The 62882-nt window shown below is 42.5% G+C and overlaps 1 protein-coding gene and 1 pseudogene across 2 annotated transcripts; one reads left to right on the forward strand and one right to left on the reverse strand.

The window, feature by feature from the left end:
- Nucleotides 1-4318: 4318 nt before the first annotated feature.
- Nucleotides 4319-4412, reverse strand: LOC123462555 (annotated as a pseudogene).
- A 4179-nt stretch (nt 4413-8591) lies between these two features.
- Popdc3 (popeye domain containing 3) lies at nt 8592-39884 on the forward strand. 2 transcript variants are annotated; one of them, XM_004660604.2, is made up of 4 exons: nt 8592-8957; nt 35823-36538; nt 37615-37723; nt 38944-39884. In XM_004660604.2, the coding sequence occupies exons 2-4, from the start codon at nt 36054-36056 to the stop codon at nt 39223-39225; spliced, it is 876 nt and encodes a 291-aa protein (XP_004660661.1). In that variant the 5' UTR covers nt 8592-8957; nt 35823-36053; the 3' UTR covers nt 39226-39884. The 2 variants fall into 2 exon arrangements, with proteins under 2 accessions (XP_004660661.1, XP_045010893.1); XM_045154958.1 differs by having other exon boundaries at nt 8592-8726.
- The last annotated feature ends 22998 nt before the right edge of the window (nt 39885-62882 follow it).

Here is a 62882-nt window from a genome sequence, read left to right on the forward strand (position 1 = left end):
TGTTGTACTCTCATTGTCATATGATTCTATAAATTTTTTTATTTCCTTCTTGATTTCTTCATTGACCCATTCATCATTGAGTAGTGCATTATTTAGTTTCCATAATTTTTATATGCTCTATGGCTTTTCTTGCTGTTTATTTGTAGGTTAATCCCACTGTGATCAGATAGAGTGTAAGGAATTATTTCAAACTTTCCTGTGTTTGTTAAGGTTTGCTTTGTGTCCTAATATATGGTCTATTTTAGAGGATGTTCCATGTACTACTGAAAAAAATGTGTATTCTACAGCATTTGGGTGAAGTATTCTGTAGGTATCTGTTAGGTCCATTTGTTCTATGACCTCATTTAATCCAGATGTCTCTCTGTTGATTTTTTGCCAGGATGACACATGTATTGATGAGAGTGGGGAGCAGAAGTCACCCACTACAATTGTATTTGGTGTTAATTGTGACCTTAGTTCTAATAGTGTTTGTTTGATGAAATTGGGAGCCCCCATGTTAGTTGCATAGATGTTTAGGATTGTAAGGTCCTCCTGTTGGAGTGTTCTTTTAATCAGTATAAAGTGACCTTCTTTCTTATTTTTCCTAACTGTTTGAAATCTACCCTGTCAAATATTAGGATAGCGATACCTGCTTGTTTTCAAGGCCTATTTGCTTAAAACACTGTTTTTCAGCCTTTCACCCTAAGCTAGTCTCCATCTTTTATGGAAAGGTGGATTTCTTGGAGGCAACAAGTAGAAGAATCCTGCTCTTCATCCCAGTCTGCAAACCTGTGTCTTCTGGTGGGGGCACTGGGGCTGTTAATATTAAGAGTTATTACTAAAAAGTATGCATTCATTCATGCCATTTTCTTGTTTTGTATTTCTTCTGATTTTTCTTTACTCTCTTGTATTAACTATTATTTGAGTGTGGTTTACATTTTTCTGTTTCCTTATGTGTGTGCTTTTCCTTCTCTTCTGCATGGAGGATCCACTCTAGCCTTTTATGTATTGTTGCTTTAGTGGTCATATATTCCTTTAGTATGTTTTTGTTGTGGAATGTCCTTATTTCTCTATTTGGATGGGTAGCTTTGAAGGATAAAATAATGTTGGTTGACAATTGTTATCTTTCAGAACTTGGAATACATCATTCCGAGCCCTTGTAGCTTTTACAGTTTGTGTTGAGTAATCTGATGTTATCTTGATGGGCTTGCCTTTATATGTGACTTGATTTTTCTCTCTAACTGCTTTCAATATATTGTCTTTGCTTCATGTGTTTTATAGTTTAATTATAATATGACAGTGAGAGGTTCTTTCCTGATTTTGTCTGCTTGGCGTTCTAAAGGTTTGCTGTATCTGCATTAGCATCACTTTTCCTATTTGGGGGAAGTTTTCTTCTATGATTTTGTTGAAAATACCTGCTATGCCTTGGAATAAAATTCTTCTCTTTGTACCATGCCCTGAATTCTTTATTTTTCTTTATTTTTATTTATTTGAGAGGCAGAGAGAGAATGGACGTGCCAGGGCCGACAGCCACTGCAAATGAACTCCAGACACATGTGCCCCCTTGTGCATCTCGCTTACAAGGGTCCTGGGGAATTGAACCGAGGTCCTTTGGCTTTGCAGGCAAATGACTTAACTGCTAAGCCATCCCTCCATCCCATTGCACCACGTGTGTGTGTGTGTGTGTGTGTGTGTGTGTGTGTGTGTGTGTGTCTGCTTATATGGGTTGTATAGGAATTAATCCCTGGGGCAGGTGGCTTTGAAAGCAAGTACCTTTAACTGCTGAGCCACATTCCCAGCCATTCTGCTGGGTTTTTCTCAAACATTCCATCCTCCCTGATCTACTCATAGTTTTCTCTTCCAGATTCTCAACTTTAAGAGTATGTGGGCCAAAGTTAGCCTGTCTTCTCTTTCAAGTTTGGTCACCTTACCTTCTATGCCATTCTCCCCCAAAGAAATTATTCTCTAAGTCAAGTTAAGTGAAAATTTCCTCCCCATCTTCATTTTTTTCACTGTTACTATATTGAATACTTGATCAATAAAACTTGAAAAGCCATGTTAGGGACTGGGGAGATGTGTGCCCTGAATTCTTATGTTTGATCGCTTCATAGTGTTCTGAATGCCCTGAAATTCCCTTTCATGCCCTCCTATTAGTTTGTCTTCCTCTTTGTTGGACTGTATTAGATCTGCCGCCTGCTCTTCTAGTGTAGATATTCTGTCCTTGCCTTGATCCATCCTACTGGAAAGATTTTCTACAGAGTGCTCTGTTTGACTTGTTCTGTTTTTCATGTCTAATATATCTGATTGGTATTTTTTCATTATTTCTATTTCCTTACACATGTATTGACTTCATTATTTCCTTGAGTTTGTTTCCTGTGTTCTCCTTTAGGAGTTGGTTTTCTTTTTAGATTCCTGTGATTTCTTTGAGTATAGATATAATCATTTTTTTTGAAATCTTTGTCAGGCATTTCATCTAAAAAAGTCTCACTGGGAGTCATTTCTGATGGATTTATAGTTTTTGGTGGGATTGTATTGTCTTGATTTTTTTGTGTGTTTCTTGTATTATAATGCAGAAGTTTTTGTGTATTGAGTTAATTGGATTCTTGGGTTTTCTAATTATCTGCTGTGTTCTTAACTGTGTAAATCTGATTTTATATATCTTCAGGGTAGGAATTTAAGGTGCTAAGTGTAGCTCTTATACTCCAAGAAAACAGCAGAAGTGACCGTAGCTGTTCATTTTTCTGCTATTCAAGTATTCTGGTATACTAGATGGAGCAATCTACTGGCAAATTCTAAAATTAACTGAGCAGTATACAATTCAATGTAAACTGGCACAGAGTATTTGTGCAGTAGTGGGAATGAAAATAAACAGATAATCCAACGAAGCCAAAGTCCCTAAGGATGTGTGTTGCTCCACAACCTTAATTCTGTCAACTGTGAAGTTGAGATTTCTGGTCTGAAATAGCTTCCAGGTCAGCCTGGGGCCAAGTCAGAGCCTGCCCCCTATGATGACAGCAGAAAAAGACAAAGCGCATATGAATCAGGGAACATCAAAGGCAACAATGCTCACCACCAAAATACAGCTTTTTGAGAATGGTAAAAACAGCCAAGAATATGTAACACATAACCTGTCCTGATATCTAAGGTGAGGTTAGCACTTCCAGTGCAAGCCTGTGCCTGCCTTTGTGTAAGTAGGCCCTGCTACCTTTTGGGATGGCTTCCAATCTCACCATTGCTGAGTGCCCACCTCAATCCCTCTCTGTTGTGCTGTGGATCTGGTGTTCTGATTGGCTGTCTGGATGCCATGCTGCCAGGGGTGAAGGAGTTCTCTGGCTGTTAGGGGATGGGAGGCTGTGCAAGATACCTAGAGTTGTGCTGGAGGTGCTCAGCTGGTCTCTGCTGTCTTCCCCTTCAGGTTTCTTGATTTTGAGAGGAGGCTGATATGGGTGGACAATCTCCTCACCTGGCACTGGCCCAGAACCCACATAAAGCCAGATGATCAAAGTGGCAAATGCATCTGGAGTTTGTCTGCAATGGCAGGAGGCCCTGCTTCACCCATACTCACTCTCTGTCTGCCTATCTTTCTCTCTCTCTCATTAAAAACAAACAAACAGGGCTGGAGAGATGGCTTGGTGGTTAAACACTTGCTGGTGAAGCCTATGGACCCTGGTTCAAGGCTTGATTCCCCAGGACCCATGTTAGCCAGATGCACAAGGGGGCGCATGCGTCTGGAGTTCATTTGTAGTGGCTGGAGGCCATGGCGCGCCCATTCTCTCTATATATCTGCCTCTTTCTCTCTCTCTCTCTCTCTCTCTCTCTCTCTCCCTCCCTGTCACTCTCAAATAAATAAAAAATGAACAAAAAAATTAAAAACAAACAAACAAAAACGGATTTGCGGTTGGTTGCCCAAGGCTGAGAGAAGGAAAAATGGGAAAACTGGGAAATAAAGAAGGCTTTAGAGTTTTTTTTTCTTTGAAATGTTTTGGAAAGATTAAAGATGTTGTTTGCAAAACGTTGTAAATATACTAAGTAAGTACCATTGAATTGCACACTTTAAGATGATAATTTTTTTTTTTTTTGCAAGCAGAGAGAGATAGAAAGAAGAGAAACAGAGAGAATGGGTGCTCTAAAAGAACTGCAAAAGAACTCCAGATGCATGCCCCACCTTGTGCATCTGGTTTTATGTGGGTATGGGTCATTAGGCTTTGCAGACAAACACCTTAACTGCTGAGCCATCTCTCCAGCCTCAGTAATTGTGTTTTTATCATTTTACCTGAATGAAAGTCAGTGGTGGTGCACACCTTTAATTCCAGCACTCATGAGGTAGAGGTAGGATATTTAAAATATGAAACGCTTCATGAATTTACATGTCATCTTTGCACAGAGACATGCTAATCTCTGTATTGTTCCAATATGTGCTGCCTAAATTGAGCATGCTTCTCAGTCCTCTTGTGTAACCTCGTCATGCTGGGATTCTCTTCTGTGGTCACCAAAGACACATGACTGTCTGTAAGACCCCAAAGAACTCACTCAGCATTTCTGGCTTTGTCTATTTCTTTCTTCACTGGAAATCTTCCTACCTCGGCCCAGCTATCCTTCCTTTTATTGAGCAGAGAACTACTGCAGTGCCTAGGCACAGGCAGAGACATAAGCGTCAATTATAACTTTATTTTAAAAATTAAAAATAGGAATTACAAAAACAGAATGGGATGATAAAAAAGCAGAAGAGAAAGAACAAAAGTTAGGGTAAAGAGGGAGAGAAAAAAAGAGGAGAAAGAAAACAATGAGAAAATAGTGGAGAAAAGAAATACTGAAAGCTGCTAAAGCAAAAAAAAAAAAAAAGTTAAGTTGGGCAATATCAAGTCCTCACGGGGTTTGTTCCGAAAGGAAAATTTGGGAGGGAGAGAGGGAGCCCTCTCTGAGCTGCAGGCAGCACGGTCGGCGGCTATTGCCACTTGGGAGAACGGCCGTGAGTAGCTGACAAAATGAAAGGGGACACAGCTCAGAGCTCCACTTCTGGATGTAATTTGAGGGAGTATTCATATATGTGCCCACAGCGTTATCCACATAGTCTTGGTTTGTTATGCCAAAACACTAAACCAACACAAACAGTGATGGGCAGGTACACTGTGATATATTCCTGATAATATGCAGTCATTTAGAAGAGAAAGAAAGAGTGTGTGTGTGTGTGTGTGTGTGTGTGTGTGTGTGTAAAGAGAAATAAGGGATCTCCAAGTTTGTCTGAAGACAGCTTGATGTCATACAATATAAATTAGTGTATGATGTCATATTCATGTATTACTTATATAAGACATAATACATTAATAATAACTAACTAAATAATAAAGTAAAGTGAAAGGTGTAGAGAAGTAGGGAAAATTATTGAGAGATTACTAAAGTTAAAGAAGTTAGGAAAGAACTTTAAGATAAAGAAAACAGGAGACTGGAAATGGAGAGATGGCTCAGTGGTTAAGGCTTTTGCCTGCAAAGCTTAATGACTCAGGTTTGATTCCCAAGTACCCACATAAAACCAGATGCACAATGTGGCACCTGCATCTGATATTCATTTGTAGTGGCTGGAGGTCTTGATGGTCTCTCTTTCTCTCTCCTCTCTGTTTCTCTCTACTGCAACTAAATAAAAACATTTTGAAAAGGAAGAAAAGAAAGACTTAGAGGAAAGGTATAAGGAGGGAAGGAGAAAGGGAGAGAGAGAGTGGACAAGGCAGGATGGATGTTAGCTGGAAGCAGGAGTATTTAACAAGCAGGTAAATAAATGCCAAGGGTTGAGGCTACAAAAGCAACAAGCTGATGTCAAAAAGGTTTAGGGGAAGGGAGACCCTAGAAAGCTCCAACAAAAGCTTTACGACCATCCGTGGATTGAGATATGAGTTCACACTGTATCTGCTTTTCTTCTTTACCAAACATCTCTCCCGTGGCTGCATAAGCACAGTGAACTGTGTCTCTGTCAGCCTCAGCAGGTTGTGTCCAGAGGAAGCCCACGGGGCCCTACAGGAGGAAGGCTATTGCTCCCACACCATCCTAGAAACAAGAATGCAGCGCGAGTCCTGCACAGGTATATCGCACTGTCAGCTTCTGTCTCAAGGAGTCTTCCCTGTGATCAAGGAAGGGAGCCGTGCAGGACCAGTAAAGAGGAAAAACAAGGTTGGAACAGGGCAATATAAACACAACAGTGATCACAGAAACAATTGCCGGGCATGTATGTACATGTGGACAATTTAGGGCTAAATCAGGAGCCCAGGCAGGGGTTAACTGGGCTTTCTGGCTTAGGTTTTCACAAACCCACAGCTGAGATGTCATATGGTCTGAGTTCTCACCTAGATGGATGACCAGAGAAGAAGCTACTTCCTGGGTAGCTTAGAGTGCTAGAATTTATTTTCTTGGCTTTGTGGGCCAGACAGCTCTGACTTCTAGCTGACTGGCTGCTCCTGGAGGCCACCTCACTTCCTCACCACAGGACTTCCCCAGCATGGAGTCTTATTTCATCAAGCCAGAAGAGACAGACAGCGTCTAGAAGAAGCCTGCTTGCAAGTGGGTGGGAACCCATTTGAAGGGACTGTTCACAGGACTGACATCCATCACATCTGCCAGTTCCGTCTGGGGCAGATCACAGGTCCCACCTGTCCTCAAGAGGTGGGGCTCTGCAAAAGGTCAGACTCTGCAGGTCACAGGAACTGTCACACAGCATGTCTTTGGTGCTTCCGAGGTTGCTGTTTCAGCTAAAATTATCCTGAATAGAATCCCCAACAGTGTAAAACACTAAACCCAGGGCATCCCTGACATCAAATCTCATGGCCTCCTCACCTCTCAAGCCACCATTCTCTACTCCAAATCATTTCCAACATTTGAGTAAATCCCTGAAATGAATAGTAGAGAGAAATGGCCGGGAGTCCAGTGGCTTCCAGCCATTTGTGGGGTACAGGGATGGGGTGTTTGGACCCTCAGTTGTGGTGTCAGCAAAGGAGAGTTCGTTTTCTCATCTATACACTGCTGTTGTGCTTATCCTGAGGTGTGAAAGAGACACAGGATGCTCGGGAAATGTTCTTGGACAACATAAAAGGAAAGTCAGCAAAAAGGAAGTAGATAATATCCTTGAGTCTGTTTTATAGTTTCTTCACCAATCACTCTGTGGTCATCCAACCAAAACTGCTAATTTCATAGAAGAAAAAAAAGTACATGTGATTATTGTTGTAAATTGCATGGATTTGCTTTTTGAGTTTTGGGCATTTGCGTTTTCATTTTTGCCTTTTTTTGTTTTCCAAGCTAGGGTCTCACTCTCGCCCAGGCTGACCTGGAATTCACTATGTAGTCTCAAGGTGGCCTCGAACTCATGGTGATCCTCCTATCTCTGCCTCTTGAGCGCCCGGCCATTTTTGCCCTTTTATGATGGTCTATGCCCTTTACCCGTTTGATTTTTAAATTTTATTTTATTTTATTTGAGAGAGAGAGAGAGAGAATGGGAGCTCCAGGGCCTTCAGCTGCTGCAAACAAACTCCAGACTGATGGACCACCCTATGCATGTGGCATATGTGTGTCCTAGAGAATCCAATTGGTCTCTTGGCTTTGCAGGCAAGTGCCTTAACCACGAAGGCATCTCTCCAGCCTCTCTTTGCCTTTGAAAAATAAAATATTTTTATTTATTTATTTGCAACTGGGGGGGGGGGGGAGAGAGAGAGAGAGAGAGAGAAAGATGAGGGGGGATGGGTACACCAGGGACTTCAGCTGCAAAAGAACTCCAAATGCATGAGACATTTTGTACATCTGGCCTTAGGTGGGTACTGGGGGATCGTACCAAGGTTGTTAGGCTTTGCAGACAAGCATTTAAAGCACTGAACCATTTCTCCCGTCCCCGTTTGCTTTTTCTTCTTGTTTGCTTTTTAAAAACACATTTTTATTTATTTATGAAAGAGCAAGAGAGAGAGGGAAAAACATAGGCGTGCCAGGGCTTCCTGCCACTGCAAATGGAACTCCAGATGTATGTGCCCTTTTGTGCATCTGGTTTTACATGGGTTCTGGGGAATTCAACCGGAGCCATCAGGCTTTGCAAGCAAGTGCCTTCAACTGCTGAACCATGTCTCCAGCCCCTGATTGTTTTTTAAAAACTGTATATTTATTCATTCGTGTTTATGTGTGTGCGCCGGGCATGCAAGGGTCTCTTGCCGCTGCATCTGGCTTTACGTGGGCACTGGGGACCTGGGTGGGCAAACTTTACAAGCAAGCGTCTTTTCCCACCTTTCTCTGCCCAGTGCACCCTCTCCACCCCTTCCCCCCTGGTCATTTCTCTCTTCGTATGGGCGTGTGTGCCCTAGGGAGTGAAGACAGCGGCTTTGCGTCGTGGTGGTCTCTGCTTAGCATTATAGTGACGCCTGGGGGCCGGGAAGGGCGTCTTTGGAAACTTGGGTCCCCCGGGCCGCCCGCGAGGGCTCCCGGCGGCTCGGCAGCCCCGCCCGCCCCGGGGCGCGCGCCCGAGCCCGTCCTCCCGGCCGTCCGCGCGGCTCGGAGCTGCGGCCCCGGCGGGGAGCAGGCGGGCGGCCGCCGGGCCGGGCGCGCTCCGCGGGGACGGTGGTGCGGGCACCGGGCCGGAGGAACGTGGGAGCGCTGCCTGGGCGCCGCCACTCCACCCCAGCAACTTCGTGGGCCACTCCCGCTGGGCCCGGGACGCGAACTCCCCGCCCCGGAGGCTCCCGTGGAATCTTCCAGATCTCCCGAGGATCCCTCGGTCGCCCTAGGTACTTGGAGCCCCGAGGAAAAGATTTGCGAGGAGGAAAAGCTGTTCCAAGTGGCCCTGGCTTGGGTGTCACCTTGGGAAGCCACCCTTCCAGGCTGGAGCAGGCCCTATCTGGGGTCCCTGGCGTCACCGAGTTGGGGCAGGACAGAGCTGTCCCTCACCTGTTTTCTCCACTTGGGAATCCCCTACCAAAGAAAATGAAATTTGCAAGCCACCAAATGTCATCACCAAGGTCGGTTACGGTAGTTTTGAGTACTATATTTTAGGGAAAGGTTGAGGGCAGGTATCTTAATACAGTAAAGGGGTTAAGGAAAACAACGTTTTAGCCAAGTGATATTTGGGGAAAGTAAAAATTCTGTTTGTGAATAGCTAAAATACTAATAAATCTACTTCAGACTAGATTCAGAAGTCAACCTTTGAAGTTAATTTGAATTTTAAAAATTCTTTTATGTTATTTGAATTAGTCCACTTGTCCAACGTGCAGTGAGTTTCACGGCACCTTAAGCAAATCGTTGGTGCGTGTTGGTGCTCAGTGGCTGTTCCACCACTACCCCTCCCGTGATAACATGATCAGTTGGCATTGTTCTTTGAGGCAGTAAGAATTCGGGATGCAAATACGAATTGAAATCTACAATGACATTAAATATTCTCAAAAATTTATAAATTAAATGGGAGACATTTGATAGTTGAGCTTAGGTAATCATACTGGCCTCTGGAAACCGCTGAATCACTGTGCATCCTGTGACTCAATGGTTACACAGTGCCTGCTATTAGAAAAAAATGTGTCGTGAGAACCCCAAATCCCCAGGTACAAAGGGCAGCACGGGTAGCGCTGGCACTAATGCCTGCCGACTCTGAAAGTTGTGGGAGGCTCAGGAGTCGAGGAAGCACTAGCAGCAGACTGTGAGCAGCCAAGCGGGCAAGACCTCAGACCTGCTTCTGGAAATGTCTCTGATAGATTTGCAAACCTGCAGATTGTAACTGAGATCTTTTTTGTAGCTATGGTATTGGCCAGCTGGGATTATAAGCTGTACAAAATACGGATTTCCCTTTAATTAATAGAAGAGCATGTTGAGCACTTAATTGCATTTTAAAGGAAATGGTAAAATGTTTTCTCCTTTCATCTGAGTATGGGAAATGCCTTAAAGTGAAAGTTAGAACCAGCATCATGTACATTTAACCGTAGTGACCCAAAGTTCCTAATTTAAATTCTCTAAAATGTAACAATGCTGAGTCCTCTTTCATCCTAGAGAATCTGGGAATAATTCATGCAGATGTACGATGAGTGCTTGTCATTTTCTGCTCATTAACAGGACAGTAAACTTCACGTGTGGAACAGTACCACTGAGACAAGCGACTGCCTAAGTTTACACGAGTCTCATCCTTGAGCCTCCTGTCCACCCATCAGTGCTGATGCAGGCCACAGAGCATCCTTAGTCCACGGGAGACAGTGACATGCTCAACAAGTATCTATTCAAAAGTTCAGACCACTCTTTGGATGGTTGATTTTGTCAAATTGATTGGATTAAGAAACATCTGGACTTGATGATGACTCTGACCTAATGAATGGATCAATCTGTTATGATTGTTTCATCGCATGATGACATTATGGGAGGTGGTGAATGGTAGGAGGTGGGGCCTCATTAGAAGATGTAAGTCCCGGCGGTGGGGGGGGTGTTCTTGGGGGCTATAGCTTGTCCTGGCCTCTTCCCATATTCCACCTTTCTCTCATTCTTCCCATCAGGACATAAACAGCCCTGCCATTCCTTCCTTGCAGTAATGGACTGGCACCTCTGAAACCACGAGCTTAGTAAACCACTTCTTTAAGTTGTTTTCTCAGGTGCTTTGGTTGCAGCTATGTAAAAGTAACTAAAACCGTTCGGAAGTTTGAAGCACTTCTAGTCCTGACCATTCTAGGGATGTAGACCTCCAGCTCATCTGGTTCTCTCTGCTGTCCTAGGAAGGTGTTTGCTTATTGACTGAACAAATTATAGGTTAAACAATAGGTTTTGATATTTTTGCTGTTAACTTCAAAAATTTAATGTGGCAAAAATGTTAGCATTGGTTAAATCTGGGGAATGGTTACATGGGGGTGATGGGCTTATTATATGCTGTTTTCTCTGGGGTACTTAGGGCCTTGCATATGTTAGGCAATTGCTCTATCATTAAGCTATATACCCACATTATTCATCATAAAAAGAGACATTTCAAATTCAATGTTCCATTTCACATTATATGAAATGCTGATATATTTCAGATATTTAAATGTGGAATAGCACATGTTCCATATGGGACTCAATGGACAGGGAATACTCTAGAGAAAAAAAAAACTGTGGTTTTACAGAAAGATCTAAAAAATATGATAATGTTGATTTTTGTTAGTTCTGATTGTCAGGTTTATGTAGTTTTATTACATTCTTTGAATTTTTTCAAATTAATGTAAAAATTGCCTTAGTGTTTTCTAAAATCATTGTAAAGAATGCAAATAGGGCCTGGAGAGATGGCTTAGTAGTTAAGGCATTTTATGGCAAAGCCAAAGGATGCAGGTTCATTTCCCCAGTACCCATGTAAAGCCAGATGCACAAGGTGGAGCGTGCGTCTGCAGTTAGTTTGCAGTGGCTAGAGCACCTGGCACACCCATTCTCTCTTTCTCTCTCTCTCATAAATAAACTAACTAAATAAATAAAATATTAAAAAATATAAAAAGAGGGCTGGAGAGATGGCTTAGCAGTTAGGATGCTTGCCTGCGAAGACTATGCACCCAGGTTTGACCCCCCAGAACCTATGTAAGCCAATAGCACATGGTGGTGCCTGCTTCTGGAGTTTGTCTGCAGTGGTTAGAGACCCTGGTGCACCCATTCTCTTTCTTTCTCATACATAAGTAAATAAATAAAATAGAAGGAAAAAAAGAATGCAAATAATACACATTCTATATTACAAAAAGAAAAAGTCAAAGCATGCCTGGAGCTGGGACAGTGGCTCGGTGTTTAGAGTGCTTGCTGCCGAAACATGAGGGCCTAAGCCCACCTGCGTTAACTTCCCAGAACCCACATTAATAAAAACCTGGATATGGCCATGCACATCTGTAACTGTAGTCCGGGCGAGGGGTAAAGGGTAGAGAGCACAGAATGGCTGCGGCCTCCTGACCAAAACCAGCAGCTATAAAAGGGAGAGACCCTGCCAAGGAAGCATTCAGCTGAGCAGTAATAAAGGACTCTTGGAATGGAGAGATGGCTCAGCAGTTAAAAGGCACTTGCTTGCAAAGGCTGCCAGCCTGGGTTCAATTCCCCAGTACCCACATGAAGCCAGATGCATATAGGAGCCCATGCAACTGGAATTCATTTGCCCTGGCTTGCCCATACACTCTCTCAAATAAATAAAAATGAATAAAAACAGAAGAGCATCTAAAGTTCTCTTCTGGCCTTCATGTGCATGTGCATGACGCGTATATATCTGCACACATACGACACATACATGTATGCACATGCAAAGCATGATCCCATAATCCAGGAATATTCATCTTTATGTTATTGAGTGAAATTCATTCCATATGTCTTTCTCTGACTTTATGCAAGTTAAATATATTGACAGATGACAGAAAGGCTTCCGTGAAACACAGGCTTATTAACCAGCAGAAGCCACTTGCTCGTGTTCCAGTTTCCTTCCTTGAGCTCCTGCATAACATGCTGCAAATGAATCAAGCCTGATTTAAGACTGGTTTGGGGGAACAAATATCCAAGATTCAACCAATCACAAACTGGTGCTATTCATCTTCCTGATGTTTTTGTGATACTGCACCCAAAAATGGGGAAATTGCTCAACTAACACTAGTACTGAGCTGGGCTTGGTAATGCATGCCTGGAATGCCAGTCCTCAAGAGGCTGAAGCAGGGAGGTCATGAGTTTGAGGCCAGCTTGGGCAACACAGTGAAAGTAAGACAGGGGGAGGGGAGGAAAGAGAGAAAGAGAAAGGGAGGGAGGGAGAAAGAAGGCAGATATTATTAGTGCTTTTATATCTCAAGACATAACAGGTCCTTCCAGAATACAAAGGAGACACTTGTCAAGATAGATCGTTTAGAAGACATAGGGACGTCCACATTCAGTGGCTCCCCTCTATAAAAACACAAACTCTCCTTCCTATAGCTTCACTTTTCATACCCCAACATTTTTCATGTGTTTCTGTTTCATGGTGTGAGGATCCCTAACATGAGCACCATGCTTCGCAAACATGTCTGATACTATTTCACCACATTCTACAACTAGGGGCCCGCTCTTCCCTGGCCCTTCTACCATGGACTCTCAAGTACCAACTTTTCAAATTGGATTCTTCCTTTCTTTAGCTAGAATTGTGCTTGGGTTTCTTTAAAATAAAAGGTTTATTTCATTCATGTGTCTTTATGTCTGAAATGTGCCTCTCATTAATTCGTTTTTTTATTTATTTGAGGGAGAGAATGGGTGTGTCAGGGCCTCCTGCCGCTGCCAACAATGCATGTGCCACTTTGCGCATCTGGCTTTACATTGATACTGGAGACTTGAACCCAGTCCATCAGACTTTGCAAGCAGGTGCCTCTAACTGCTGAGCCATATATCCAGGCCATCATCTTTGTTTCTTAAACTTGGATAACCATTTGGCTGATTGTAACCTTTCTGAGCCTCAGTTTCCTCATGTCAGGAAGAAACCCTTGTTCCATTTATTCCCAGCTCCCAATATGGCTGTGAAGAAGTCCAAAGTTGGTCTCAAAATGTCCCTCTATGTAATTGACTTGCTTCTTTTCTGCCTGGAGTCCTATCTTTTCATTCCAGTCTTTGGTAATTCAGCTCAGCCATGTCATGGTTAATTTCTGTATCAATTTTGCATGGATTTGTTGCAGTCTTTTTAGAGCTGGAGAGATGGCTTAGTGGTTAAGGCATTTGCCTATGAAGCCCAAGGACCCAGGTTCAATTCCCTAAAACCCATGGAAGCCAGATGCACAAGGTGGCCATGTGTCTGGAGGCCCTGGCATGCCCATTCTCTCTCTCCTCTTTCAAATTAAAAAAAACTGAAAAAAATTAATGGGAAATTTAATATCCAAATCTATTGCAAATTGGTCATATTCCTGCCAGGTTGTTCCCTTATGTCCCCTGTTCCCTGTCCCACTCCCCCAGGAGTCCTCTTCAGTGGGGTGTTGGTAATCACTGTAGGGACATGGTTGCACAGTGAGTTCCTCTGGGGAGGACAGTCTCTCCCAGTACATCTTCCCATCCCGTGGCTCTTACACTCTTTCTATCTCCTCTTTCAGAGCGCATGCAGGGCATGCTGTAAGCCTTCTTTACTGCTGAGCTCTCAGCAGCCTCTGACTGTCTGTTTTGATCGGCATAGTTTCCTTAGCATTTACGGCCATCTCTCTACCGAAGGTTCTCTGACTAGCAATGACAGCAGCACTCATATTTAATCCGCCTCTCCCTCTGTAAGGCTTCTCAGACCCTGGTGGGTTGTCAAATCCTTTTTATTGGAATAATCTGTTGTTCTTAATCTCAGGGTGATTGTTTTTCCATTGTGAGTACTTTTTAACCTCCATTTTGTAATTTAAAAAATATTTTATTTATTTGACAGAGATAGAGAGAGAGAGAATGAGCATGCCAGGGCCTCCAGCCACTACAGATGAACTTCAGACACATGCACCACCTTGTGCATCTGGCTAACGTGGGTCCTGGGGAATTGAACCTGGGTCCTTTGCCTTCTCAGACAAATGCCTTAACCACTAAGTCATCCCTCCAGCCCTGCTTTGTAATTCTTTATTCAAAGACATCAACAATTCTTAACAGTGCCTGTTTTTGTCCTCCATGTCAGTTATATTCTGTTTTCATTTCTCTCTTCTCTGCTGTAGCCAGTGTGATTGTCTCATTGATAAACTGTAAGTGTTAAAAATGTAAATAACTGGGCTGGAGAGATGGCTTAGCGGTTAAGTACGTGCCTGTGAAGCCTAAGGACCCCGGTTCGAGGCTCGGTTCCCCAGGTCCCACGTTAGCCAGATGCACAGGGGGACGCACGCATCTGGAGTTCCTTTGCAGAGGCTGGAAGCCCTGGCGCGCCCATTCTCTCTCCCTCTATCTGTCTTTCTCTCTGTGTCTGTCGCTCTCAAATAAATAAATAAATAATTTTTAAAAATGTAAATAACTCATACATGAAAACAAAGCAAGTTATAAACAATGGTAGGTCAGGAATTGGAATGTTAGAATTCCAACTTGGCCAAGTCTGTTCCTTCTTTGAAACACAGGAAACAAATTGCCTCTCCTTCCTGCCCACAGTGTTCTTACAGCTGTGAAATGGGATGAGAAAGTACTTCATGCAGGTTCTGACACAGTTCTCCATGACAGATGCTACGCATCCTTACTGGTTATATTTTTCTATCCATACAAGACACGGCGGTGGGGGAGGGGGCATCGTGTTAAAAATAAAGTTCCTCCTCGAAACCCCCCCCCAAAAAAAAAAAAAGCTGGCATGGTGATGCACGCTTTTAATCCCAGCACTCAGGAGGCAGAGGCAGGAGGATCGCCATGAGTTCGAGGCCACCCTGAGACTACATGGTTAATTCCAGGTCAGCCTGGGCTAGAGTGAGACCCTACCTCAAAAAAAAAAAAAAAAAAAAATCAAGTTCCTGACCAGGCATGGTGGTACACACCTTTAATCCCAGCACTCAGGAGGCAGAGGTAGGAGGACTGTCATGGTTTCAAGGTCAGGCTGAGACTGTATAGTGAATTCAGGTCATCCTGGGCTAGAGTGAGACCCTACCTTGAAAAACAAACCAAAATAAGAAGAAGAAGTTCCTAACAGATGTTCTGTTATAATTGCTTTGGAAGCCACAGTACATGAACGAGTGCCTTGCTTCATCTGTTATACAAGGAAATTTGGTCTCCTCAGAAAAAAGAAATAAACCAAAGTACTTTTAATCCTTCTGTTTAAAATTTTATCTTATTTTAGAATCTCATCAGCTTTATTTTCTGTCTTATGTGTTCATTTTAAAATTTAAACCAAATCTTAGCAACTTATAGAAACATCAACTGGTGGACCATATTTAACAAATTCTTGGCAGATAAGAGAGGAAGTTTAATGTACAAATTTTGTTTTGCTGGGCAAGAAGGTGATTCCTGCCAAAGAAATTTTGTTTGGGAAACACAAAAGCCATAAATATAGTCAATTTTGTCTAGATTTATTTGCCCTAACAGGAGCCTTTACAGCTTTGAGTTTTCAAGGGTATAGACTGGCCAGATCTGACCTTCAGGGCTTTGCTTGCTTAGCGGGGGCTCTTCATAGTTTTCATAAAAGCTGGATTTAAGAGAGAATTGCTATGTGCTTTGATATCACTGGGTTCCCTCACAGCAGTTAGCTGGAGGGGCCACCCTGTGGATGCAGTGTCCCAGGCCAGTGGGTTCTCCTTTCGTTCTCTGCTTCATTCATTTAGATTGACTGGGTGTTGCAGGGACCCTGGGTGTGTCCCTGAATGACAAGTGTGTGTAGGACCTTCATTTAAGAAAATCAGCTGAAGGTAGCATGGCACGTCAGAGGCAGGAAGAGAACCCAGGGCCTCTGTCTCTATCTCCCTTATACCTGCTGCCCCTCTCTGATCCCCTCACACTCACTCAGTATGTGTGGTCAGTCAAAACCAAGGACTGATTTCTGTAGAAAGAAATCTAACTAGAAAAGAAATACTGTAACCACAGAGGAACTGGAGAGACGAACAAGAGGGCTACTTCCACAGCCAGTCTGACAGCCTGTACCAGGGTGATGAAGACAGACGCCGAGGATCCTCAAACTATACCAAAGCAGAAATCGGGAAGTTGCTGAAAGCTCAGTACTAAAGTTAGACTTAAAGGACACCCACCAAGGCTCAGGGAATTTTATGGAATAGGGGGCAGAAAGAATGTAAGAGCCACAGGTTGGGAGGAAATATCCAGAGGTATTGCCGCCCCCACACATAAATATGATCTCACTACTCATAACCCACAACCCTATGGTGAATACCTGCAATCTGACTGAAGAGGGCCCTCAGTGGAATGGGGTAGGGAGGAGGGAAATGATGGTACCAATACATGTGTCCATACAAAGTTCCTACTTAACAAAAAAAAAAAGAAGCAGCAGCAGCCAGACATGGTGGTGCACACCTGTAATCTCATCACTGGCGAGGCAGAGGTAGGAGGATTGTCATGAGTTTGAGGCCACCCTGAGACCCCATAGTAAATTCCAGGACAGCCTGGGCTATGATGAGATCATACCTGGAAATACCCCCTCCCCCCAAAAAAGAAAAGAAATATTGTGCAAAGAGGGCCTTAACACATTTTTTAAGCTACAGATATATCATAGCCAGCGTGTTCAGCAGACACTAAAGAGTCACAGTTGGTATGCAGTGATGCCAACATTGCAAGGAAGATGAAAGTGCTGGGCTGGAGAGATGGCTTAGCAGTCAAGGCACTTGCCTGCGGAGCCTAAGGACTGAGGTTTGATTCGCCAGGACCCACAGAAGCCAGATACCCAAAGTGCCACATGTATCCAGAGTTTGTTTGCAGTGGCTGGAGACCCTGGTGCATCCATTCTCTCTGCCTTTCTGTTTATCTGCTTCTTTGTCTCTCTCTCTCTCTCTTAAATGAATGAATGAATAAATAAATATTTTTTAAAAGATGAAAGTACTAATAAAGTGTTTTCACAGAATAATGAGAAGTTGAAGTTGATTATTGTTCGATCATTTAATACATACATTCTTTAATGAAACAGCTATGTTTTTCAGTTTTGCTGAATATGTCTTTTATGTGTTTGTGTGCATGCATGTTCCTGTGTGAGTGTGGGCATACATGTCCTGGCATGTGTGCTGAGGTGAGAGGACAACTTTTGGCTGTTGGTCCCTGCCTTCCACCACATCTGAAGCAGGCTCTCTCTCGCTCTGGCTGCTGCTGTGCACGCTGCACTCCCGGCACGCCTCCAGGCTTCTGGGGAATTCTCCGGTCTGTGTCTCCCGTCTTAGTGCCAGCATGCTGGGATTACCGATGATGAGGTGTTGGAATTGAACTTGGGTACTCAGGCTTGAATGACAAGGCATTCATGATGGGGCATCTCCACAGCCCCTAGCTTACATCTGTATTCATAAATCTGTAAGAGAAAGGCCATCTTTTGTGATAAGTATAGGGATTTCAGCATTTCTCTTAGGCATCGTTAGTTATGTTGCTATTGATTTTTTGCAGGCGGGGGAGGGGAGAGAGATACTATGTAAAGCGTAAAGTAGCTTATTCCTGCAAAACCCTACAAACCTGTTCTTTGCCATCCAGAAACAGAAACAGCTGCATGTAATATGCACTGTACTCTCCTGGAGCCATGGGATGTTTGGGAATGGGGAAATTTTAAAACCCAAGTTTGTTTGCTTTCTGATTTTTTTTTTTTTTTTTTTTTTTTTTTTTTTTTGGTCTTTCACAGTAGGGTCTTGCTCTAGCCCAGACTGACCTGGAGTTCACTATGTAATGTAGTTTCAGGCTGGCCTCAAACTCACAGTGATCCTACTTCTGCCTCCCAAGTGTTGGGATTAAAGGCATGAGTCATCATGCACAGCTCATTTTTTTTAAGTTATTATTCTTATTTATTTATTCGTTAGAGGCAGAGAAAGTGTGTGTGTCTGAGAGAGTGAGAATGGGCATGCCAGGGCCTCTAGCCACTGCAAACGAACTCCAGGTGCATGTGCCGCCATGTGCATCTGACTTATGTGGGACCTGGAGAATCAACCCTGGGTCATTAGGCTTTGCAGGCATGGGCCTTAACTGCTAAGCCATCCCTCCAGCCCTGCTTTCTGATTTTTAACGTTTTAGGTTGTCTTTTAATGCGAAACATTTATTTGAAATTCAGTATGCACCAGTTGACTTCGATTGAGTTTGCAATAGTTTATCTTTATATAAGATATTCTTTTACCTATGCAAAGTAGACTTTATAATTTGGAAAGTAGGTTTCAGTAGTGTTCACAGTTGAAGTTCAGTAACCTGCAAGCTCCATGAGGGAAGGGTTCCAGTTATTGATATACTGATTAGCGCTGCTGTGCTGGTCAGGTGAAGGTTAATGATGCTGTCACTTATGCTACAATGCATGTTTTGAACATAAGCATTGTCGCAACACAACTGGCATTATAGGGAACAACTAGAGCATAGTGCAGCCTTTACGTTCTTCATGCATGGTTTGCTCCCCTAAAATGGATGGTTTACACCATGACCAGCTGACCTAAGCCACATAGGAATACACAAAACACACACACACACACACACACACACACACACACACACCATCATCATCATCATCATCATCATCATCATCATCATCCAAGAGACCTATCAGCTGCCCTGCTTCATCATACACTGTTCTCCTAGGTTAAGTTTTGTTATTCCTTCACACTTGTGACCTTTCCTATATAAAAGTACATTCAATAGCCCCAGCATGTCTAATCACCTTCGTTCAAACAATCCAAGTAGAGTATGCCAAAGAAAAGCACTGGTGGGCTGGAGAGATGTCTTAGCGGCTAAGCGCTTGCCTGTGAAGCCTGAGGACCCTGGTTTGAGGCTCGATTCTCCAGGACCCATGTTAGCCAGATGCACAAGGGGGCGCACGTGTCTGGAGTTCGGTTTGCAGTGGCTGGAGGCCCTGGCGCGCCCATTCTCTCTCTCTATCTGCCTCTCTCTCTCTCTCTCTGTCGCTCTCAAATAAGTAAAAATAAACAAAAAAAAAAGTAAAAAAAGAAAAAAGAAAAGCACTGATATTGAAGAGAAGCTGAGCACGAGCATTCGGAAGAATGGAGGGACGTGGTATCTCCTGAGCTGTAAGAACAGAACAGTCCACCAGGCAGGTGCTGCAAAGATGAAGTCTGTGGATGGAGTAGAACCTCAGGTACTGCTAAGTCAGTCACAGGCTTGAAGAAATAGAAGCTGAAAGCGTGCTGAGATGTGAGTTAAGGACTCAGTGGAGAAAGCACCAGCCACGTACAAGCATCTTGAACGGATGTCACCAAGTGCTGCAGGAAGCTTTCCTCCTCGCCCTGCCATGGCTACCTGGGGAGTTCAAGCTGCACTGGCTCTGAAATGCTGTGGGGTTCAAACAAAAGAATTTCCAACAGGGGTATAGAAATCAATCGAAGGAAGCTATACGTTAGACCAAGACTGAGATTCTAATGTCACTTCTCAATGCACACCTTTATGGACTATATTTTAAAGGTAGAAAAAGATGTGGCTGGCTGGCTTCATGGATAAAAGACTGAAGTTTGTTTGTTCTGAGGTAGGGTCTCACCCTAGTCTAGACTGACCTGGAACTCATTCTGAAGCCCTTGGCTGTCCTCAAACTCATGACAGTCCTCCTGCCTCAGCCTCCTGGGTACTAGGACTGGTTAATAGCATTGTATTGCTTCTTCTACCACTTCACAGTAACTCACAAACCACAGCCATTCTCATGCTTCTTCCATACGCAAGTTGCAAATCTTTGGGGTTTTTTTGTTGTCGTTGTTGTTATTTGTTGTTTGTTTGAGAAAGGATCTCACTATGTAGCCCAGGCTGGACTCATAATCTCCCACATTGGTTTTCTGAGTGACTGGGTTTACATGTGTGTACCACCACACCAGACAGGTTGTAAGTCTTTCTCAATATCAGAAGCCATATCTGTGTAGCACTGGTGGATATCTTAGGTGATACACCTTGAGCCCACCTCTCATAGGCCCCGTGACTCTGTCATAGTTTTACGTAGGCAATAATTTCCAAGCTTGCATATGACTCTGTAGCAGGAGTGAGTCACCTTGACTGGAAACAGTGGGGCAGTGTCATGATATTGAGACCAGAAGGGTGATTTCCCTCTTGTAAAAGAGTCCATTTAAAAAAATATATTTGTTTTCAAGGGGAGAGAGGGGGGCGGGAGAGAGAGCAAACATGTCAGGACCTCTAGCCACTGCAAACAAGCTCCAGACATGTGCGCCACTTTGTGCATCTGACTTTACATGTGTACTGGGGAATTGAATCTGGGTCCTTAAGCTTTGCAGGCAAATGCTTTAACTGCTAAGCCATCTCTCTAGCCCAAAGAGTTTTGACCAAGGGCCTAAAGTGTCTCTCCTGATTCAAGTGTGTGATCCACCTGTATAGAAAAGGTTGTATCCAACTAGCTTGCATACATGATCTTGTTACACCTGTTTGCCTAGAAGGACTGTAAAACCAGACTTAAACCTAGAAAAAGTGAGCTCAGGGGCTGGGGAAATGTTCAGTGTGGAATGAGCTTGGTGTGCAATCATGAGAACCTAAGTTTGGATCCCCAGCACACACATAAAAAGCTGAGCACAGTGTGACACACCTATAATTGCAGCACTGGAGAGGTAGAAATAGGAGGATCCCTCAGCAATCTCTCCAACCCATAAATAATTTTTAAAAATATTGAGGAGGGACTGGAGAGATGGCTTAGTGATTAAGACATTTGTGTGTGAAGCCTAAGGACCTAGGTTCAATTCTCGAGGTCCCATATAAGCCAGATGCACATGGAGGCACATGTGGCTGGAGGTTGTTTGCAGTGGCTAAAGTTTGTTTGCAGTGGCTGGCAGCCCTGCTGCACCCATTCTCTCTCTCATTCTCTTATCTTTCTGTGTCTCTCTGCTTGCAAATAAATAAGTAAATAAATAAATATACTTTTTAAAGTGGAGAACTATTGAGGAAGACACCTGCTGACCTCTATTTAATGCAGATGTTATTGACTTATATCTAGTATCTTCTCCATCCTTCATTGTGAGTCTCCCTCTGGAAAATTTAGAAAAGGAATGACTTCTGGCTTGTGATTTAGCCATTTGCAGGATGTAAACATTTACAGGAGGGAAACAGAGAACTTGAAAAGAGCCTGTAGGTTTTTAAAGCAGTCACATGTTGTGATTGTTTGAATAGATGTCCTCCATAAATGCATGTGTTCTGAATGCTTGGTGGTAAGATGGAGTCTTGCTGGAGGAGGCATGTTACTGGGTTTTGGATTAGGGGTGTTATAGCTAGCTCCCCCTTCCTGTGTGTAGCTCACTCTCATGCTATGGTGTTCTCCCTGCTGTGGCAGAAGTGATGTTCAGCCTCTGCTCATGCCATGCTTTCCCTTGCCATCATGAAGCTTCTCCTAGAGACTAGATGCTAGACTAGACTAGCTGAGGTCAAGCATTTGGAGCACCTGAGTTTATGGGAGACATCTAATTCAAACCACCGCACTCCTCCCCTGGCCCCATAAACTGATGACCATCCATGTGTAAAATGCAAGCACACATTCCAACTTTAAAAGTCCCCATAGGAGCTGGGCGGGGTGGCACACACCTTTACTCCTAGCACTCGGGAGGCAGAGGTAGGAGGATTGCCATGAGTTCAAGGCCACCCTGAAATGACAGAGTTATTTCCAATTCAGCCTGGACCAGAGTGAGACCCTACCTCGAAAAACTAACTAACTAACTAACTAGCTAACTAACTAACTAACTAACTAAATAAATAAATAAATAAATAAATAAATAAAAAATAAATAAAAGTCCCCATAGTTTTTAGCAATCCTAAACATCGCCATGGTCTAAGATCTCTTAACTGTTAGCCTGTAAAATCAAAATAAACATAATGGCACCGAGTAAACATTCACACTTCAAAGGATGGCATTGTGCATAATAAGGAAAGATTGAACCAATACAAGTTCTGAAACAAACAAGGCAAACATCAATTCCTGTAGCTCCAAGTCCAACATCTCTGTGGTGGTTTGATTCAGGTGTCCCCCATAAACTTAGGTGTTCTGAATGCTAGGTTCCCAGCTGATGGAGGTTTGGGAATTAATGTCTCCTGGAGGCAGTGTATTTTTGGGGGTGGGCTTATAGGTATTATAGCCAGTTTCCCCTTCCAGTGTTTGGCACACTCCCCTGTTGCTATTGTCCACCTTATATTGGCCAGGGGTGATGTCCACCCTCTGCTCGTACCATATTCTCCCTGCCATCATGGAGCCTCCCCTAAGGTCTGTAAACCAAACTAAACCCTTTCCTTCAATCAGCTGGTTTTGGTTGAGTGATTTGTGAAGGCGACTAACCCCACATGGCTGGGAAGGGAGATCTGCTTGTCTTCTAATCAAGGGTTTCTGGAATTACTGGGCCGAGTTGCAACTGGTGGGACCCACACTCCCATTCTCTGTGACTCAGAAACTGTCACTTCTTAAGGAGATATTTGAATTTTTTTGATCTGAAAACAGAAAGACAAGAAAAGGGCTGGAGAGATGACTTAGTGTTTAAGGCACTTGCGTGTAAAGCCTAAGGACCCAGGTTTGATTCCCCAGGACCTATATAAGCCAGATGCATAAGGTGGCGCATGCATCTAGAGTTCATTTTCAGTGGCTAGAGGCCCTGGAGTGCACATTCTTTCTTTCTCTCTCTCCCTCCCTGCCTCCTTCTCTCTCACAAATAAATAAATAGTTAAAATATTTTTTTTAAAAAAAGAGAAAGAATAGGAATGAGTGTCATTGATTTTTTCCAGTCTAGACTCTTAGACATGGGCTGTACATGCAGTGGGAGGGCCTAGTGGTTAAGAGGTAGCCTGGCACCTGCCTGTGAGAGCCAGGGCTCTATTAATTGTGCGTCCTTGGGTGATCTTTTCAAAGTCCTTACCTCAGTTTTCTTACCTGTAATATGGGAACAATAAAAATATCTACTTCAGGAGTGTTAGGGATTAAATAACATACTATCTAAAGATCCATAGTATAGTCCCTGGCACATAGTGAGTGCTCTGTGAACGAGTGCACGGTGCTGGTAACATACAAGGACAGAAGATGGCCGTGGGATGTGGCACTGATGTCTCATTGGCCACCTCATCACGTAGTAATCTCAGCAGAGTGTGAAGTCACACAGTCTGAAGAATTACAGAGTGGTAGACCTTCTGACGGATGTGTTTGCATGTCAGTCTCAGGATATGAAGCAAGGAGGATTTTTGCTTATCTGTATGCCTGAGTTTAACGGAGAACTTCCTGACTGAAAGTCACCTAAGAGCACGTGGTCTTCAAGGAGTTGTAGAGAGTGGTTGTGAATTCACAACCATTGCAGAAGTTGCCTGGGTGTGAGTGTGTTAACTGAGTTGGGTCCTCCTGACCCTATAAAGCGAGAGCCTATAAGTGCTCCTGGAGAGCATGGGGAGTTAGACAGACTGTCCCCGGTGGCTCTCAGTGTCTGTATTACAGGTGGTCTGAAGGAACCAGTCCCATCTTCTTGTTCTGATTCAAATCTAGTGAGTCCTCCATTCCATGCACACACTTTAAAAAACATGTTTATTTGCAAGGAGAGAGAGGGGGATGGAGGGAAAGAAAGAGAATGAGCATGCCAGAGCCTCTGACAGCTGCAAACAAACTCCAAATGCATGTGACTCTGGCTTTACATGGTACTGGGGAATTGAACCTGGGTTGTTAGGCTTTACAGGCAAATGCCTTAACCACGGAGCAATCTCTTTAGCCCCATACACACACTTTTAAATATGGCATAAAATATAAATAGTATTTTAGTGAGAAGCCTTACGTATAGCCACAATTCTTAACTCTGTGTGTGATTAGTTTTTGGTTGCTATATAACAAATTACCAAAAGTATAGTGTCTTAAAATAACACATATTTATTATCTATGTTTCTGTGGATGAGGAGTCCAGGACCCTCTGCACAGGCCCCCACAAGTCAGCAATCAAACCAGACACACTTCATTTGTCACTGGGAGTGTGGAGTCCTTGTCTAAGTTTTCAGGTCATTGGAACAATTCAGTTCCCAGTGACTATAGGACCAAGATCTTCATTTTCTTGCAAGTTCTTTTGTTTCTTGGCAACTTGTTTTATCTAATAGAGGCCACATATAGTTTCTTCCCTTAGGGACTCCACAGGTGGCTCCTCACCTGTATTTCTGTCATTCTGGGTCTTGAGAGCACAGCTCTGACTTCCCATCCCTCCTGGCCCTTTAGTTGAGTCTCATGTCATTTAGCATAGTCACAGGAGTTACTGTCTAACCACCACCATAATGTTACCTAACTAAGGGAGCATCTGTCCCACCTCATTGCCCACTCTGAAAGAGAGAAGATTACATGGGCATATATGTGATTGGGGCAGGGAGACTAAGGAACACCTTTGCATTCTTCCAACTGGAGTATGGAATAAAATTAGAGCCCATGGGGGAACTGAACAACAGTGACATCAGCTGAGACACAGAAAAGAGTGAGCGTGTCCTCTAGGTGTCCAGGATACTGCACACTTGTTGGTAAGGAGGACCAAGGCAACAGTGCAGCCTGCCGACTGCAGATGCAAGTCTCCTCCGAGCACTGAGTGAAAGCAAAAGTTGTGCAGATTCTCTGAAATCCAGAAGGCAAAATTTAAATGACAGGATAAAAATCACTAGATGTCTTTGATCATTTTACAATGTGTGTGGTGATTTCCAGTGTTTATTTCCAGTGTCTGGTGATTTCCAATGTCTGGTGATTGCCAGTGTTTGGTGATTTCCAGTGTCTGGTGAGTTCCAGTGGTGCATTGGAAGAGGAGATGGAAAAAGCCAAAAATATAATCACTTGGGAAAGTGAAACTCCTACACTAAAGAAAAAAGTACCTTCCTTGGGTAGGATAAAGGGACCATGAACTGCAGGGGTGGCCACCCCTGTAGAGACAGACCAGATGGTGACATGTATAACTTAGGTAACATCTGACTGACTTTGATGTGTGAATAATGTAGCTAACAGCATTTATATTTGTATCAACTCTCTTCATAACCTTGAATAATTCTTTCATATTTATACATCTGTGCATTATATATAGGTATGTTGGTATGGCATCATGCCAAGTCTTTTCATTTCCTCTTGCTGTTACTTGAGATTCTCTTCACTAACACTGTCCAACAGAAAAAAAATGCAAGCCATCCATGTAATTTCACTTTTTCCAGTAATGACATTTTTTTAAAAAAAAGAACAGGTAAAAATAACTTTGACAATAGGTTAATTAATTAATTTGAGAGAGACAGAGAAAGAATGGATGGACTCTTCAGCACCTCCTGCCACTGCAAACAAATGAACTCCAGATGCATGTGCCACTTTGTGCATCTGGCTTTACGTGGGAACTAGGGTATCAAACATGGGCCGCCAGGCTTTGCAAACAAGTACCTTTAACTACTGAGCAATCTCCCCTGCCCTTAAAATATTTATTTATTTACTTATTTATTTATTTTCAAGGAGAGAGAAAGAGGCGTTGGGTATTCCAGGGCCTCTAGCTGCTGCAAACAGTGAAGAGGTGTGTACCACTTTGTGCATCTGGTTTTATGTGGGTACTGAGGGATTAAACCCAGGCTATTAGGCTTTGTAAACAAGTGCCTTAACCAGTGAGCAATCTTCCTCACCTGACAATAGGTTGTATTTAACCTGCTCTCTTCAAACCACTCTTATTTCAAAATGCAATCGGTATGAGAATTATTAGTGACATATTCTGTACTGCCTTCAGAACGTGTGGTGAACAACACATTCTCCACTGAGTGTAGCCACAATCTGGGGGATCAGCCACATTTGTCTAACATCTCTAGTCATGGGCACTTAGCTTAGTTCCTTATCTCTCCCTATGCTTGGCTTCAGGGTAAACCTCTCAGCTCTGGTCTTTACTCAGTGCTGTCCATGGTCCAGTGTTCATGTAGCCACAAAATCTCCCTTTCTTCATCTGTCCCTTGAGTGAAGAGAACCACATTACACATGACTAAAGCAGACTGCCATTTTCCTCTGATTTCTTTCCTCCCAGACATTGTATCATTCTGAAATGTCTTCAGTACTTCTCTGTTTCTGTCTCTGTAGGTGCATTCACTTCTTTCCAAGTCAATATCAAAACCATTGATTCAGATGTTGGTCAGATTCCACTTGGACTTCTTGACACATTGACCTATGTGTTCCAAAACAGTCCTCCAAGTGCTGTATAGTGGTTTCAAATCGATGTCTCCCATAAGTTACTGTGTTTTGAATGTTTGGTCCCCAGTTAATGGCAATTTGGGAGGTGGAGCCCTGCTGGAGGAGGTGTGTTGTTAGGCGTGGGCTTTGGGGCTGTCATAGCCAGCTCCCCTTGCCAGTTCTGGGCTCCCTCTCCCGCTGCTGTTTCCAGCTGCTGTGGCAGAGGTGACGTCCAGCCTCGGTGCCTGCCACGCCCTCCCTGCCGCCAGGAAGCTTCCCCCTGAGCCGATCAGTGAAAATAAACCCTTTCCTCCTACTAGCTGGGTTTTGGTCAAGTGTTTTGTCCCAGAAATGTGAAGGTAACTGAACATGATGCTTAGAAAAAAAAAGTCCTTCAACTGAATATTCTGATCTTCAGCTATCAGTGAACCATTATTGAAGGTTCACTCTGGGTCTATGTTAAAAGGGAAGAACACACACAGAGAGACCAGTAAATAGTGCTAATATATGTAAATGCTTACACACAAATTTGTATTTCAGTTTTTAAAACATGCTTGAATAGAGCTGGAGAGATGGCTCAACAGTTAAGGTGCTTGCCTGCAAAGCCTAATGACCTGAGTTTGAGTCCTTAGTACTCGAGTAAAACCAGATGCACAGGGTGGCACATGTACCTGGAGTTTGTTTGCAGTGACTAAAGGTAGTGTGTTCATTCTCTCTGTCTGTGTCTCTTCTATCTGTCTGCTTGCAAATAATAAATAAATAAATGCTTGGATAGTTACCTTGCTTAAGAATAACAAATTGTGATACTTTAAAGTGGAAAAAAATATGTAATGGTCAACATAGCAAAATTTGAGGAAAGCTACGTAAACACATAACAAAGACCATAAAAACTCAGAACCTGGGGCTAGAGAGATTGCTTAGTGGTTAAGGCATTTGGGATCCCAGTTCGATTCTCTAGGACCCACTTAAGCCAGATACCCAAGGGGACACACACATCTGGAGTTTGTTTGCAGTGGCTGGAGGCCCTGGCATGCCCATTCTCTCTCTCTCTCTCTCTTTCCCCTCTGTCCTTCCCTCTTTCTCTATCTCTCTCAAATAAATAAATAAAAATACATTTAAAAAAACCTGAGAACCTGGAAGGCTCTGCCATCCTACTTGATACAGAAGATCGACATGTCTTGAGCCTTTTGGAATAACCCATAAGGAAAATGCCTCCTTACTGAGCAAGGAACAGAAATGAGACTAATCATGTTAGCCAGCTTTCTGTCACTATAATAGATACCAGAGAGGAAACATAAAGAAGAAAGGTTTGGCTCACAGCTTTGGAGACTTCAGTCCATTATTGATTAATCCTTCTGCTTTTGGCCTGTGGTAAGGCAGTGCTTTATGGTACAAAGTATGTGATGGAGCAAAGCTACTCACCTAATGGTGGCCAAAAATTCCCAGTGCTGATGTATGAATGTTCCCTTTAAAGGCATGGCCCTAGTGACTGGAAAGCACCAAATTGGCACTAGGACTTTTAAAGAAAAAATATTATTTATTTATTTAGAGAGAATGGGCACTCGGGGGCCTCTAGCTGCTGCAAATGAACTCCAGATTCATGCTCCACTTTGTGCATCTGGCTTTATGTGGGTCCTGAGGGATCAGACCAGAGTTGTTGGGCTTTGCAGGTAAGTGCCTCAACCCCTGAGTCATCTCTCCAGCCTGGCACTTGAACTTTTAACACACTGGCAATTTGGGATGTATTTCAGACCCAGGCTATAGCAGAAAATGAGGAGAAAATGTGCCTTGCCAGCTCTTTGAAAATGAGCATTGAAATCCAGATCCTTGTTACTTCAGACTGTTCAAGTTCCCTCCTCCCTTCCCCACCTTTTACAATCACCCCATAGGTTTTTCCCTGATGGCACATTAAACGCCCCAGGGAGTTGGTGAAAACAGTGTACCTGGACCACATGGTAGGGCACTTAAGTAACAGTATCTGAAGTTGGGATGATCCTCCAACCTGGAATTAATATCTGCAGTCTGAATTCAGCTCTGTCAGTCAGCTCTGTATTGAGACCCACGTTTGGAATGATCTCCTTACTCTATGGCACTCATAGTGTTTCAGAGCTAAAGGGGCCTCATGTTATGGTGTCCAAATCTCTGATCACCAATGAGAAAACAGGAAGGTCCAAACCCAGAGTTATTTAGGAGCATAACTAAGATTAGGGCCTTTCTGGTTATTAGAAGTGAGAACTGGTCAGCACAGAGAACAGAGTGGTGAGACGTCTGCCACCAGCATTCCCTCCCACTGACGCACAATCAGGACCCAAGAGCATCACACCCAGAAGCCATCATGGGGAGGAAGGATGGTCACGGTCGGCCAGGAATGGACCACGCCGAGGTCGTGCAAACAAGCAGGGGTATGTCAGAGACCATTCAGAACCAAAAGAATAGCTTCAAACATCAGTGTGTATAAGAATCAGCTGGAGGGGCTAGAGAGATGGCTTAGCAGTTAAGGTGCTTGCCTGCGAAGCCAAAGGACCCGCCAGATTTGATTCTCTAGGACTCACCTAAGTGCAAGGTGGCGCATGCGTATGGAGTTCCTCTGCAGCAGCTGAAGACCCTAGCATTCCCATTCACTCTCTTTCTATCTGCCTCTATCTTTCTCCCAAATAAATAACTAAGAAGTAAATAAGATGATTTTTAAAATTATTTATAAAAACTATTTTTTAAAAAAACTGAATCAACTGGAGCTTCTTAGAAAGGGGTCTTCTGGGCTGTGTGCCAGAGAGTCTGCCTCAGTTACTCTAAATAGAGCCAGAGAAGGTGCAAGTTTGGGAATTTGGGGGGTATAGGAGTACTGGGGATTGAACCCAAGGCCTCATGCATGCCAGGCAAGCACTCTAGCACCGGCCTATATCCTCAGCATGAAGGGGCCGTTGTAACTAGCTACGAATGTGATTCTCATGTGATCTGAAGAGACCTGCTGTGGAGCACTAGACTGTAGGCTGCCGCAGTCTGGCTTTGTGCCTTCTGGGAAGAAAAGATCGTGCATTGGTTATGGGTTTATAGGTCCATAGGAAATCAAAACATGGGATAGGGGTTGGAGGGATGGCTTAGCAGTTAAGCACTTGCCTGTGAAGCCTAAGGAGCCCTGGTTCGAGGCTCGATTCCCCAGGACCCATGTAAGCCAGATGCACAAGGGGGCGCATGCATCTGGAGTTCGTTTACAGTGGCTGGAGGCCTTAGTGAACCCATTCTCTCCCTCTCTTTCTCTTTCTCTCTCTCTCTCTCTCTCTCTCTCTCTCTCTCTCTCTCTCCTTCTTTCTCTCTGTTTGTCTGTTGCTCTCAAACAAATAAAAATAAACAAAAAATTTAAAAAACACTGGATAGGACATAATAGCACAGAGATCACCCTGTAGGACTGAGCCAACGTTGAGCTTTTAAAATACTTATTTATTTATTGGCAAGCAGAGAGAGAGAGAACATGCCAGGGCCTCTTGCCACTGCAAACCAACTCATGCCACTTTATACATCTGGCCTTCTGTGTGGGTACTGAAGAATCAAACCTCAGTCAGCAGGCTTTGCATGCAAGTGCCTTTGAGCCATCTCCCCAGCCCAACTCTGAACTTGTAATTAAAGACTGAGATCAGCCAGAGTACCTCATTTGTATTCATGTCTTCAGCTGTAATCATTGAGGGAAGAGGGTTTTAAAAAAACCTACTGCCTAAAATTGGAATGATAGAGATATTTGCATGGCCCCTGTGCAAGAATGACACACAAGCCGGGCGTGGTGGCACGCGCCTGCAATCCCAGCACTTGGGAGGCAGAGGTAGGAGGATCGCCTTGAGTTCAAGACTACTCTGAGACTACATAGTGAATTCCAGGTCAGCCTAGGCTAGAGAGACCTTACCTTGAAAAACAAAACAAACAGTAAGAGTGACACACAAATTCATGAGGCATTCCATATTAAAAAAAAAAAAAGCTGCTAGGGGCCCAGCTCTATAATATCCAAGCAGCAATTATGGTGGTGATATCTTTGTATTACTTTAAAATTTTCAGTAAAAGTATTTATTTACTTTGTTTATTTACTTATTTACTTTTCATTGTAGCTCATGCTGTCATCAAACCCAAGAACCCTCCTACCTCAGCTTCTGGGGGATGGATTCCAGGCACTGTTACCATGCCTGACTCCTGATAGCACCTAAAGTGAACACAGTAGGTGATGTGTCCTGCACTTCATTGATGAACAAACTTGCCCAGATTGACCTAGAAAGTTGAAAGGCAACTAGGTCAGCAGTTTTTAAATCCTGGCATTTCACAACAAAAGTAGGACAGCATTGTACAGATTGTGGGTAAGCTTTGGAATCAGGTAGAATCCTAGCCCCATTTTTGTTTTAAAGATATTTTATTTATTTATTTGAGAGGGAAAGAGAGAGAGAAATAATATGGGTACACCAGGGCCTCTTACCAGTGTGAATGAACTTCAGACAGCTGTATGTCTGGCTTTATGTGGGTACTGAGAAATTGAACCTGGGCCTGCAGGCTTTGTAAGCAAGCACCTTTAACTGCAGGGCCATTTTCCCAGTCCTCTTTGTCCCGTTTTAAGAGGAATGACCTTGAACAATTTACCTTCTCTGAATTTCAATGTTCTCTTCGACACAATGCTGTAATAGTACCCACTTTGTGGGGTTGCCAGTGAGACAGGTTTTTAAATATGCCTGGCGCAGAGTTGCAGAATAAATGTACCACCTTAAGGATAAGTAGGAAACTAACAGCTTAAGAAAATGGGAACTTAGCATATGGAACACGTACTGAAGTGGGGAACTGAGCTAATTAATGAGTAAAATATTGGAAGTTTGAGTTTGTGGTTGCCTAGCAACCCAAATGAACTCACCACTGACTAGCAGAGTAGTATTTTTAGTCAAAGCAGTAATTACACTGTTCTTAAGAAGCTCAGTGTTGTAAGCAGACAAAAGGATTCCCCAGTGAATTTGGGGTTGTGCATTTTGAGACGGTGATACCCCAACTCCTCTGTGTAGTTGTGCTGAAGTATCTCAGATGTGGCAGGGCACCCAGAAGACATTGGAACAGCCTGTGTGAGGCAGAGTGCTGGACACACAGAAACATCTGTCTTTGCTCCAGCTGCCCATTAGAGTTTCAAAGTCTAGGAGAAAAATTGAACAAGGTTACAGCACAGAGCACGTTGTCTCAAGGGTGCCGTTCTGCTTCCAGAAGTGTTCTAAGCAGTATGGACTGAGCAGCATGCGCAGCTGTAGCAGGGCAGAAGCATGCATAGGAAGTGTCTCAGTTTCCTGGTCCCTGTCCTGGGAGAATATCCCATGCCGGCTTCACAACACACTCATGCCATCTGATCCACAGCTTCCCCTGCTGGCTGGGGTGAGAAGCTGGGCTGATGGGGACTTGAGTTTCCACACTGCTGCTTGTGACTGATGGTCTCTTTTCCTGAAGCCAGGGTGTAGTTTGAATGTATGTCCCCCATACAGCAGTGTTCTATGAAAGCTTATAGTGGATCTCCAGCCACCTGGCTGTAGAAGGTACACTGGGGGTGGATCCTGGGACCCAGCCTGAAGGTGTGTTTGGGGTGGATCTGAATTCTAGGTGTGAGTGCTGGAGGGGGCCCTGCTGCCCATTCCTGCATGCTGCCCTTGGTTTTGCAGGCTGTTTCGTTGTTTCTCCGCCCTTGATGGAACTCCACCTGCCGTGGATCTGTAAGCTTAAAATAAATCCCTTCCTCCCCTAACTTGTGCCTAGTTTCGATGTTCATTGCAGCACTGTGGAACTGTCGGCCACACAGGGACTTCACCAGCATGCCCCTGTCTTCTCATCTGTAAGCTGGGCATGGTGAGTTAACTCTGCCTCTGCCGGAGAGTGGAGTGATACATGGAAAGTTCTGAGCAGATAAGCACAATTTCCAAGCTGGTCTTCATCACTTTTCCCACTGGGCGAGGCACCTCCTGTCATCTTTTACCTTTCCTTTATAATTCACCATCTTATATTTTTAAGTATTTTATTTATTTATTTGGGAAAGAGAGAGATAGTAGCAGATATATATAGAGAGAATGGGCAGGGCAGAGCCTGTAGCCACTGCAAAGGAACTCCAGATGCATGTGCCACCTTGTGCATCTGGCTTTGTACTGGGGAATCGAACCGGCGTCCTTAGGCTTTGAAGGCAAGTACTTTAACTGTTAAGCCACGTCTCCAATCACATCTTATATTTTTAAGGGAAAAGAAGGGCTAGGCTTGGAATGATTGTCTTAGTTTGCACCAGACATTGTCTTCAGCGTTTGTAGCTGAGAGTGCTAACTTCTTTTGCAGAGAAGCTCCACGTCACTGTGTGGGGAAGAAATCCTTCATGCCACTTGGGTATTTTAGCATGGCTGAAGGCCTGAGGGCCTGTAAGGCAGGCAGCTGACGGATGAATCATGTCGGCATTCACGTAGCGCTCCTGGCACGGAGCAGTGGGCCTCTCCTGCCCATCACCTGCTCCTGTCAATTTTTTTTCTTCTAATAAAGTACATCTGTTTTGGTGACTGAATAAAACACACCAAGTGGAGAAAGGCTGGGTGTGGAGTAATTTAATCAGGGCAAGTCAGCATGTTTGAGCAATACAGTGCCAAGGGTAGAAAGCTGTCTGGTGGCAGCTCAATATAAAAGGAGTCTGAAAAGGCTGGAAACAACTCCTCTTATCATCCTACAGAGTCATGCTTCTGGTATGTGGGAACCCCAGTATATCCTCCAAATCAAAATTTATAAAGGGAAAGATTCCCCCTTTGAATCACCACAAACATTTTACTTAGCATCTCACCATTAGTATCATTTTAACATGTTGTGGAGGGTTATAAATTTTTAAAGAAAGTTCAAACTAGAGTTCAGAGCCTTACCAGTAATCCTTTCTACTGTTGGCCTGTGCAGTTGCGTTCAGTGTCCTGAAGAACTGATTGACTTAAAATACTCCAGTTTTAAAAGGAAAACAGCAGGGAGACTGACATTTGCAGACTGGTATTTTGCAGTTCTCGCCACTCATCGCATTTGTAAGAACTTTTCTTTGTTGTGACAATCCAGGGGTGGAGAATTGTGTGTTTGGTGTAAGAGGAGAAACTGAACAAGTTGAGAATGCTGGGCTGCCTTGAATATCTTCACCTTACAGATTGAATAGAATAATTAGGGATTTGCAGAATGCTTGAAATGTCTTTAACAAGGAAAAATAACACTAGAAGTGAGTTGTAGATCTAAGCAGTTTTGTCCCTTCCCTCCCTTGCTTCTTTTTTAATTCCTTCCTTTTTTCTTATACACCTGGCAGGATCCTTAACTAACAGGAACTCCAACAACAGCAGTGCCTTCACTCCAAGTTCTGTTAGTGATTGCGCTGTTCCTGTCACTCAGCTAAGACATTTTTCACCTCTGTGTGTTCTGTCTTTCCCTTACGGGCAAGGTTTGTGATACATGATATGTTATTAACAGGTGTTCTAGAAATCTATTTCAAACAACATTACACATAGCATACACATTCTAGGTTTGTACATGTTACTGTGTATGTGTGTGTGCGTGTTTTAGATCAATCCAATGAATGCTTCACATTGAAAACACTAATGGTTTGGGAACTTAGTGGGAAATTATGTATCCTGGGCCTCATCATCATGGCCAATTCTCTCCTGACTCAGATCTCAGATTAGCATTTTTACCATATGGCTGAAAGGGTAAAGAATGTATGTGCAGAGAGGCAGAGTCAGTAGCATTTTTGGCCATCTGGCAAATAAATATGTAAGTAACAAGAGCATTAATATTTATTTTTATATACACACAACCTTTAGCCTAGAATAATCACTAATGCAGCCAAATTATTACCATACTGTATATTTCCTCTAATTATTTCAATCTAATTTTTTTTTTCTATTTTTCAAGGTAAGAAGTTGATGTAGCCCAGGCTGACCTGGAATTCACTATGTGGTCTCAGAATGGCCTTGAACTCATGGTGATCCTCCTTCCTCTGCCTCTCGAGTGCCCAGCTCTAAATCTCATTTCTTAAACATGTCCACAATTTTTTTTCTTAAAATCTGCCTTCTGCTGGTGAGTTTCCTTGGGGTCTTCATAGTGCCAACTTGGAAACATCCTTCACAAGAGGTCTTGTGACTGGCTCTGGCACCTCAGGACCAGCAATGAAGTGCTGCTGTGCTTGTGGCCACATATTTACTGGCCTCTCTGAGCCTCCAATTCTTTATACGTGAAGTGTGAGTCACACAGCATCACAGGGTATTCCTGGGAGCACGGAGGACAGTGGACCCATTATAGTTACACGGGGAGTTTATTCAAGGTACAAACAACTGGGCCCCTCCCTCGGAAGTCCTGACTGCAGGTCTGGAAAAAGCCTGTGACCTGTAGCTTTAGTCATGATGTCACATGATTCTGAGATCTCCTCAGCCACTGTTCTAGAGACTAGCTGATTATAGAACTCTTCTCTACCCTGAAAATCTGCAGTACACTGTTCTATGATAGAAATTTAATCTTCTGTGGTGGTTTGCAAGACATGCCCTCCATAAACTCATGTGTTTTGAATGCATTGTCCCCAGCCAATGGTAATTCGGATGGTGGAGCCTTACTGGAGGAGGTGTGTTGCTGGGGGCAGGCTTTGGGCATCATGGCCAGCTCCCCCTCACCAGAGCTCCTCTCACACTCCTGCTGCTGTTTTCCACCTGCTGTGGCAGAGGTGATGTCAAGCCTCTGCTCAGCTTGCATAAGGAACACTGCTGATTCATCAATAAAGCATCTTTCCATTCTTTTTTTTTTTTTTTTTAATTTGGGGTCGGGTGTGATGGTGCACGCCTTTAATCCCAGCACTCAAGGGGCAGAGATAATAGGATTGCCATGAGTTTGAAGACACCCTGAGACTACATAGTGAATTCCAGGTTAGCCTGGGCTAGAGTGAAACTCTACCTCAAAAAAATTTAAATATTTTTATTTATTTATTTGAGAGAGAGGCAGATAGAATGGGTGCACCAGGGCCTCTCTCTAGCCACTGCTAATGAACTCCAGACATATGTGCCACCATATGGATATGTACAGGTATTGGGGAATCAAACCTGGGTTCTTAGGCTTTGTAGGCAAGTGCCTTAACCACTAAGCCATCTTTCCAGCCCTTCCATTCTTTTTGTTTAATGAGATCATTTCTTCTTTTTTTTCTTTTACACAGTGAAATATTTGAAGCCTAGGTCTAAATCATGGGCCTTGACCTTATGGAAACCAGCACTGAATTCTTAGCCTTTTAAGCTCCGTACCCACAAAACCTTAGCCACCATCACTCCAGTACCCACAGGCTTTGTGCAGACTGAGCAAAACTCCAGTGATGGAAGAACAAAAGACTTGATCACTGGCTTCAGTGTCATCAAAAGCCACCTGACCTCCAGCAGAACCTAGCACAGCCATGGAAAGAAATTCCAGTTTATGGAAAAACCTGATCGATGAACACCCAGTGTGCACGAGCTGGAAGCAAGAGGCCGAGGGAGCCATTTACCAGCTGGCCAGCATTTTGTTCGTCATCGGTTTCATGGGCGGCAGTGGATTCTTTGGGCTCCTCTATGTCTTCAGCTTGCTGGGGCTGGGTTTCCTCTGCTCTGCGGTCTGGGCGTGGGTAGACGTCTGTGCGGCTGACATCTTCTCCTGGAATTTTGTGCTGTTTGTCATGTGTTTCATGCAGTTTGTTCACATCGCGTATCAAGTTCACAGCATCACATTTGCCCGAGAATTCCAGGTGTTGTACAGCTCTCTCTTCCAGCCTCTGGGCATTTCCTTGCCCGTCTTCAGAACCATTGCTTTGAGCTCTGAGGTGGTTACTTTAGAAAAGGAGCACTGTTATGCCATGCAGGGGAAAACCTCCATTGACAAACTCTCCCTGCTTGTTTCAGGAAGGTGTGTACCCTTGGTGCTGCATGCCTTTCCTCTCTGGTGGCCTCTGGTGTTTCTTCCCACTGTGGTTTTCCATCTCCGTGCGGCATAGTTAGTGCTGGGTGGCATTTGGCATGAGGCCTGGGACAGTCTTTGAAACATGACTCATAGAGATGGGCATTTAGAGGACATGGTACTATTTACTTCAGGCAGGAAATAATCTAGAGCCTTACTCTTTCATCTTAGAAATCAAATGGCATGAATCTTAAAGCAACGGTATAAATTGACTTCTCTGGAAACAATATTTGTTTTTTAGCCAAGCAGTAGAAGTCAAGGAGTGGACGAGGGCGGCCTGAATCACGAGGTCCTTACATTGGTGCACACAGTATTTGAACATTCCTTTAAGTGACAGCTTTTGATTGTAGAATTACCAAGTTTATTCAGTAAATTCTGGCAATTGCCTACTTGCTAGAAATAGAAAGGAAGCTTCAAGAATATAAAGAGAAATTTAACTTTGAAGAGTTTGGGAAAGGAAGCAAAGATGTGTAAGATTAAAATCTTAATTTGCAGAAGTATTTATAACAGACCTTTTTCATGGTCTTAAATGTTCTCCTACTTAATTAAAAAACCTGGCTGAAGCTTGCTGTGGTGGCACATGCCTTTAATCCCAGCTCTTAGAAGGTAGAGACAAAAAGATCACCATAAGTTTGAGGTCAACCTGAGAGTGCGTAGTGAATTCCAGGTCAGCCTGGAATAGAGTGAGACCCTACCTCAAAAATACAGAAATAAATAATAACAACAAAAACCTGACCTAGTATATTGAAGCATACTATGCATCTATAAGTGGACACATGAATGTGTAATTTAATAAATTTTCAGGTGAATTTCATTCACTACTCCATATTCCTGAATGAGGAACTACAGTACATGAGCCTTATTGGACCTTATGTCATTGTAGTATAGGAATTTAATATTTTGCCTTTCAAAATTCTAAAGGGAAAAAGTCATCAGGGATTAGAAATACATTTTCCTATCACTTTCCCCCAGCTGTGTCCTCTTTCTCCTCCCCTTATAAATGGTGTGTTCTTGTGTTTTGATAGGATCAGAGTGACAGTTGATGGCGAATTTCTGCATTATATTTTCCCCTTTCAGTTCCTGGATTCTCCTGAATGGGATTCACTGCGACCCATGGAGGAAGGCACTTTTCAGGTAAGGGCTCACTAGACCACACAATCAGTGCCCCATCTTCCAAACAGATGATACTGGTTTTTAAAGCAAGCAGACCTCATCCTTGGGAACTAAGAATATTTTCCTTTAGGGCTGGGAAGATGGCTCAGTGGACAAAGCACTTGTCACACCAACTTGAGGACCAGAGCTCATGTCTCCAGCTCCCACATAAATGCTGAGCAGGCTTGACAGCCACTTGTAATCACAACATGTGGGAAGTGGGGACAAGGGTGTCCCCTGAACAGGCTGAGCCATTAAGCCATGGGCTCATGTGGGAGTTCCAGCCTCAGTGAAGTGAAGAGGAGAGCTAGCAAGGAAGCCACTCAACACCAGCCCTGAGTACATGCACACACATGTGCACGCATGCCTCCACACATGTGCATGCACATACACACACAAGACTTGACCTTCTTATCAGTGTGACAGTTTAGAAAACCTCAAGTATAAAAATTGTACTTACCACAAAACAGACGATGTGACAAAAGTTTTAAAAGCTGGTGGGCTTCAGTTACTTCCTAACAACAGGATGATAAAGTTGCTGCCACTTCTGTGCAGTCACAACGGGTAGTTTTGAAAGAAAGTCATTTCAGTTGGTTCCACTGTTTTCTCAAGAATTAACCAAGAAATGTATACACATAAAGACAAATTCATATAAATATGCAAAATAGGTAGATACAAATTCTATATTGTACCAGAGAAACTGAGTTAGCATGCAGGGTCCATAATGTTCAAGTTTAGATGTATTTCTCTTAACATTAGCCAACTTTTTTTTTTCTATGTGAGTAGGAAGAAAACTCGGTAGCAGAGGACAGTAAGCTGGAAAGGAGCTACAAACGGAATAGAAAGGGAGGAGGGGGACTTAATAGGATGGCATTGTATATATGCAAGGAGAAAACAGATTATTTTTGATTTTAATATCAAGTATCTCTGACTTCAAGAAAATGTGAAACATAAATTTCCAAACTCAGAAAAACAGGTAAGTTGGAGATAGGCACAAATTACAATTATTTGTATAGTAAATTATATAAGTAGTAACACATAGTGTAGTTTCTTTTTCTAATTTTACAGTGTATTGTGGGTCAGTCAGAGTTTCTTTAACCTAAAAGGGCAGCAAGTGATATTTATTTAAAATTCTGGGCAGAAAATATGACTAAATTTCTTGCTTCCTAGCATCTGCATACATGTGCCCTTATGTTTTCTAGGTGACCCTCACAGCAGAAACTGACTGCCGGTATGTTTCTTGGAGGAGAAAGAAATTATATCTTCTCTTCGCCCAGCATCGCTACATCTCCCGTCTGTTTTCAGTTTTAATTGGCAGTGACATTGCAGATAAACTCTATGCCTTGAATGACAGGGTGCATGTAGGGAAAAGGTGTCACTACGATATCCGGCTACCCAACTACTATCACATGTCAAGTCCTGAAATGTCCAGATCGCCCTTGACAAAACAGTTTCGGAATTCCAGACAATACTGTAATAAATGATGTTAAAATCTGAAGTTTTCTGCCTATTAAAAAAGGCTTCATCATTCCCCAAGTGAAAGAGTAAGAGGCGTAAAATTCAACTCAGTAATATTTTTATAACTCAAATTCGGAGGAAAGATGCCATCTCCAGCTGTTGATTCATCACAGTGGCTGCTTTGCAAATAAATTTTATAGTTTTCTTGTATTTCTTGTTGATTTACTGGTGGAGAAAGATGACTGCTCATGGGCAGGTTGCCTTTTCTCTCCTTAGAACTGGGAGAATGCTACTTCCCATTCTCAGATTTTCTCCAGGGCATTCATTGTCTTGTCCTGAAGACTTTGGGGTTACTTCTCAGGAAGCAGCCAGCAAGTGTTCTCAGAGCACAAGGGTAGGTTACTACTGTCCACATGTACACATCCAGAATTCACTCTTTTTTTTAAGGTAGGGTTTTGCTCTAGCTCCACTATGTAGTCTCAGGGTGGCCTTGAACACATGGCGATCCTCTTACCTCTGACTCCCGAGTGCTGGGATTAAAGGTGTGTGCCACCATGACAGGCCATTTTTTGTTTGTTTTTTAAGCTACAACTACTGGTAGTTTTATTGTTGTGGGGTGCAATTTATTTTACATGGGAAGTTATTTGATATGACTAAGAAGAAGAATAAATAAGAAATATACAAATCTTGAAGACTATTTTCTTGCTACATACAAATCCTAAGCTTAACCTTTATACTGCCATTTAAAAGAGGTGTTTCACAGAAAGTAGAAGTGCAGAAAAATGAATTAAAAACCATGCCCAGTGGGCTGGAGAGATTATTCAGTGGTTAAGGACACTAGCTTATAAAGCCTGATGGCCCAGGTTCAATTGCCCAATAACCATGTAAAGCCCAGATGCACAAAGTGGCACATGTGTCTGGAGTTCATTTGCCTATTGCACCCATTCTCTCTCTCTCTCTCTCTTTCTCTCAAATAAATAAAAATATACCAAAAACAATGCCTAGAAGTAATAGTTTTTCCAAAACCCAAATGCATGGAATTTCCACTCACAGGTTGTAGTGAACAGGCAAGGCTTTGACTGGATGGGGAAGAAGCCTCCCAGTGGACCCTTGGGCCACCACACATGGACCCCTGCCTGTCACCATAGCTTCAGCCCACCAGGAAGCTCAAGAAAAAGGCAGACTCCTAGCTGCAGGTCTGATCGCTAGCCTGGACACTGATTATACCCCTTGGGATAGATGGGAACTGTCCTTCATGGGAGTGTGCATCCTCTGAACAAGACAATGGGCTCAGAAAGGCCTGTGGTTTCAGCATGAGTGTGCCATGGAGAAAAAGAAATCTGAGGAGGCTAGGAAAGAGCAGAAAAGTGTTAATTGGGTGGTAAAAGCCCTAGAAGAGGCAAAACCTTCTGTGCCAGCATCTGGGGGAAGGGCAGTCTGGAAAGAGCCTGCCAGCCTACTCAGGAGCGAGCAGCAGCAAACCCAGTACAGCCACAGGAGAGTGAGCAAGGAGAGAGAACAACTGCAGGTGGTGGCCTGAGACCTGCCAAGTCAGGCAGGGACTCCAACTTTCATTCAGAAGTGAATATGACATTTGAAGTGCATAGAGATGTGACTGGTACTACTTAATTTCTATGTGTGTGTGTGGGGGGGGGGTGTGCATGTGTGTAGAGGCCAGAGGTTGACTTCAGGTACAGTCCTCAATCCATCTCCATTTTATTTACTGAGGCACAGACGGTCACTTGAACCCAAAGGTAGTGTAGCCAGCTTGTCCTGGAGAATCCCTATTTCCCCTTCCAATCTGAGGGGGTTTGAATTAGATGCTCCCCATAAACACACGTGTTCTAAATGTTTGGTCTCCAGCTGGTGGCAATTTGTTGGGTGGAGCCTTGCTGGAGGAGGTATGTTCCTGGGGACAGGCTTTGGGGTGTCATAGCCAGCTCCCGCTTGCCAGAGATCTGTTCACTCTCTTGCTTCCTGATGTGGCAAGAAGTGATGACCAGCTTCTGCTTTGGCCATACTTCTCTGCCATCATGAAGCTTCTTCTTGAGACTGTCAGCCAAAAGAAACTCTTTCTTCAGCTGCTTTTCGTTGAGTGTTTTGTCCTGACCAACATGAACAACACAGGCAGTAGGATGGCAGGTAGGGCACCATTCATGGGGTTACAGGCAGGCCGCCATTCCCGCCTGCCATTCACATGAGAGCTGGCAACCTGAACTCCTGACTTCTTGCTTGTGTGGAAAGTGGTTTATCCACTGAGCCACCTCCCCACCCCATGTCTTACACTATAATAGGATCTTGGCTAACCTGCTCAGGACATGGCACAGAGGACAAAGGTGGACTTGGAAAACCAGAGTTAAGCTGTAGATGCTCAGTGAATATTGAGGTAGACAGCTGAATGAGATCTGGGCTGGAGACAGAGCTTTGAGATATTGAACATATAGATGGTATTTGAAGTCATGAGCCTAGAGAAGATGGCCAAGGGAGTGAGTGGTCCAAGGCCCGTACCTCTAGGTATTCCATCATTAAGAGCAGAGAGAGGGGAAAAGTCAGCAAGTGCCAGGAGGAGCAGCCAGTCACACAGGAAAGATATGGGGGATAATGTGGGGCCCCAGGAGCCAACTGAAAATACAGTATTTCATGGAGAAAGGAGTAATGAACTGTCTCAAATGTGGCTGAGATGCTGTGTGATAGGGACTCTGAGAAGAAATCACTGAGTTGAACAGCATGGAAATCATTAGTGTAGATGAGCTAGTGAACTTGGCAATCTCAGCATGACCTTAGGAACAGCTTGGGTCGGTTTCCTCTCTGGACACACAGAGCATCACAGCTCTACAAGCAGACACAGTGGCAGCCACCCGCTGGTGCAACCAAAAGCCTTCAGGAAGCAACCACTGGGTAGCTGGTGGAGCCTGCACAGTGGGTCTGGGAGAAATTCAAGTCTCTGTGTGATTAAAACTCCATGGCAGGGAGAACCAAAATGAGGAGCATCCTACCTTCCATTAATACCATGTATCATTTAACACCATAAGTTAGCACCAGGTAATAACTTCACAGGGATTAATTATCAGGTCACTTTCTAACCAGGAAAGATAACTGAGGACAAATCACACAGAGATGGGCGGTTGATTTTTGGCTCAGAAAACATGGCAGGAGAGAATGAGGACATCTTACAGATGAATTTCTCAAATACCTACTTACCCAGTAGGATAAAGGGTTTCTAGAAGATGGAGAGAGGCAACTGCACCTTCACAGAGGCTACCCCTGACCCTCAGTGCTTTCCTTTGTACCCATGTTTTCTCAGCTGAGGTAAAGTAAAAACAATAGACCCTATAGTGACCTCTTTGTAACTGCACTATGTGCCTTGTTTAAAAAGTTTACCATGTCAAAGTGCTCTAATCAACCCCGATGGAAAGCAGAAATAGATAGGCTAGAAATTATAAAAGTACTTCAAAAGTGCTTACAATACTTTCTTCCAGACACAAAGTGGCAGTGGTATTCATGACCTCACTGTGGCTGATGCTACCTATACAAGATTAGCATAAGAGGAGGAGAAAAAATGATATCAAAACAGAAGAGACACTAGTTGGAAAGAAGGGACTCAGTGGGGAGGGCATATGGGAGGAGACGAAAGGGCGAGTGGGAGCAGGAGATTATGATCATGTCTATTGCCTGTGTGTAAGAGAAACATCAATTAAAAAATTTTTTTTAATTTTTTTGTTTATTTATTTATTTGATAGTGACAGAAAGAGAGAGAAAGTGAGAGAGAGAATGGGCGCACCAGGGCCTCCAGCCACTGCAAACGAACTCCAGATGCATGCACCCCCTTGTGCATCTGGCTAATGTGGGTCCTGAGGAATGGATCCTCAAACCAGGGTTTTAAGCTTCACAGGCATGTGCTTAACCACTAAGCATCTCTCCAGCCCAATAAAAAGTTTTAAAAAGTACTCCTGAATTGCAATTCCTTGGTGCACTTAAAATTAATTTATATTAAAAATTGGGCTTGTTTTAACCTCAGCCTAAGTTATTTTTAGTTCTAAATTCCTTTGTTTCTCTTACCATTGGTAAAGTCAATAAGATATGAAACAGTAGCTATAATATTCATTAGTGGAGTGCCTTGTTAAAAAACATTAAGTACTTCACATCAACAGAGCATCAGACTAAGCTGAGGGCCTGTAGTCTGGGGGCCTTTGCTAATTGCCTAGATCACCTGCCCAGAAAGCTGGCCCTTGCCAAGGGTTGTTCTGTGACTTTAAGGAATTGGGGTCATTACCTTTGGTTTTCTGTCCTCTGTTTTGTGGCCAGGAGGGGCTCTGAAAAGTGAGAGAGAAAAGGAGTGGCTGTGACAAAATGAGACCATACACACCCACACCCAGTAGCCAGGGTAAGTTCCCTGAAGCTGTAGACCCATTTTACAAACCTTAACACTCCAGGCTGTCAGAAGGCTTCCCATGCCCTCAGAGTTTTCCCCTTGGACCTGATTTGACCTCTGTGCATTTGTGAGAAAGGGCCCAAATGACTTGTCCTGAAATGCACTCCTTAGGAGCTTGCTTCTGAGATAAATGTACTGTCACGACCATCAGGAGAGTCTCCAAGCACTTGTGCACTGAGGCATTTTTTCTCTCCAATGGAAGAGCAAAGGGAAGTTCATCTGCTCTCTTCTCATCTGATGAGCCACAGAGGTCAGATTGCTACATTGCACAGACGGGGAAAGGATTGATCTTCTAAGTGGTTTGACAGGGTTTGAGAAAGTGAAATATCTAATCTCTCAATCCCTCTTTCCTCCGCTTCTTCCCTCTTTTCCCTTCCTCTCTTCTCCCACCCTCTTTCTCTCATCCCCATTTTAATCTATGTTGAAACCCTCTTCTTGCCAGGTATCGTGAGTGGGTCATACTTATTCCAATACTCAGGAGACCTGGACATAAGCTACAGAATGAGGCTCTCTCTCAAAAGTAAAACAAAAGACACAACTGAAACAAAGGGGGCCCGTGGTGCTTTGATTCCGGTGTCCCATACACTTAGGTGTTCGGATGCTGGGGTTCCAGCTGATGGAGATGAGGAAATGAACGCCTCTTGGAGGCAGTGTATTTTGGGGGCAGGCTTATGGGTGTTATAGCCAGTTTCCCTTGCCAGTGTTTGACACACTCTCCTGTTGCTGTGGTCCACCTGTTGTTGGCCAGGAGGTGATGTCCACCCTCTGCTCATGCCATTGTTTTCCCTGCCATCATGGAACTTCCCCTCAAGTCTGTAAGCCAAAACATCCTTTTTCCCCTCACAAGCTGCACTTGGTTGGATGATTTCTGCCAGAAATGTGAACTTGACTGCAACAGAAGAGTACTGGGGATATAGCCCAGTGCTTTCCTAGCAAGGCCCTAGGTTCGATTCCCCAATACAGTAAAAATAATAAGCACCCAAAGTGGTACTGTCTGACTAAGCTGACAAAAGCCCTAAGACAACCAAGCACATAGTTCCTACTATTCTAAAACAGTACATTTTGTTTCTAACTTTTAAAATTTTTATTTATTTGAGAGAGCAAGAGGCAGACACAGTCAGAGTGAGTATGGGCATGCCAAGGCTTCCCACCACCGCAAACAAACTCAGATGTACCATTTAGTGTATCTGGCTTTACATGGGTGGTGGGGAATTGAACTTGGGTTCTTAGGCTTTGCAGGGAATATATTTTAGACAGAATAATATACACAAGAAGTTTGGTTTGACCAAGGACATAAAATCTATATGTGGTACTGGATAAAACTTTCCAATGGGCTCCATGTTCCCATATATTGTAAACTGTTTTAAAAATTTATCTTTGGCTGGGCATGGTGATGCATGCCTTTAATCCCAGCATTCCAGAGGCAGAGGTAAGAGGATGACTGAGAGTTCAAGGCCAGTCTGAGACTACATAGTAAATTCCAGGTCAGCCTGGGCTAGAGCAAGACCCTTCCTCAAAAAAAAACTAACCTTCATAAACGATATCCCAAATTAATATTATTTTTAAGCAAGATAGTCACATGTCTATTAAAGAGATCAATAGGCTCGATTCCATTATTTTTACTCTATTAAAAGTTAATACACAGATAAGAACAAGTAAGTATCATTGTCATAAATGTGTTATAATAAAATACAGACTTAATTTGACAAAGCTCCATATTTGAGACCAAAAATTTTAGTCATGGAAAGATGTAGCAATACTAAACCATGAGTTACTTTAGCTCTTAATCATTCTGACACAGCCTCATTTTAATGACAAACTGTACCTTTCCACATAATAGCAGCACAGTCTGATTTTAACTTGAGGTTTTATTATTCTGTTAACTTTGACTGATTTAAAAACTTGTGAGCTATAAGAGATTGACAGGGAACTTTAAAGCATTTTTTTCTTCAAAACTATAATTTCCCCTTATACTATGTTTTTAATATTTTTTTTAAATCTGTTTGAGAGAGAAACAGAGAATGGGCACATTAGGATCTTTAGCCACTACAAATGAACTCCAGACACATGCACCACCATGTGCATCTGGCTTACGTGGGTTCTGGAGAATAGAACCTGGGTCCTTAGGCTTCACAGACAAGCACCTCAACCACTAAGCCATCTCCTCAGCATTTCCCCTATACTATTTTATTTCAATAGAACTTTAGTCATCTTTAAAAAAAATTTTTGTTTATTTTTATTTATTTATTTGAGAGTGACAGACAGAGAGAGAAAGAGGCAGATATATAGAGAGAATGGGTACACCAGGGCCTCCAGCCACTGCAAACAAACTCCAGATGTGTGCACCCCTTGTGCATCTGGCTAACGTGGGTCCTGGGGAATCAAGCCTTGGACCAGGGTCCTCAGGCTTCCAGGCAGGCACTTAACCGCTAAGCCATCTCTCCAGCCCTTTAGTCATCTTAATAATTATAATTTCTATTTTATTTCTAAGATTTCAAAAAATATTTGGTTTTACATAGTTTTATGGTAAGCTTTTAGCTTTACTTGTTTGGTCTTAATAACAGATATTCTGTGTCATCAAAATTGAGATGACTCTTCATGAGATGCAAAGTTATCTCTCAATTATATAACTACAAAATAATGTTTTAAACACATGCTGTATTTTTTATTTCACAAAGCACACATACACATGAAATTCCATATTTTTTCTCCTTAGAAGAATGCCATTTTATGGATAAAGATTAACAAGGAAGCAATAGCAATACTGTAGGCTAGCTCTCCACATCAGCCCTTGCGTCTTTCAAGTTAACACCACTGGTTCCTGACCCAGAGAGTACGACAATGTCCAGTCTGACTTGAAGGACAACTCAATGCAGAATGCTAATTATATATCGTCTAAATTTGTTAGGATGGGATGAGGAGCATTAGCCAAACATAAACCTTCCTTTGCTTCTCCACCAGCAGCAACAGCTCCAGCTCAACTAGATGTGAAAGTACGCCATGTAATCAAGAGGAATGCTAATTAAATAGCTATCAGTTTATAGAAAGAAAGAACATGGCCATTTCCTTTGATAGAGTATAAACAAGTTCTGTGAATTTGGGGTGGTCCAGTTTCAAGTATTTCCACAGCTCACGTGAGGGCTCTCAATGTTTTCTAGAAGCCGCCTCCTCTCAGGCTGCACACCACCCACCGTCTCCTTCTTACAGGAAAATTAATTCAGGGCTCTGTGTGGGGCTAGTTCCTCTCTTTTTTCCTCAGGTAGAATAGCACTTCATGTCAGTAAGATTATGTGAGCTGAAGTCTTTTTAAATAGCCTGTAAGGACTCCAAGGAATGGAGAATATTTTTGGTGTAATAAAGAGCAGGGTATTACTGTCACAGGTAAGTTGGTTCCCTTGAGATAACAGTTTTGCCAGTGCACAAGAAGGGCCTTCTCCTTTTAAACTCTTTCCCTCATCTGCGTCTTGTTTGCCATTGGGGACAGTAGCTGGCACATGACAGCAGCTTTGCCACAACTGCTTGTTTCACAGAAAGAGAGGACTTGTACCTGTTCTCGCATCTGTGTCTAGATTGCACAGCTGAACCCTCTCCCATCTGATTTCAACTATGCAAGCCTCTGACAGTCTTATCATGAAATGCAATGTGAGACCTGTGCATTTTCCCTTGCTGAGTAGTGTTAGGAGCGAGCTTGGAATGCACAGCCAATAATTCGTAGGTCCCAAGATCAGTCCTTGAGTTGAAAACCTGAAGATTTATTTGTTTAGAGGCTTTTTGTGTTGGAAATGCTCAAAGATAAGCAGGCTCTTTAAGATTTTGAAGAGTTTATTTCAGCCAACAGTTGTTCAGGAACCGCCACTGATTGAGTGCTCTCTGGGGGTTAGGGAGGAGCGAGAAAGGCAAGACCATAAAATGATGCTGGGTTGATTAAAGCCCCTATTAGAAGTTGGCTGGTGGTCCTGATTGGTAGACTCTCCAGTTAGATAATTCCAAGAATTGTCAAATGGGATAGCATGAAATTACAAAGTGAGAGCCCGCTATCCAGCTACGGCACTGTGGAGGATATTTCTAAGAACCAAGTGAAGACAGCACACAGATTTCCACACATCCATGTTCACAGCTGCACTAGTCACAGCAGTGAAGACAGTAAACCAGCCTAGATGCCCAGCAGCAGGAGAACACATAAATAAAATGTGTCATATGTATATGTACACAGTGGAATTTTATTCAGACATAAAGAAGACTAATACTATGTCACCTCCAGGAAAATAGGTATAAAAGGAGACTCAGAAAGACAGATATCATATTTTCTTTAATAGACAGTATCAATCACTCCATTTCTCTGTCTACACAGCACACATGATGCAAAAGTAGGAAAGGAAGGGAGAGAGAAGGAATAAATAGAGGGAAGGAGAACAAGAAAGGGGAAGAAAATGAAATATAACGTGTCTTTTTCATATGCCTAACTTTCATTTAAATATGTATGTATGTATATGTACATATGAAATGAAAGCAGAAGGGGAAAACTGAGGAGAGGAAGGGATGAGTGAGATGGGAAGAGGAAAGATGTGGGGTGATGGGAGTGAAAATATTAGCTACGTACAAGGATATAAATGTATGAAAATGTCCTAATGAAACCCACTCTTTCGTATGCTAACTAAGAAATTGATAAAGAAAAGTATAAATCTTTAAAAACAATAATAAAAGGGCTGGAGAGATGGCTTAGCGGTTAAGCGCTTGCCTGTGAAGCCTAAGGACCCCGGTTCGAGGCTTGCTTCCCCAGGTCCCACGTTAGCCAGATGCACAAGGGGGCGCACGCGTCTGGAGTTCATTTGCAGAGGCTGGAAGCCCTGGCGCGCCCATTCTCTCTCTCTGCCTCTATCTGTCTTTCTCTCTGTGTCTGTCCCTCTCAAATAAATAAATAAATAAAAATTAAAAAAAAAATAATAAAAGCATGTGGGAAGTTTATAGCACCATGTCCAGTCAGTAATAAGTTAAGTACAAGAGTAAAGTGATTGATAGCATTATCTTCTACTATCTGTTCCCATTCAGCACCAGTTTTCTAGGATTTAGAAGTGCTATTTGTCAAACCAAGTCAAGACGTCAAGATATCTGCAGAATTTCTTGACACATTTCAGTGCTTTTAGATGGCTAGTTTCTAACTTATAATATATTCATATTCATAACCTCTCATCAGACAGTGGTGTAGTCAATATAAAAGTTGTAAAAATAATTTGTAAATTGTGGTATGTATTAAAATTAAGTAAGAACCAGGTGTGGTGGCACACACCTTTAATTCCAGTACTTGGGAGGCAGAGGTAGGAGGATTGCTAAGAGTTTGAGGTTACTCTGAGAATACAGAGTGAATTCCAGGTCATCCAGAGCTAGAGCGAGATCCTATCTCACAAAAACAAAATAAATAAATAAAATAAAGTAAGAACGTTGTTTTCTGACATAAACTTTTACTTTGCCCAATGTTGCTATTCTCTCCACACTCAAAAAAAAGAGACTCAAGTGGCAGGAAGATGGTTCAGTGGTTAAAGGTGCTTGCTTGCAAAGCCTGCTGGCCTTTCAATGGCCCAGCTACCCACATAAAGCTGGACAGGCGTTATCTTGCAGCAGCAAGGGGCCCTGTTGTGCTCCTCCTCCCTATACACACATATGTACCTGTGTGAAAATATTTTCTAAAGAGACTCAATTTCTACAAAATCTCTGTTCAAAGTGTAAACATCTTTTTTTTTCTTTCACAGATGTATATGAGGTTCCCTGTAGTTTGAAAACCAAATATCATTGTAACCATTTTATGCAGCTCTAAATTGGCCCAAATATGCTTGATCTTAGATTAAAGAAATTTTTCATTATGTTTGTCATTTTTTATGCAAAATGATAAAACTGCTGGTATGTGGCTCATAAATATTTTATTAGGCTTTATATATGCATTAAACTAGAGATGTGTCTTATTTTCATAAATTTATTACAACCATTTAAATGGTAGTCATAATAAAAATTTGCATTTAAATAATTTCTCTCTCCTGGGAACCCTAGTGCTTTGCACATCCACTAATGCTGGGTGGCGGCCCATCGCCTCTGACTTTAGCATTCCAGCTTCTGATGTGCAGCTTTGGGCTTTGTTTCTAGCCTCCTTCAACTACTGGGATGGTTCTTATCAGGCTTCATGTTTGCCTCTAAAACCGGCCCTTTTGGAGAATTAATTTATAAGACAGGATGACACTGTACAAAAGAAGTGTGCGGTGGAAAGTCCTGCTCGCAGTGGAGCCTGAGCGGGTCATTGCATGGCTTCACTTTCAATTAAAATCTTATCTAATTCATCAGGTTGAGAACTGGCACTAAGAATATCCAAGAGATATTTTTCTATAATTAACATTTTTCTTTCATTTTTTATTTAAATCTATTTGCAAGCAGAGAGATAGATACAGACACAGAAAGACAGATAGACTCCAGGTGCATTCCCCACTTTGTGCATCTGGCTTACGTGGGTACTGGGGAATTGAACCTGGGTCATTAGGCTTTGTAGGCAAGCACCTTAGCCCTGAATAATTTCTCCAACCCAACAATTCTTTTTCTTTCTAGCCCTCAAATACCTTATATGGCGCATATGTAAAAGCACTTACATGCATGGTAAGAACAGTGCTGGGGCCAGGGAGGGGGCTGCATGGGTAGAGCACTTGCCATGCTGCGTTCAGCTCCTCAGACTCCACATAAAGGCAGCCCCTAAGGAGCCCACCTCTGTAATCCCAGCATGCCTACAAGAAGATGGGAGGCAGAGACAGGAGAATCCCCAGCAGCTCTCGGGCCAGCTAGTTTGGCGTAAGTAACACCAAACAAGAGAGCTTGTTTCAAACAAGGAGGAAGATGAGGACTGACATCCATGTGTGCCATGGAACACATATGACCTCACTCATACACATGAACATGCACACATGTATGCACACAAATACAAATATATATATATATTTTTTGGTTTTCAAGATAGGGTCTCACTCTAGCTCAGGCTGACCTGGAATTCACTATGTTGTCTCAGGGTGGCCTTGAATTCATAGTAATCCTCCTACCTCTGCCTCCTGAGTGCTGGGATTAAAGGCGTGTTTCACCACGCCCAGCACTGACAAAGATTTTTAAAAATACCTTTAAAAACATCATCCTTGGGGATTTGATGGTTGTTACATTTCTCTTTTTCTGAAAGTAGAGGTACTTAACTCGGGGTTCATCTGTGGGCTTCATGAGTCGGTGAATTCCTAGGAATTCCCATAAGGAAAAGAACAGGCGGTAGCTTGTCTAGACCTTTGAATCTGCTACTCTGGGGCCTCCTGCCTAGGCTTCTGTGCACTCTTGCTTTTGATATGCAACCTGGTCTCTGCCTCTGAGACTTCTCTGGGGATGAAGTGAAATTCAGAGTCATTTCCACCATCCTCTTGTTAACCGTAAAGAGATTCTGTTGGCCTGGTTACTCTTAATGGATTCCTTTCGAAACATTTCCTCAGAGTAGGACAGCCTGTTGGCTCTCCTCTCACCTACGGCCTCTGATACTAACATGCAAAACAGGGAACTCACAATGCAGCTTCCGTTGAGAAGAACTGCTGTGTGGAAAAGAAGAAGCATACAATAATAGCCCTCTATCTTTTGACATTATAACGGTTATATGTTCATTTGTGCCACCCCCCCCATGGTGAATTACTATTACTTAGGTCAGCTTACTGCCCAGTTTCTAGAATCTATAATGACATATTGCATAAATTTGTCTTTATAGCCAATTTCTTGTTTCTGGCTACTCCAGGGAAAACCTAAAATACTGGAAATTTTAGCCTGTCCCAAAGTCTTCCAATTTATAAACATGTTTTGTTTGAAATACCTTCTATATGCTCTATTTTATCCATCTAAGAAGGCAAATATATAGAAAATGAAATTATACTTCATCTATCTCATATGCTCATGGGGCAGTTTAATTATTTCTTTAGACTAGTATGATCAATATGAAGGGGATTGGGACAAATACTATTGATCAAACAAATCCTGCATGATAGGAATATTAAAAAATAGTATCTAAGGATCAAACAATCCAGTTAACTATGTGTTTACTCAGGTTGAAAGACAAACTAAGACTGAAAACTTTAAATAATTTTTTTTTTAGTTTATTAAGCATAAAAACATTGTTCAAATCCAGATGCTAATTCAAAAGTCTCTATCTTGATTTCCTTCATAATCACTGTCTTTTAAATATTGAGTCACTTTTAAATTTTTTAGTTGTTTTATTTCTCTTTAGAGGTAAATATTTTATTTTTTTACAAGAGCATATTTTCCTATATTGACTGTAGTATGGCTTTTTAAGAAATAGTTTGTTTGGGCTGGAGAGATGGCTTAGCGGTTAAGCGCTTGCCTGTGAAGCCTAAGGACCCCAGTTCGAGGCTCGGTTCCCCAGGTCCCACGTTAGCCAGATGCACAAGGGGGCGCACGCATCTGGAGTTCGTTTGCAGAGGCTAGAAGCCCTGGCGCACCCATTCTCTCTCTCCCTCTATCTGTCTTTCTCTCTGTCGCTCTCAAATAAATAAATAAATAAAATTTAAAAAAAAAGAAATATTTTATTTATTTGAGAGAGAGAATGGGCATACCAGTGCCTCTAGCCACTGCAAACAAACTCCAGATGCAGGTTCTACCTTGTCCATCTGGCTTACTTGGGTACTGGGGAATTAAACTTGGGTCTTTAGGCTTTGCCTTAACCACTAAGCCTTCTCTCCAGCCCATAGTATGGCTTTTTAATAGAGTTTCTCTATGAAGTTATTACTAGAAATAGCTGCATGCAGCCCTATGGGAGAGAGAAGGCCATCAACACTGATAAACAACAGTGGAAATTGTAAGCCTTATGTCTTGCCAGCCAGGTCAAATGAACCAATGGGGGCTATAGTGGCATGTCAACTATGGGGGAAACCAACCACTCTCCAATTGGACTGGAGGCCCACCCCACTGGAAGGAATACATGCCTGGTACTGACAACCTAGTGAAAAGTCTATAGTGGGGGAGGTCATGAGTCCTGTTGTTGTCTGGCTAAATGCACATATTATGCTCACCAAATTGCCCTGTAAGCACTTTATTTAATGTTCATACCTGTATATTAATGCTGCTCTCACTTTTGGTTAGAGAAGCTTCTCTTTTCAGATGGCATTGACCACTGGGATGACTCAAAAGCCACCATAGTGTTGAGAAAAAAATGACAGAGGAGTGTTCAGCACTGAGACATCTCTATCACACATTCCAAAGCTCAGGGTCCATTGCAGAAGAAGTGGTAGAAAGAATGTAAAAGCCAAAAGAAGGGTAGGACTACTTACAATGCATCCTTCCAGATAATAAATGGCCTGGATATCCATGACCTGCCTGGTACTACCTATATAAGACAATCGTAATAGGAAGAAAAGATGATGAAATCAAAAAAAGAAACTACTTGAAAGCGGGAGGGGATATGATGGAGGTTAGATTTGTGAAGGGGCAAGTGGGGGAAGGGAGAGGATTTTCACAGTTTATTGTCTATAATTATGGAAGTTGAATATAAATAAATAAATTAATTAATTAAAAAGAAATAGTTAACACTGAGCACAGTGGCTCATGCCTATAATCCCAGCCTTTGAAGGTTGAGGTAAAAGAATTACTGTGTGTTGAAGGGCAATCTGGGCTACAGAGTAAGTTCAAAGTCAGCCTGGCTAGAGTGAGGTCCTGCATCCAAAAACAAACTAACTAAAAACTTAAAAAGGAAGACATATTTGAGCATTACTATACTCTGGATCTTAGGACATAGTAATATGAGAAAGTTTATACCCCTTTGCATTGAGAAATTGTTTCCTATTTTCTATCCATTCAAAATATGGAACATCTGTTCAGTGCATATGGTATTTAGGTTTTTTTTGAGCAAATTGGCAAAAATGACTCAGTTTAAAAACAAACAACACACCTACTAGAAGGACTTCATCCAAATAATAGACAGTATCAAGTGCTACCAAGGAGTGGATCCATAGGGATGTCTGTTTACTGCTACTGGGTCCACATGGTAGAGCCTCTGTGGAAGATAACCTGGCACTTTCAAGTCAAATATAGGTATAGGGAGTCAACTCTGAAGTATTACATGAAAGAGTTCAAAATATACCCACATAAAAGGGTATATAAAAAATATATATACTTATATATATGTGTGTATATATATATATGTATATATACTTTTATATATATGTATATACATATATATGTGTGTGTATATATATATATATATATATATATATATATATATATATATATACACTTTTTTGACCCACTGATTTAAATTAGGCTCACTTGCTTAATCATGGGTGAGAAGTTGTTTACTGAAGAGTGGGCAATCCTCCACATAAAAATCACATGAATACTTCTCCAGCCCTGTACATATCACCAAAACCAGGAAATAATCAAAAATGTATTTCAATTGGTAAGTGGATAAATTAGCTATGGAGCACTCAGGCAATGGAATTAGTGTTCTGTGATGAAGAAGACAGGTTGTCAAGACAAAAAAAGATACACATGCAACTGATACCACAGAAATACAAAGGAGCAAGAAAGGCTACTGGGAAAAAGTGTATGTCCACTAACTAGATAACATAGGAGGAATAAATTCTTAGAAACATACAACCTAGCAGTAGCGAACTGAATCAAATACAATGAGCAAGGGGATTTAATCAGGAATAACAACTTCAAATATATTAAAACAACATAAACCAGATGGGCTCAGTTGGGAATTCTGCCAAATCAAATATTAAAGGAATTAGCACTAATGCTTGAACTCTTCCCAAAGACTGATGGAGAAAAATAGTTCCAGATTCACTTTACAAGACCAGCTTTACTTTGCTACCAAAGGCAGACAAGGATACTACAAGAAGAGGACTTTTTACATTTTTGACACTTTTCATCCATGCATCTACACATTTTGATACCACTCCCCTTACTCTTTCTCTTCCCCTTCTCCTCCCACTAGAACTCTTCTTGTTTTTCTTAGGTCGGGTCTCACCCTAGCCCATGCTGACCCAGAAATCACTATGCAGTCTCAGGCTGGCCTCGAACTCACAGTGATCCTCTTACCTCTGCATCTCTAGTGCTGGGATCCAAGGCCACCACCACGTAACCACTAAAACTCTTCCTGTTCCCGTTAGCTCCCCGTCCGATTCTTATGCCTTGTCTACTTTTTTGACCCACTGACTTAAATTAGGCTCACTTGCTTAATCATGGGTGAGAAGTTGTTTACTGAAGAGTGGGCAATCCTCCGGTGGCTATGACCTACAACACATGACTTCCTGTCTCCCAGTAAGCATCAGTTTCCACTATTTGCTCTAGGAGGCATGAGGCCTTCTGAGCCTCTGGGTCACCTATGATGAGATACCATCAGGCTCAGTCATGTGCAGGACATCCACCTGCTGTGAGCCCGTGAGTGTAGTGGACTTGCTGCATCCAGAAGACAGAATTCCACAGCCTCACTTCCCACCCTCCTGTTCTTACCTTCTCTCCACCCCCTCTTCCATGAGTTTCCCTGAGCCTTGGAGGATGCCATGTAGATGCCATGCTTAGGACTGAGTGCACACTGCTCTTGGTAACTTTACCATCTATGTGTCTGTATTAACTTCTACCCTGTGCATAAAGACACTTCTGTGTTCAAGGCTGCGAGCAATAGCAATCCACAATGGCATCACACGGCTGGAAAATTATAGACCACTATCTCTGAGCATCCGTGAAAAGCCCTTAACAAAATCCTAGTTAATAAAAATTCAACTACATATTAAAATGATCACACGCCATGATCAGCTGGGATTTGTCCTTGGACTGCAAGGATTGTTAAATCAGCCTAGGTGATATGTCACATTGTCAGAGTGAACCAATGAACCATCATCTTAATAGAAGTGGAGGGGAGAGGAGAAGCATTTGATAAAATTCAACAACATTTTCTGATAAAAACGCAAAAGGTTAGATGCTGAAAGAATGTACTCAGTAATATAAATTCTACGAATCACATGACTCAAAGTTCAGGAGCAAGATAAGAGCTCCCACTCTTACTAACAGAGTCACAACAAAAGGACTTAGGCAAGAAAGGAAAATGAAAGGCATCCAAAATAGCAAGAAATGGGCTAGGGAGATGGCTTAGCGGTTAAGGCGCATTCCTGTGAGGTGTAAAAACCCAGATTCAATTCTGTATGTCCCATGTAAGCCAGCTGCACATGGTGGCACATGCATCTGGAGTTTGTTTGTAGTGGCTAGAGGCCCTGGCATGCCCATTCTCTCTCTCTCTCTCCCTCTCTCTCTCTCTCTCTCTCTCTCTCTCTCTCTCTCTCTCTCTGTCTCAAATAAAAATAAATAATAGAATGTTTTTTAAAGTAAGCTGGGTGTGGTGGCACACACTTTTAATTCCAGCACTCAGGAGGCAGAGATAGGAGGATCACCATGTCCAAGGTCACCCTGATACTACATAGTGAATTGAGGTCAGCCTAAACCTTACCTTGAAAAACCAAAACAAAACAAAAAATAGCCAGAAGTAAAACTGTCTGTCTATAGAGATGACCTTACATAGAGAAAACTGTCAAGACCCCACTAAAACATTATTGGAACTAATAAAAGCATTCATGAGTTATAGAGTACAAAAATCAATTATACCTTACTATACTAATAATAACCTGCCTAAAAATAAATACAAATCCATTTGCAATAACATCAAAAGAAACAAAATATCAATTGCTTTCCTCATTGCTGTGAAAAAATACCTGGCAAAAGCAACTTAACAAAGGAAAGTTTTTCTGGGGCCTTCAGGTCCAGGGTCTAGTCCATGACACGGCAGCATAAGGCGCTGTTCACATGGCACCCACAGTCAGGAAGGAGAGAGTGAGGAACACTGCTGCCCGCCTCAGTTTCTCCTTTCTATACAGTCCATGGAATCGCACCCCCCCACACACACTTACAGTGAATGTTCCAACATCAATTTACCTTATCTAAAAAATCTCCCACAGACATGCCCAGAGATTTGTTTCCATAGTGATTCTAAATTCAGTCAGGCCAACAACTGAGACTAACCATGCCACCTAGGAATAAACTTAATCATGAAATTAAGAGACACTGAAATCTTTACACTGAAACACTTGATAAAGGAAATTAAAGAAGACACAAACAAAAAAGTAGAGATGTGTTCCATGTTCAAGGATTGAAAGAGTTAGAATTAAAATGTTCAGGCTGGAGAGATGGCTCAGAGGTTAAGGTGCCTGCTTACAAAACCTGATGGTCTGGGTTTGATTTTCAGTACCCACATAAAGCCAGATGCACAAAGTGGTGCATACATCTGGAGTTTGTTTGCAATGGCTAGAGGGCCTGGTATGCCCATTCTCTCTTTCTCTCTCTCGCAAACTCTCTGTGTACTTCTCTGCTTGCAAAAAATAAATGAAATATGTTTTAGAAAATGTTCATATTGCCCAAAGTATATTGTAGACTTAGGCATTCATACAAAATTCCAATAACAGTTTTTAAATAAATAGGAAAAAAAAAGTCCTATTGTCTGTATGAAACCATAAAAGACTAAACTAATCAAAACAATTTAAAAAATAACCAAGCTGGAGGCAACCTACTTCCTCATTTCAAATTATATTGTAAAGGTATCATAACAAAAACAACATGCTACTGGTGTAAAATAGACACACAGACCTATGGAACATAATGGAAAGCCCAGAAGTAAACTCACATAAACATGGCCAGCTAATATTTGATAAGGGCATCCCAAATGCACAACGGCAGAGGTGGGAGACGTAGCTTTGCATGTACATGGCTCTGGGCCTAATCACTCAGCATCCCAAAAATACCAATGAGCATAGTCTCTTCAATAAATGGCATTGAAAAACAATGTCCATAAGTGAAAGAATGAAATTGCACCCATATCTTACATCATTCACAAAGATAAAGTCAAAATGAATTAAGTACTTAAACATAAGACCTAAAAACCATAAAATCCATAGGAAACATAGAAAGAGCTTTTAACCGTGATCTAGGCAGAGCTATGGAGATGGTGCCAGAGGGTTGAGGGAAGCAGGGAAGTGTAAGGGAGCAGAGGATCTCAGGTGGTTAAAACGATTCTTTATGGTACCGTCAAGGCAGACACAGGAAGTTAGTCAACTGGGAAAACCATAAAGAGTCTATAACATAAGGAGTGAACTCTATGTTATGTTAATAATGATGTCTTCATACTGCTTCTCCAACTTGACAAACATACCACACTAATATAAGACAATAATAACAGGAGACGCTGTGAGCTAGAGAGAGATAATGTATACAGGAACTTTTTGTGACATCGGTTCAATCATATGCCCCCCCACCCCGTGTGTGTGTGTGTGTGTGTGTGTGTGTGTGTGTGTGTGTGTGTGTATACCTTAACTACTCTGGAAATATCTACTAGTATTTTTGTTGTTTTTAAAAAATATTTTATTTATTTATTTGAGAGAGAGAGAGAGAGGCAGAAACAGTAAAAGAGAGAGAACAAGCCACTGCAAACAAACTGCAGACACATGTGCCATCCTGGGCATCTGGCTTATATGGGAAATGGGGAATCAAACCTGGCTTTGCAGGCAAATGCCTTAACCACTCAGCCATCTCTCCAGCCACCACTACTAGTAATTTTTAAAAGCAAAAGAACTTATATAAACAGTCAATGAGTCCAACTAGTCAATGAAAAGGTTAATGTAATATTTAATGAGAATTTGGGTTTAGCTGGAATTTCATGACAGTAACTATCTTTGACCAGAACTGCCTGCTACGAGACCATATTAGGAGAAACTCTGGTCTCCATGCAGTTAAGAGCAACAGTTACAATAAAACCTAGGCTGATATGATCCCTGTGCATATGATGAAGCAGGTAATGCTACTTATCCGTTAAAACCAGTAACTTATTCAGATCTTGTTTCATTTTCACAAAATATGGTCAATCTGAACACTGATGTTTCCACAAGGCTTTGCCCAATGGTACAGGCTGGCAAGAATGCCCACTGTAAATGTGCCAGCTTAAGCTGTACTAGCCAGAATTTAAAGAAGAGGCAGGCTGGCCTGTGTTTCGTAATTTATGCCTCGTTATCCTTTTCAGTCTGTATGTGTTTGCTTTGAATCTTTCAACCAGACCTTTCCATGGCCAGCAGGAAGAGTCAGGTGAGCTAAGACATTCCTAACCCCAAGGTTTCAATGCCTAGAATCCTCATTTTGAATTACACAGTTAGCACTTATATCTGTGGTAAGAAATTGAAATACAATAAGATATGCATAGTAAATTATGGCTTCAACCATTAGATTGTTTATATATGTATGCATGTGTATACATATGTATATATATAATAAAAGTTTTTTGACCAACCTTTTTAAATATTTTATTTATTTATTTATTTATTTGCAAGCAGAAAGATACATAGAGAGAGGAAAAGAGAGAAAAAAATGGGCACCAGGGCCTCTAGCCACTGCAAATGAACACCATATGCATGTGCCACTTTGTGAATCTAGCTTTATGTCAGTACTGGGGAATTGAAACCAGGTTATTAGGCTTTGCAGGCAAGCGCCTTAACCTCTGAGCCACCTCTCCAGCCCTAACAACCATTTTTGTCCCTATAGACTAGAGAGAAAACATACTCCTAAAACTCCAGCCTTATCATAATCCAATTTAGTGCTCTTTTCATAAAACATGTCATTCTTGCATGATCTCAGTGTCATGCACTGAGGAGTCCCAGTGAGCGTCCTGTAACAGGAGGCTCCATGACTAGACTTTTGGAATTTAGTTGCCATAAGGCTGCAAAAGCCATTACCTAGCCTCTTTTAGTAATTTTAAGCTATAAAAATAATATATTACCATGGTGGGAAATTTAGCAGAAATAAAAGCAGAAGGAGGAGGAGCAAAGATAAGAAGAGGAGCAAAAGGAAGCAAGGAATACAGGAGGGGGGAAAGAAAAACCATTTATGACCTCATTCATTACTTGTAGAAAACGAAACATCAGTATTCTGGTGAATAAATGGATGGAGACCATATAATATTCTCCTAACAAACTACTGCTTGTATCCATTTCCTACTTTCTACCTTCCCACAGGAGGCAGTGCAGCTCGATGCAGAATGTGGTAGAAGCTGTTAAGAGCTCAGCTCCAGACTGTCTGGATCACACCAGGGCTCAGCTTCTCAGCAGCTGTGTGACCCTGAGCAGGTCTTTCAACATCTCTGATATCTGTGTTTCCTATTCATATGAGAGAGATAATAATAGAAAGTACTTCTTTTCAAGGTCCTGTGGAAGGATTAACACATTAAGATCACTTATAGCAATGCCTGTGTCAAGCATAGTCTAACAGGAGTCTTTTTCTGTAGAATTAGATAACAAATATTTAGGCCATATTTTTAAAATATTTTATTTATTTATTTTATGATTGATTGATTAATGGAGAGAGAGAGGCAGATATAAAGAATAGGTGTATCGGGCCTTTAGACACTGCAAACTAGCTCCCAATGCATGCCCCACCCTGTGCATCTGGCTTTACATGGGTAATTGGGAAACACAGTCAGGTCCTTTGGCTTTGCAGACAAGCACCTTAACTGCTAAGCCACCTCTCCAGCTGCAGGAGTGAGTTTTAAAGATGGGCTATTTATTTTTTTCCAAATTATTTTATTAACAACTTCCATGAGTGTAAAAACTATTCCATGGTAATGCCCTCCCTCCCCCCACTTTCCCCTTTGAAACTCCATTCTCCATCATATCCCCTGCATCTTAATCAGTCTCTCTTTTATTTTGATGCCATAATCTTTTCCTCCTCTTATAATGGTCTTGTGTAGGTAGTGTCAGGCACTGTGAGGTTATGTATATCCAGGTCATTTTGTGTCTGGAGGAGCAAGTTGGAAGGAGTCCTACCCTTCCTTTGGCTCTTACATTCTTTCTGCCACCTCTTCCACAATAGACCCTGAGCCTTGGAAGGTGTGATAGAGATATTGCAGTACTGAGCACTCCTGTCACTTCTTTCTAGTGCCATGATGCCTTCTGAGTCATCTCAAGGTCACTGCCATCTAAAAAGAGAAGGTTCTCTACCAAAAGTGAGAGTAGCATTAATATAACGGTATGAACATTAAGAGAAGTGTTTACTGGGCAGTTTGATAAGTATAATATATACATTTAGACAGACAGCAGCAGATGTTACACCCCTAGGGCTCATGAATACCCCCGTTTTAAGTTTTCAGTATCAGGGAGGTTTTCCCTCATGTGGAGCGGGCCTCCAGTCCAATTAGAGGGCAGTTAGTTTCCACCATGACACACATGCCACTATTGCACCTGTTGGCTCATTTGGCCTGGCTGCCCAAATCTAAGGCTTGCAGTGTCCACTGTTGAGTATCTTCACTGGTGATTTCTCTTTCTCCCATTGAACTGCATGCAGAATGACTTCTTCCAGCTTTCTGTCAGCTGGTCTACATGGAGGAGGTTATCAGCTCAGTTTCATCAAGATTTCTCAGTGGCCTTGTAGCCCAAGTATGTGGAGTCTTCAACAATAGGGTCTCGCTATATATTCCTGGTGGGAAACCAAGGTAGGCCATATTTTTGTCATGGCTGTTCCATACTACTTTTTGTTTGTTTCTTTCGAGGTAGGGTTTCACCCTAGCCCAGGCTGGCCTTGAATTTATGGCAATCCTCCTACTGCTGCCACCAGATGACTGGGATTAAAGGCATGAGCCACCACTCTGGGTACCAGTGCTATTTTTGTACCATAAAATCACCATGAAAAATAAGCATGACTAACTTCCAATGAAATTTTATAGATACCTAATTTGTATTTCATACTATTTTTACATGTGAATGCTATTCTTCTGATTTTTTTCAAACATTAAAGAATGTAAAAATTAGTTAGCTTGTACACTGTATAGACAAGGCAGTGGGAACTAGAGAGATAGCTCAGTGGCTAAAGATGCTTGCTCCACAAGCCTGTCCACCTCAGTTCAGACAGCAGAATCCACATAAAACCAGATGCAAAGTGATGCACGTGTCTGTAATCCCACTGCTTCCCAACAATGGAAGGCAGAGTCTAGAGAATCCCAAAACTTGCCTGGATTTCCCAGGGACAAAAACAGGAGACACCCAGTCTCAAGATGGAAAGAGGACCAACCCCTGAGGTTGTTCTTGGACCTCCACACATGTGCCAAGGCATGCGCACCACCACAGGTGCACATCATACACACACATGCATGCACATAGAAGCACACAAAGGCAGTGGACTAGACCTCTGGGCCACAGGGCCACAATTTGCTGACCATTGTCCTGTGTATTTAGTAGATACTATTATAATGTCTATAGTACCCTCTGTGAATGATTTGAGTGGCTGTGAGATTGTTTGTTCTATAATGTACTTACTTCTCCACAATTAGAATTTAGGTTACTTCTGGTGTTCACATTATGAGCTATCCTCCAGAACACCCAAGCAGTGGTATCTTTGGGCAGAGATACTATCACACCCACACCTTAAATGTATTTCATGGTGGGAACCAAAATGGCTAACAGAACCGCATATGAAGAAAGAGGCTTGGAAACTGACCTTGTATAGGTATCACAAATTTCAGACAAGTTACAGGGGACTTAAAAATATTTTTATTTTTTATTTTAGAGAGAGGGGGAGAATGGGTGCACCAGGGCCTCAGCCACTGCAGACAAACTTCAAAGTGTGTGCTACCTTGTGTGCATGTATGACATGGCACACTTGTATCACTGTGCGTCTGGCTTATGTGGGACCTGGACATTTGAACATGTGTTCTTAGGCTTGGCAGACAAGGGCCTTAACCGCTAAGCCATCTCTCCAGCCCTAGAGGGGGTTCAGAAACATGATACCTAGTCAGGTACACAGAATTTATCTTCCAATCACCATTCTAATCCAAAGTGGAAAGTGAGGCGCAAAGTCTAAATCCTTCTCCAGGGTCACACTCCATCTCTGTGACAAATACCTGAGACAGTCAACTTTTTAAAAAAGTTTATTTTGGCTCACAGTTTCAGAGACTTCAGGGCCCTGCCTATGTCCGACACTGTCACTTGAGTCCCCTCCCCTCCCACATCCTGCCCCACATCTGTGACTGTAAGATTCACCACGGTGGAGGAGCTGGGGAGGGGGACCTGCTCACTGATACCAGCAGGGACATAAAAAGAGTAATAGGAAAGATATCTGCTTCAAGGGCTCAGCCTCGGTGACCTAACTTCCTCCCACACC

Source organism: Jaculus jaculus, chromosome 7 (assembly GCF_020740685.1).
Source record: "Jaculus jaculus isolate mJacJac1 chromosome 7, mJacJac1.mat.Y.cur, whole genome shotgun sequence".
Taxonomy (NCBI): Eukaryota; Metazoa; Chordata; class Mammalia; order Rodentia; family Dipodidae; genus Jaculus; species Jaculus jaculus.

Bases quoted from the DNA above. Each gene is read 5' to 3' on its own strand.
- Popdc3 (XM_004660604.2), top strand. From the start codon at position 36,054: ATGGAAAGAAATTCCAGTTTATGGAAAAACCTGATCGATGAACACCCA. The intron at 36,539-37,614 runs GTGTGTACCCTT...GTGTTTTGATAG, and splicing joins TCCCTGCTTGTTTCAGGAAG to GATCAGAGTGACAGTTGATG. The intron at 37,724-38,943 runs GTAAGGGCTCAC...TATGTTTTCTAG, and splicing joins TGGAGGAAGGCACTTTTCAG to GTGACCCTCACAGCAGAAAC.